Genomic DNA, 59,153 nt, shown 5'->3' with positions numbered 1-59,153 from the left:
ATATACATTGAAGCAGCAGTGGATTCCAATGTACATATATGTAAATACTGTACATAGGCCTATATATTTACACTATAAACAGAAATTCAAGGGGGTACTCAAAACTGAGTTTTGATTTCTATGGGATCAATTTATGTATAAGTGTTTTCACACATGATCATTGGGTGTAGGTCATCAGTAAATGAGTGTGGCATGTAGAGAACTGTGTTCAAAGTTGAGCAAAAAGTTTGTTTTCCAATTTCAAACTGAGTGTAAAGCGTATGATGTGCTTGCAGTTTTGCAGAGTTGATCTGAAGATTAGGTACATGAGTAAATGGTTTCACTGGCTGAGCCTCAAGTTCCACTTTAGTGTGCAAGCAATTTAAAAAAACTGTACGAAATAACAATTTTGAGTCGTTGTGTGTAAATGATGACAACTGTGTTGTAGTTGTGTTTAACTTTTGCCTGCCTGTGTTTAGTGTTTTGAAACAAGTGCATCACAGTGCGAAATGTGTTTAAGTGAGTGAGAATGTGTTTAGAGATTAGCAAAAAAGAGTGCATGAGATTTGCAATTGGTGTCTAACTGCCTGGTTTAAGGCTTTACAGAAAGAGTGATTTATTCGACAAAGTGGTTTAGGCTATTGAGAATTTGGTTTAAAAAATTGGTATTTAGTGTTTCAGCAATTCATAAAAACTGTAATAGCCTATGCATAACAATCAGTCATTCATATGCAGTTTATTAGCGGCTGACCCAGACACAGATCCGGGCCACATATATGTGGATTCCACGCGTGCCAGATGTGGGCCGGATCTGGGCCGACACTATGTTGCCACCTGGGGAATAACTTGTGACAAATTTTTAGATATAGCGTTCCCTATGAATTCCATGCAACTTGTCATGCTTCCTCAGAATGACCTGTTGTGTATAGTTAAGATACTGCATTAAGCTGATCAAATAGTCAAAATAGGCGGTGTCAGAGCATTTAATTGGCTTATTGGCTTAGCAACGCTTTGATAAACTAAAATTCTGTTCATATTAAGTTTAAAGTAGGCTAAATGCTAATTATATTTAGGCTAAGAATTATGATGTTTCTTGAAGCCTATATTCTGCCCCATGTAGGCCTAATTTTAACCATAATTAACCGCATTTTTGCACATTTAATTCCACTTATGGAATTAAAAGTGTTCGTGGACACAGAACGGGTTATGAATGAGAGTGTGATTGCTCTCTCTGTCTGTGCGTGTGTGTGTGTGTGTGTGTGTGTGTGTTGGTCCTGTAATGAGCGGAGGCTCTATTCACAGCTCAGTCCCGTTACCTCATTGACATTCAGTCCCAGTGAGAGAGACTGACAGAGAGTAAGAAGACCGACATTGTCCGGGACAGAGACAGAGACAGCGACGAACGAGCCGCTCGAGATCTACATACCGACAGCAAATGGACATTTTAGGCGGAATGAAGATTAAAGTTTGATGTGAGCATGAGTGCATGTGATCTGAAGAACAATGAGCACTGAATGTGTTCTGACCTGGATTCAGTGAGGAGTTTGGGAGAGACAGGGTGAGGGGTGAGGGGTGGAAGAGGGATTTACTGGGTCAAACTAACTAAACTACCCCCACCACTGAACGGAAAGTCATAGAAGGAAAAGTGACGAGAAGAAAAAAACACCAGACAAAGCGGTGAGGAAACGATGAACACTGAAAAGGTAGGAAAATTACTATATGATACAAAACCTCTGAATTGCCTCTAACACTTTAGTTCTTTCAATTAATTAAACGAACAATCTGCTAAATGACTCTCAGTGCAACAAGTGCCATTTGAACAAATATTAAAAATGCGAATGTTTAGTCAACGTGATTAGCATTGTAAATGGCAACGAGCTGATAAAGTTGCATTGCTTGTTTTCTTTTAGCTTTGAATCATTTTTTCAGCCCTGTGAATTATTGCATTAAGAAGCAGCAATGCTCTACTAAAATGTCACTTTCATATCATCTCATACATGTTTTCCTTACAGCCTTTCACTGTGTGTTAAATTAGCAGAATCTACTCGTCATTTTTATCTCATATATTAAATCTCAGTATAATATCGCAATTTCATCACTTTAATCACCAGCCCTATTAGGGAACAGGTGTCAACAATGAGAGAAGTACCCTTATAGAGTAAGTAACATTATAGAGACAATTTTTTTTATGTAGGCTACATAAAAATTTTCGTTATAAAAATGAATGCTATATATTTATGATATTATGGAATGTGGCACTATACAGAAATATGACGAAATGTGACACAATATCTTCAGTGAAGACTAAAGTTTGATTAAGTAGAAATACAATCTGTTTTTGTGTCGTGTTAGTCCTAAAGATTTGAAGTTATCTGCTAATGTTCTCCTAAACACTGAGAAAATTAACTTTGAGCGTATGAATTCACTTAAAATGTACAGTCTGTCTCTTAAAGGGAAATGGACAGAAATACGGATGACTCTTGTTGCACTCAGGGCTGCTTACACATTTTTGTCCATTCAAATGCAAGAATGTCCCTCCCCCAAAACCACTTGCTTTTCACTGAATTTCAAATAGCAAATCATGGTTCATGGCTGTAATGTAAACTAAAACTTACTGACTCTTTACAAAAAGGGATGAGCCCTTTACTCTTTAGCAGTTTGTCACTGGGGCAATACCCTCAAAGTGACATCTTTGTAACTTATTTACCCTAAAAGGTTCATAGTAATGCCTTATGGGTACATATTACTACTCTAATGTACTTTTTTTGAGTAAATAAGGCACAAAGTTGTCCCTTTAAGGGAACTGCCCTAGTGACGAACTGTTGTACCCCTAATGCCCAGTACACACTGTACAATTTTGGGCTGTCCCAGACGAAAGATGAAAGAATCGTGGTGATTTCTGTAGTCGTGGCTCGTAAACGGTGGTCCTGCGTCGTACAGTGAGAGAGGTTCAAAGATGACCCAAAGATAGCCTGCGATCATTTTCTGACAGTGTCAGAACTTTAGCATGATCATCCCACAGTGTGTTTGATACTACGACCCACATCTACTGACTAGGCAAAATTCAACATGAAATGGTGTATTGATCAATGTGACATGGCACTAAAGCTTAAAACTTCTTACCCTGAGCTCCATTTGCAAGACTTGCATGCCAAGTTGGCCTCTTTTCCCGAGCCATGTCCATATTCTCCTCTTTTTTTCAGCGCACACAAAAACCACAATTGTCAAAGGTTGATTCATCTTGCTGTATTTGTTCACCACTAGCGCATGCTGATGACGTTTTATTCTTCTATACTAACCTGCGTCGTAGACTATGATTCAAAAATTGTCATCATCATACAGTCTACATACGACATACCCAAGTTTATTAGATCCATGTCGTACAGTGTGATTTGTAATGCAATAGGATTGCTGAAATCACACAGTCTGTAGCAGGCATAAAAGTACAACATGGATGCTGTGAATTGTGGCTGAATCACTGAACTCTCATTAGCTTTGTTTCCATCCAGCTATTTTTATGGGAATTTTGGATGCAGTAAAAAAGAGACACATTGGCTTCCCCGACTGCAGCAAACTTCCATTTTTATTACATCAGATATTTTGCACCAATTTCCCAGGAAGTGACGATTTTGCTCCCTTGAACACGTGGAATGGAAAAGGTGCTTTATTGGCAAATGTTTTATGTGATATTCCAATTTTGCGCAAAATAATTAGCAACTTCAGATGGAAACAGAGCTAGTGTAAATCAAAGAAAAACGAGAATGATGGGAAATGGAAGTGCCATATGATGAGAATGTTATTTTTTTGTCTCACTTGATCATTTAGGTCAAATTCTTCCACCTAATCTTTCTCTAATAACACGCATGAGAGCGCTGACCTGGTGTAAACACCGGCCTTCAGAGCCGAAGCTTTATGTGATGGGTAATCCTGACTGGAATCTTTTATTCGGGATCTTTCCAGAAAGGGAAAGCGCAGTGTTTGTTCAGCGGCGTGACTCTTGCACTTGGACTGGGGAAGAATTGCTCTCCTCCAGGGCACTATGGCATATCAGACTCAATTTCATGAACTTAAGACATGCAATAACAGTGTCTTAGGGTGGCTCTGGCAAGGCTCAGACAATGAAATCTCTTGAGGTTCACTGACAGGGGTGGTCTTTATTTTGAAATTCACAAAACAAAAAATACTTACAAGGTGACAGTTCCATGAGATGTCAAATAACCTAAAACATGCGTCATGTGGTGCCATCTAACATAATTATTCAGGTAGAAATATTATGACTTAAGTCAACCGGACTACTGCAGGTTTCAGACTGCAAATCATTTTTGGGGGCATGTTCGGTATATCAGAGATTAGATCTTCTAGCAGAATTTCATTAATAAAATAATGTTTTAATGAAAATGTGTGCCATTAATGACTTTATTAAACCCATTAAACCCTTTACCGTAACCCCCTTTTTGAGCAAAAATGTGAAAATGCACTATCCAAACTTAAATGGATGTAATTCATGCTTTGGAATACAGACCTCAGGTTGGTCTCCCTTTCAAGAAGACACTCGGCAGATTATTGCAGACATACACTTCAAAAAATGAAAGTGTAAAAAGGTTATAGAAGTTTAAGTTTACTGTATAATTTTTTTTTACTGTACTAAACATTTTTTATTTGATAGATATAATTTTTACTATAAAATTGCTATAAAATCAAAGACATATTGTATGTCTAATCAAGTTGTGTTCCAAATGTGAAGTTGATATCACAAAAATTGAGGTTTGTTTAGGCGTAATACCATAAATAGCCACCGGGTGACACACACATTTTGTATGTGTTTTACTGTGACAAATTAATCATTTTCTTTCACAATATCACTTCTATCACAAAACAGTCACCAAAAAATGGAAACTTGAGTCTCAAAATATGTGATAGGAAAAAACAAAGACAATAAAAGAGAGCACCAAGCGCCCGGTAGTAGACAGTTAAAGGGTTAATATGGAGTGACGGTTTAAAAAAAGCGACATTTTAAAATATGTATATAAAGGACATCCTATTATTTTACCTGCAAACAAACAGTACACTCACATTAAGCCATATATAGCCTACAGAAAATCTCAACTGAACTGAACTATATTATCGCGCAGCTCTTTGTATAAAGTTGAATACATAAGTATGTCCAACTTTATCAGCATACACGCGTAGAGCGGTACATGCTATTTATAGCAAATCTCAATGGCTTGATTGCTTGTATCGTCTCAAAATGTAAACTATAATATTGCACAGCTCTAATCTGTTAAATGCAACCATAAGGCATGAAGATATTTCCGTAAAGCTGCTTTGAAACAATATGTTTTGTGAAAAGTGCTATAAATACAAATAGATTTGACTTGATAAAAGCAATTTTGCCCTTTTATGCTTCTGCACACCTAATGCATTTTTGCATATTCCTGCATAAAATTTCCTTCCTGTTGATGGTTTGATTTAAATATCTGGGGCTTTTATATGGGTTGGGTCTTTTGGTGACACAGTGATATTTTAGACAATTCTTTTCTTCCAAGATTGTGACACTGGTTTCCTGTTTTTGAACGTCAATATCTCCGTGCACATCCATGCCAAAATGGTTTGTCATCTTGACCGAGTCCAAACTGGGCCAGTGACTGCGAGCCTGGACTAAACACACAATCACACAATGCCTGACCTCTCTAATGCTCTTGTGATTGAATAGAAGCAAATCCCTTCAGCAATGTTCCTCAGACGCATTCCTCAGACGTCTGGGTTGTTATCTCAACTTCACAATAATTACAGTGTTTTAGAACATCTAAATATTCTAGTTACAATTGCTTAATTTTCCATTAGAATTTGTTACCGGTTATTATTGATGAATAGTTTATACTGTGGTTGAAATCATTATGATGTTCCCTTTTGATGAGCTCGTTCCATCCCAAAATCAAGGCAGATCTCTGCAAATAAAAAAGCAAATGAAATGATCCTGATTCATCTCACTTTCTTGCTCTCCTTCTCTCCATGTAGCCAGTTGTGCTGTGATTTACGTGTAAAAGAAAGGTGAACTGAAGCTGGAGAGAGAAGCACAATGTCACGCTCAGATGAGGTCAACAAGATGACAGAAAATGTCTACAAGGTAAGACTAAAGGAGACAATGAAAAGACTATTGAAGACTATAAAAGGAGATATCTATAAAAAATCTAGTGTTAAACACGTGCCAAGAACAAACGTTCTTCCAGTTACATTAATAAAACTCAGTTGTAGTCTTTAATAACGTTATCAAAACATTAGCACATAAATGTTATTTATACATCATTCATGGGACACTTTTTTTTGGAAACAATGTTTTTTAAACATTACTACTTACTATTTTTTTCAGATGGTTCAGAGAACATGCAAAAGTAGCATTCCCATAATATTTGCAAAATAATAAAATAGAAAACTTTATGTTTTCTCTAATGTTCACATAACCAAGAAAAAAAAACATTTTATTACATATAAATAACTGGATGTTTTGAATATTCTGAGAACTTTCAGAAATAACGTTTTCACAGGAACATTTCTTAAAATATTCTTAAAACTTATTTTTGTTAGCTGGGTAGACATTTTTACCTTTAAATGCTACAAAACATTAATTCTAAATGCATATTCCAGTCCTTGTCTGTATGAATTGTATTTTTATATGAAAATTTTAAATAAAATAGCTTTGAACAAAGAATTTGCTTCACAACATTGACACTTACACAGATGGTTTTCCAATATCCCTCTTCATGTATTAATTTATCTTGTTATGACACTGTACAACATTTTATTTATTTACTTAAATTAGGTTTTATTGGTGTAACCTATTATATTTAGTTTGATTCAGTAATGGTAAATAATTTTCTTTTGAATAAAATCAATTAATTTACATGTTAACACATGAAGCAAATCTTTTAGGCTACCATTTTTTCAGTGCGGCCAAAATGGGTATTTATCCGTTTCTTGCATCCTTCTGTTTCAGTACTATAATTAATTACAGATCAAAATGTGTACAGTTGTGTCCTAATGTCAGTTATTGCTGATTCTGTGTTCAGGGCATTCTGGACCAGTTCAACCCCAGTCTGAAGAATTTTGTCACGATGGGGAAACACTATGAAAAGGCTCTGACGGGTCAGAAACTTCAATAGTTCACTTTTTTGTGGGCTAAAGTCCACAGGAAATCAGTGTCACAGACTGAAATCCCTTACTCTCTGTCTCTGTCTCTCTGACTGCTCTACAGGCGTCACAGTCGCAGCTAAAGGATACTTTGACGCTCTGGTCAAACTAGGAGAGCTGGCCAGTGACAGCCAGGGCTCAAAAGAACTGGGTAAGTGAATGCAAGAGCAGTGTATTTACAGTACATTTACAATTAAACTATTTCCACTTAAAGGGATATTTCACCGCTGGAAAGATGAATGTGTATTTAAATGGGGTCATTTATGTAGTAGAAATGTGAAATTATTTTAGAAGTTGGAGCCTTCTAGACTGAGAAAAGCCAGAAAATGTATTTTTGGCTCATGTGGATGAAAGACAACAACTCCCAGAATGCACTTGCTTCGCTGCCCTACGAGGACACTCCCAAGCCACGCCTACCGGTTACAGAGGGCAGTATCGGGAGAAATGACACAACTAGGCTACTAGTCGACTCGAAACTGAACAGACGCTGTTTTATCGTGAGATATCGTGGGCGGGTTGAACACATGCGGGACGAGCTCCTCCTACTGGCTGTAGTCTCTCGCCTCTGGACCAAAAGCCTCCAATGACGTGAAATGAAGATTTTTGCATTTTTTTCCAGACACACACTACAGAAATCTCTCGTCTCAGGGGGACATGAGGGAGGGAAGCACGGTCATTCGAAAATACTACCGGGTTTCTACTGATACAAAACTTTATGGTAATCGGTGAAGTATCCCTTTAAAACACTTATTGGCTGATGAAAGCACAGTCTCAGTTCTTCACTAGTCACAATCCTGATCTGTAATGTCAAAGAGAAGAACCTCCAGAACACATCTGTCATAATACAATGAAATATTGGCAAATCACTCCGCCCAAGTAGCAGTGCTTCGCCTTCTGAGAATATAGTTACCAGTATGTATACAGTTAAAAGATGGCTGTGTCTCATGTGACCTTGTTATTCGTACACGCTGTGACTATACAAATCACAACATGTAAATAGGAGAATGTTGGCGTTATTTTGTCACTTATTGGGAGCAGTATGCTAGCTGGAGCCGTTTACCTCCAGTCTTTATGCTAAGCTAGGCTAGTGGTGGGTGCGTCAGACAGAGTTACGGCACGCATGGAGACGAAAAGGGTATGTATGGACTTATCTAACTCTGGGGGATACGGTGAATAAGCTAAAGTTCCAAAAAGTCGGCGTGTTCCTTTAATGCTAATCGAGGAAGTATCCCTTTAATAATGTCAAGAGATTAGGCAGTGGATTTCAGCTCACAGCATGTGTTGTGTGTGACTGGATGGCATGTTAGAATTTGAACTGTTATTTTATGTGTTTTTGAGAAGGATAAGTAACAGAGAGAGAGAGCTTTTAGTGACAGTTACGAGGGATTTTTTGAGGCGGTGATGATTGGAGTCTGTGGTCCAGGGGTGTCAAACTCAGTTCCTGGAGGGAGTTTTGCTCCATCACTAATATAACACTCCTGAATCAAGGGCTGTGTCCAAAATAGCTTTTCCCTACATTACTGCACTAATATAGTCTAATACACTAGTCTAATATACTAATATAGTCCACTTGAAGTGAATGAAAACGAGTGAGTGAATTGACACTGAGTGCACCAGAAGGGCGGCTGCTTTTGCATAGCTTGTGCTTGCGGTTCAATAATCATTTGAGACTTAGCAAACTGGCAGCTCTAGTAGTAATGAAAATATTTATCTTGAACTCTATGGCATGTATAAACCTTAATTAAACAATTTAATAATCAATTCAAATGGAATTTATACTTGTATGATATTACGCTGTATCCACATTGGACCAGCGGTTTGGAAAATGGATGGATGGATTATTCAGCTGCGGCCGGAATCTTTTGGTGAGACGCGGGATTTCATTCGGCACGACCATCACAGTGCATTATGGGTATTCTCTAGCCATTGAGTGTACATCAGTTGTACACTTGCTATTGCGGTGCATTGTGGGATTGAATGAGTGCACAAGATAATGTCCACTGTGGTTTCAGACACCACTACAAATGTCCCCTCAAATAAGGATATAAGGGGCGATTTCGGACACAGCCAAAGTCTTCAGGATCACTAGGAACGTCCAGGCAGGTGATTTGGAGCTAAAATCTGTAAGACGGTGGCCTTCAGGAGCAGAGTTTGTAATCAGAAACAAGCTGCTATTAAGACTGTTGTTTCAATAAAAGAGCAAATAGTGTTGAAATATATTACGTTATAGGATTATTATGTTATATATGACCTAAATCTAATTTTATAATAACAAAGTCTGTTCTTCTGTGAACTAGTTGCATCAGTAAATCATTAATAATTGCCTAATAAATACATGGAGCAATTGATTCTAAATGACACCAGTCCCCATGATTTAGACCCAGTGTTATTTTAGTGTTATTGAGATACTTTATACTTTTTATTAATATTTTGAATTAGATTTCATTTTAATATTTTCTGTTTTCATTTTAATTTCAGTTAGTTTTGATAATTTTGGTGTGTTTTTTGTCAGTTTTAGTAGTTTTTGTTTTTCTCTAAATATGTCTATATAGTTTTTATTATATATTTTTATATTTTATTTTCTTTCAAGTAACATTTTTTTTTTTTATAAGTATAGTTATAGTTTTTAGTTAACTTTAGTAACCCTTTTTAGATCAGGGCTATTCAGATCTGTTTCTGGAGGGTCATGTCCGGCAGAGTAAAGTCAGTGGTGAGAACTGATTGTAAATATGTAAGTAAATATAACTACATTGTTTTAAGTTCACGGTACATCAGAGTTTACAGGAAACGAAAGCGTGGAAACAAATGACTGCAGCAGAAGAAAATGAAGAGGCAAGCCTGTACAATAAAATGGAGATGAAGAAACTAAGAGAAAGCGAGAGAGGGGCAAAAGAGAGAGAGAGAGGGGCCTTTGTTGAAAGATTAACAACACCACATGATCTCATTGTACTGCTGAACACAGCGGGGGTGGATGAGAGGGAGGGAGGGAGGCAGCGAAGGAGAGATGCCAAGTTTCACACACACAGTGGCTCAGTAGGGGATAAAGAAGGCCAACATCCACAGCTCGGCCCACTGGAACCAACAACAAAACACGACACAAATTTTCACCTTCAATGAAACTTAAGAATGGACAGACATTGCCACGAGTATCACATCCTCTAAAGGAAGAAATTACTCTCTTCAATTCTGTTCTGAATGTTTTCTTAAAGATAAAGGTTTCAAAAGGGGCGATGCCAAAGAACCTTTAAGTCAACAGTTCTTAAAAGAACCATTTTTTAGCGTGAAGAACATTTTAATAAGCTAAATAACCACTTCATTTTTTTCCACTATGAAGAACCTTTTGTGGAATGGAAAAGTTCTGTAGATGTTAAAGTTTCTTCATGGAACCATTGATGCCAATAAAGAACTTTCATTTTTTTTTATGATCCTATAGTTTATGGAATTTCAAGATCATTCCAACATATGAAGATGTTTTGACAGGTCGAGTCCAAGCTGGTCCAGTATAGCTGGAGAAAGCAGTCTGTTAGCTTTCCAAGAAAAAGAAAAAACATGCTGTTTAAATCAGGCACCGGTGATGAACACATCTGCTATAATATGATAAAATCTCTGTAAAAAATGTGCATGCCTGCATTTGAATGGCTGTCAAAACAGGCTATTTACCTGCATAATGGTGCATTTACAGCATCTGTTTACTGAATAGGTCAGAGAGGCAAGTCACATTTATTAGTAAAGCGCTTTGTACAATACAGATCGTTTCAAAGCAGCTTCACAGTAATTAACTATTAATTTAGCAAAGTTCTTCAATTATGAAACAAATACAATTTCAGCTGTAAAGCAGCCCTATAAAGACAATAGTGTCATTATTCAGCTCAGTTTAGTTCAATGTTGATTAAATTTAGTTAATTGATTGTGTCAAAGTTGCAAAGTTCTGAAGTGAACTCAATTCAACTATACAGCCGCTCTACACAAGATCATTATTGAGCTCAAGGCCGTTCAGGGTTCATTCAGTTTAGTTTGATCGAGTTGATCAAATTATGAAACAAACTTAATTCAGCTATAAGCAATCTCTACACAAGGCAATAGTGTCGTCATTCAGTGCAATTTAGTTCAAGGTTTCTTCTCATCCAATAGCATGAAGTTGTTATATTACATTAGAGGGATCGTTCACCCAAACATGAACATTCTGTCATCATTTACTCACCCTCCAAACCTGTATGAGTTTCTTTCTTCTGCTGAACTTAGATGTGGGTAACCAAACAGTTGCTGGAACCCATTGACTTACTAAAAAAATACTTTGGAAGTAAATGGGGACCAGAAACTGTTTGGTTGCCCACATTCTTCAAAATTTCTTCTAAGTTCCACAGATCAATGAAACTCATACAGGTTTAGAGCAACTTGAGGGTGAGTAAATGACAGAATTTATTTTTGGGTGAACTATCCCTTTAAAATGAGCAAATGTGACCTTAATGGAGTCAGGTTCGATGTGAGTGAGATGAATATTAGATGTCACTATCATGTTGTGTATGATAGTATGTTTGATAATACATTTGATATAGATCTCATGCTTTGAGTTTTTCCGATTGTGCACAAGGTCTTTGACACGTCTTCTCTTTATTTCCCACTGATTCAGGTGACACATTATTCCAGATGGCAGAGGTTCATCGGCAGATCCAGGTCCAACTAGAGGATGTGGTAAGTAGAAGAAAAACGTGGTGGTCTGCTGCAAAAAAGTTCAATTTTTCTTGAGCATTCTTTCGTATACCAAAGTGACATTTAATATGCAGTATGACAAGTAATAATTCCTGTAGCAGGTAGTGCTAAAGGTTACGGGAACTACAGTTACGATGGTAAATACACAATACTAACATGAACTGTTAATAAAACATATGGACACTGATCCTGATGAATACAATGAACATCATACCTGCATGCGAATCCCCCAAAGCTACATACTAGTTACATCATTTATTGTTACTTAATTTCATGAGTGTTTTCAACAAAAACACTTTTTATGCGTTTTGACTATTCATTTAATTCATTCAATTTTCTCAATATGCATTAGGCCTATAACATCACAATATTTCATGGATCCAAGCCAAGACAATCAGTCTATAGCCTACATGACAACACACACACACACTTAATTTTTGATAATCTGATATGCTATAGTATTCGTAAAGCAACACTGGCATAGGAGGTTGCATTGGCTAAAGTTGTCTGGATGCACATTGTTTTACAACAAGGAGAGGCAAAGTTGTGCATTACAATGCAGACATGACAATAATTGGCACCAATCTGGCGCACTTACAAGAGCAATCAAATGAATAAATGCCAGGTATGGCCTATCGGAAACTGGCACGCAATCAGTGCACTTGCAAATGAGAGCCTGCAGTATGACCGATCGTGTGACATTATTTAACCATCCATCTACAGCAAATACGATCACACAGATACATCATTGAACACATACACAAAGCACATTCACCTAACCGTGCACACAGGCCATCTCTCAAATTGAAAAAAGCACCATGGCGGATGCTGACAGACAGCCTACAACAAGCCAAACATCACCACGGCGGGTGCTCTCATAAAATACAAGTGATTAAGTTGAGTGTGGCTATATGGAAGAGTATTATTATCTTATGGAAAGATAAACTGTTGTTTATCTTCTCTGAAACTAATAAGGTGAAGAACCTTATTATGCATCAAACAAATAAATGAAATATTATTTCAATTTTAATTATAATTACAATACATGTATAAATAATACATGAATACATGCTGAATAAATAAGCTTTCCATTGATGTATGGATTGTTAGGATAGGACAATATTTGGCCGAGATACAACTATTAGAAAATCTGGAATCTGAGGGTGCAAAAAAATTGACAAAATCGCCTTTAAAGTTGTCCAATTCTGTTAGCGATTTCGCTGCATTCACTCTCAAAATAAATGTTTCATATATTTACGGTAGGAAATTTACTAAATATCTTCATGGAACATGATCTTTACTTAATATCCTAATGCTTTTTGGCATAAAAGAAAAATAGAAAATTTCGACCCATGCCCTTGTTGGCTATTTCCACAAATTTACCCGTTCGACTGGTTTTGTGATCCAGGGTCACATATATTGATAATATACAACAATGCCAAGGTCTCTGGAAAGAGGTTTGGTAAAGTGATATTTACGTTCCTCATGATGGCGGTGACGCAGTGGGGAAAGGAGTCAGAATCCGTTTCAACAGCCTTGAACACGAAGCTCTGTGGGATGCTGATCTCCTGGAGCACCAAAGGGTCCTAAACTCTTGAACATGCAGATGAGGCCCTGAAGTGAAGGTTTGCTCTCCTGAGCTTAACCTTGGTGCAAATATCTGTTTGTCTTCTGCCTCTTTGGGCCAGAGACTTGGTCAATCCGCTTTTGTCTCTCTGGCATGGAGACTTGGAGCGTGCTGTAGTCGTTGCTGTCCTGCTGGACGAGGACTCTGAATGTGTTTGTTACTGTCTCTTTCCTCACAGACTGGAGGCTCAGAACGGGGTCATATCTGTTGCTGCCTCACAAGCTGTAGACTCAGAGCATGGAGCCTGTTTCTGTCTCACCTTTGCAGGCTGGAGACCCAAGACGGCATATCTGTTATGTCTCGCCTGATGGGAGACTCAGAACTAGGAGTGTCTGTTGAAAGGACACCTTTATCCCTTTCCAATGAGGAGATTGCTTCTCCACTTTAGTGCTGTGATTGGCTGCTGACACAGTGAAACACCTTTATTTTAAACACCCTATGGGACTCATTTGCATAAGGCACACAGTTAGAACCCTTAAAAGTTTATTTTACCGATGCATTTCTCACTTTCCATAACCACCACCAGAATACTTTTGGCAATATTCTAAACAAATAGAGTCCAAACAAGATGGGAAAAGACTGAACTGTCATGCATGCGTTCATTTGTATATTAACAGCTGAATTTGTGTAAGATGTTGCATTACAAATAGCTGTCGCCAAGAAAACTTATTTATTTATCTGAATAAGTATGAAATGGATGTGTGTAGTTTTCACCAGTTTTAAGGTTCCCAAACATAGTAATGAATGGATTTGGGTGGATCATTGTGGCCTCCTTTTGTTGCAGCCATTGCTCTTGCATCCAAAAAGTCCTAAAGACATTTTATGGTGGTTGTCTTAAACCTTAGGGATTAGGGCAGAAACTGCCTGTGGACCAATGAGAAGTCCTGTCCTTCTCGTGCTTAAGGTGTCTGTCAGTTGTGCTAGCATCCTTATCTAATGGTGTTGGACATTTGTTTGTGTTAGTCCACCAAGATCCAATCAAAATGTTGCAAACCTTTCTCCACTGTTGCAGTAAGAGAGGGGCCCGGCCATAAACTGGGCCCTGGAATGTGCAGTTCACCACAGAAACAAAGGAAAAGTAGAGCAGTGGAATGGGAAAGCGAGTTCTGTATGACAGAAGAGCAAAGTCTTTGCAGAAGGGTCAACAGCTTTCATGCATGTCTTTCAAAAGAAAAGTCTCGCGCATCAGAAAAACATTTTTAATTACATTTTTTTGTTGTCGTGACTTCATACTCCGCAACCCATTTAAAACGGTCTTCACGACCTACCAGTTGAGAAACACTGCCCTAAAGAAACTTTCAGTGAACAGTTCTTTAAAGAACCATGTTTTTCTTGGTTCTTTAAATTTCTTGTGTGATGAACATTTGAAGCACCCTCTTCCACCATAAAGAACCTTTGTGCAATGGAAATATTACATAGATGCTAAAGGTTCAACCTTTAATAAAGAACCTTTAGTTCTAAGATCGTGAGATAAAACATCGGAGTGTGAAAAGGAATGATAGTCATACAGAACAAATTTGAGAAATAAGAGAGCATTTTAAAGTGCCAATAGGAACACATTCCTAAAACCTACTGTAGATGTTAATGCAATTTTTAGAGGCTGCAGTGAATAACTTTGGCACTAAGTGCAAATAGCAATAGAATCTATCTATAGTATGTAAAAATAGCAGTATTTTCTTTGCAATAAGTGTAAATAGCAGTTAAATGCCATTTATACAGCATAGTGATATAGTAAATAGTGGGTAAATATAACGGTATGCAATAATAACATAGAGCGTAAAGGATTATATTTATTAAAATTATTAATTAATAATTATAAAATTATAAAATTAAAATAATTTATTAATTATTCCACCTTATTAGGACAATAAAGCCCGTCCTACACGTACCCCTAACCAATAAACACTTTAGTATTAAACACGTTAGACACTTTTTTTCCCCTTTTCTAATATTTTCTTCATTTTTATTGAAAATAAATGCCTTTCCGATTTGATTTGCGATGGGAAAAGGGAGTATTCCGCCATATTGCATGTTGCAGTTTCTCCCATTCATAAGTAATAGGAGTGAACCGTCTTTCTATATCCATAATCTTTATTGACACTGTTAATCTAAGACCAGTGCGCTTCCATAATCATATTTGACTGAATGCTACATTTTCTGTCTGTCTGCAGCTGAAGCTGTTTCATTCAGAGCTGCTGTCTCAACTGGAGCAGAAACTGGAGTTAGACATCAAATATCTCACTGTGAGTGTAAATCAGTTTTCGAATTGAGGGGGGGCTGGGGGGGTCCGGGACCCCCCATAAGCATCAAGGGACCCCCCATAAGGCCCAAAAAAATTACCTCAGGGGTCCCCTGGTTTTTCATTAAAACTAAAAAAATAGAAACATAATTTATTAGGTAATATAGGCTATATATATTTTTTTAATCAAAGTATTGCACTGCCGCTCCCATTGGAAAGTAATTCAAATTAGATTTGCGTCTGAAAAGACGCTCAAGTGCGCCACACGCTGTTTTCTGAAGGAATTTACAAACTGTTGAATTTATAAACAGACACATTTTATTTATCGTGCCATTTATACGCCAAAAATAGTTGTTGTTTTTTTGCGTGTAAATGATATGCAAACCCCTTGGGTAGGATTAGGGGTGTGGAGTACGTGCGTATTACACGCCATAAAGTGCGTATCATATGCACGCAAAAACTATTTTTGGCGAATAAATGGTACGAAAAATAAATTTCGTGCTATAGATAAGCACTTTCACCAGAGTCTGGCAGAGTGGATCCTCATTTTCACCTCACGATGACGGTAAGATAATATTTATTTATTTTATGATTGTTTGGTAATTTACTGATCTGAATAGAATTTCGACATTAACGCTCGTCCGGGACAAGTGCGTGTGTTTTTTAAGGGACAAGTGAAAGAAAATTGTACTTGCCCAACCGGACAAATGCCCTGATTAAAACAATTTTCAATATCAAAAAAATTAAATAAGAAATAATGTACTCGGTTACTAACGTAACCTCAGTTCCCTGAGAGTAGGGAAAGAGTATAGAGAGTAAAAATTTGGGAAAGAAATGCCCTTTATAAAGCTAAAAAAATTATTCTGATAAGAGTGTTTTCCAACAGTGATGTAATGAAACATTGACAATTTAAGTTTGAAGGGAGTAAAGCCTCTGCTTAGGCTGGAAATGTAATTTTGACAAAAGAAGAACTTTTATTTTAAATAAATCTTAATTTTAAATCAGCCTACTTCAGTGTGATATTTTATCATATTATCATGCTTAACACTGAGAATTTGAATAATTGAAATGTGATAATCAGATGCAGATATCTAAATCAAAGAATATCATATAGGTTCGGGAGGTTGGCGGGTGGATTATTTATTTTTGACAGCAGATTCGGGGGACTCAAAGTGCACGAGATTAATGAATTGATCTTTAAAATGTACAAAATTTTCTTCAGGGGGGGCATGCCCCCGGACCCCCCTAGAGGTACCGAGCTCAACCCACAAAAATACTGTGGGAAACACAGTAGGCTATATGATGGTCTACGAAAAATAAACATTTAATTATCTTATTAAAATACATGATCGGGATTTTAGCACCTACGCCTCATTTTAAACCAGGAAAAAAACGGATTATTACACAGATTTTGGGTGGAGAAAAGTCTTTGTTCATCAATTATGCACAGAGTTAATGCTCAGCTGCAAAAACATGTTCTGAAACACTAAAAGTTAAGTAAATTAAAGTATTATATGAAATAAATAAATGAATATATATATATATTATTACAGGGTTTTTTTTTTGGGGGGGGGGGGCAAGAGCTTTGACACAATTCGAACACTGGTGTAAATGACTATTTAACTAAAAATACTAAAATGACTAAATTAGGGAGCTCAAACAAATCAACACAGGGGTTGTCAGACACGCTTTATATTAGGTGTCTTTATCTAATACTGTATGTACTTACATAAAAAACATAACATGTTCATGTTGTATTGCAAATGCTTTTGCTGCTTTTGAGGTGGGATAGAAAAGATTTATATGGAAATGTACTCCTCCTCCTGAACTGTCACTATTAAGCCTTCTCTGAAACCAGAAACATAATATACTGTATGAAAACTTTTTCCAGTCAACGCTGAAGAAGTACCAGAGTGAGAGGAAGTCAAAGGTGGAGTCCATCGAGCGCTGCCAATCACAGCTCAAGAAACTGCGGAGGAAGAGTCAAGCTAGTCGCCATCCCAACAAGTATGGAGACAGAGAGATGCAGGTACCTTGCATATAATTCACTGCTTTTACATGTATGGCACGACATATGACAATCTTGAGACTTTAATCAGTATGCATTGAGCCCAAGCTAAACATAATTGAACTGAAACCAACTCATTGTATGTTTATTAGCTGGACTGTGTTTGTTGGAGTAATTGGTTGTAGCAAGAGTGTGTTAATGAGTCAGCGACCAATAAGGACAAATTAGGTCCAATAAATGAAGATGATGAAAGGTATTATATATGATTTGCAAATTTCTAAGGCCTCAATGTTATTAAAACTGCTGAAAAAGCTGTTGCACACAATCTACTACGTGCCTTCTGTCGTCTGATTGATAGTTTATATGTTAAAAGCCTTTTAGTATTGTAATTGTAAAAAGTCCACCTTCAGCTCATGGTTCACGTGTCTTTTTGCTGTGAAATCTTTACTGATTTTTAAAAAGTAAATATATGAATAACTTTTATCTTGTTAGTAATATTTCAAGATGAACACTTACTGGACTGAAGCAGCTTAGGTTTACTTGAATATATATATATATATATATATATATATATATTTAGAAAAATCATGTTAAACTGTGAGCATCAAATATGATCCATCAGGCTGTTTATTTGTTCATCTCTCAATCATTATTGTAATGCATTTGCTTTATATGTTTAAAACAGCAGAGCTTTGATAATAAAACTAAGCATTAGAATATCATCTTACTAAGACATATTATTGGGAGATATAGAGTGACAACTAATACTTTTTTGCATTTTATGTAAGTATTTGCTATACTGTTCAAAAAAAGACCTCATTGATTTACATTTATTTACATTAGAACTACAAAAATGCAGAGCCGGACAGTAACGGAGTACATTTACTTGAGTACAGTACTTAAGTACAATTTTGAGGGATCTGTACTTTACTCGAGTATCATTTTTGGGGAGTACTCATGACTTTACTCAAGTACATTTGAGAGGCAAATATTGTACTCTTTACTCCACTACATTTCTATCCCTAACCGTGAGTACCCGTTATTTCTTCTGAAAAAAGAAAAATCTCGGAAACCCTCAATTTGTTGGTTCTCTCTCAAACGTGATTGGATTGTGCAGGCGCCACTGATTGGGACAGCCTATCAGCAATCACCTTCAGCTTTCCGCCAAAGTCAACTCCATGGTCAGATTTAGATAAGAGACAAAACAATGGATGAAGACGCAGCAGGTCCATCCCGGGAATGTGCCAACCCGTGGCCCCACCTCACCAGACTATTTCAATTTTCTGAACAAGTTAATGATAGTTTTCGCTTCAAGTGTTTGCTGTGTTTACCAGTGTAAGCACTGTGGCAGTAGTAATGCAATATTTAAAAAATGTACTCTTGTACTCTTGATACTCAAGTACTTTTAAAAACAAGTACTTTAGTACTTTTACTTAAGTAGACATCTGACTGTAGTACTTTTACTTGTACTTGAGTAAATTTTAGCAAGGGGTATCTGTACTTTTACTCAAGTAATGAAGCTGTGTACTCTGTCCGCCTCTGCAAAAATGTCGGATGTGTGTGAGACCAACGAAAAAATAGAGAAGCCCTGAAAGTGGTTTGATTTATTCATAATCAGTATCTATCCTGATGAAAAAATATTCCTTTCATGTTATCAGTGTTATAATACATCTGCAACAACATTGTGAACTTTAATAAGATATAGCACAATAGCAAAACAGATACGTTTGGCTACTATTAAATGCATCAATTTAAAATGCCCCTGTGGTGAAAATCAAGTTTTTAATGTTGTTTATATGTCTGTGTGGTGTTTTCAAGACAAACCATGTGTAAATTCATAAGTCAACACCATTGCTGAGTATTTTCTCCTTAAAACTGCAGTGAACCAAAGACAGTCTCAAAAACACGCTTTGAAATCGCTGGTGTTTCTGACGTCACAAACTACCTTGTAACCAATCAAATCAACGTGTGATCGTCAGCGAGTGGATCTCTGAGCTGAGTGAGTGAGTGGAGGCGGGGCTCATTTGCATATTCATAGAACCTCGTATACTAAATGAGGCAAGGGTGTAGAGTTGACATTATCATAGTTCTTTTTTTTTTTTCAAAGAAAAACGTTTAAATATGTCATTTTGGGGATCAAAGATGAGTTTTATGGGATAAAATGATTGACTACAGGGGGACTTTAAATAACATTATCATAGTTCTCTGCATGAAAGACCCACAACTGTCCGATCAACAATACTTGTTTTCTCTGAGACAAGAATTGTTTTAGTAGTATAAACTGAATTAATTATAGAGCGTGTATGTGAGGATTCTAACTGTGACAGAATGATTGACAGGCCGGTTTATGGTGACAGACATAACTATGCAAAAGTGCGTAATTATGATGTGGTAGGTTGTCCCAATGTTTGCCTCTTGTGCTATACACCCAAAAGTATTTACTATTTCTTCACAAAAACAGTAGGCCTACATACTTTTAGGGTGTAGTATAAGCAAGTTCCTGTTTTATGGTTTTCTTGTCACATGACAACAAAATGCATATTCCTGCAAGTTGTTAGTAACACCCTGATATTTGATTTGGCATGCAAATTTTTTTTAATTTTTTTTTTTTTATAGTAATAATATTTTGTAATATGCCTCAACTTTAAAACAGTTAATTTGATCCCACTTGGTCACAATCACCTTCCAGCAAAGCTCTTAAGCCACATGCACTTCAGAGTGATTGGCACTGCAATAAATGAACAGTAAGTCACTTTTGATTAAAGCGCCTGCTAAAGAACTGAGTAATTGTGTTGTTTGCCAGTTCTTTGACTTGCTGTGTTCATTACTGAAGGCTTAGTGTAGAATGTCATGTACTGCCAGTCATTTGTAGTTTGTGTGACTCATAATGACCAATTGAGCTCAGTGAGGGCCGTTTGTGCGAGCCAGTGTCCTACATATTAAAGCTGATTTGTGAGTGGAAGACTTTTTATCCGTGTGTGGACAAGTGTTTGTTTATTTGAGCATGTGTATCCTCCAGCACGTGTTTTTTCAGGAGTGGGTCTATCTTTGTTTGTGTAGGCCTGAGCTATGCTATCAGAAGCATTACTCTAAGCGTGATTTTGGATCAGAAAGAAGAACAAGTCATTTAGTTTAAGATTAAGCAGATATCCGGAACAACTGATTTGGGGCCAGAAAAAAACAAAACAATGGGACAGAGAAAAAACAAAGGAACGAGAGAGGGGAAATGATGAAGTAAAACAGGACCACAGTTTCAAAGACGAGGAAAGGAAAGGAAAATTCAGAGATATTATTAAAATGAACGTCACTTAAAAAAACGTTTAGAACAACATGATGGTGACAGTGTTTTCATTTTTGGGTGAACTGGTCCTTTAAAACAGGGTTTACCAAACAGGGATTGATGAAAGCTAATATTTAATTAAATTGAATTTAACATTAAAATAAATAAATGTGTGCGATATAATGAATGGCTGTGCGATAATCAAAGGCTGCGTGTGTGTGTGTGTGTGTGGTGGGGGGGTTAAATACAATGCTATATATCAGTGCTATCATGTACAATAATTAATGTTCAATTTCAATTGAGTTTAATTTATCCACATATAAGTCATGTTTAACGTGATAGTTTCATTCTTAAAAATAAAATCTACTAAAATACAATTATGTTGTTAGTCCCAAGATTCTTCACGTCGATTAATAAATACATAAATCTGCTTTAACTTCTTGTGTGCCCTTATGGTCTGGTGGTAGACTTTGTTAAGCGTGTCAGAGGCTCTAGTTTCTAGTCCACCCTCGTATATTTTTTTTTCTTCTCATTAAAATCAAAGATGTTCATCAATGTAAATCCCCTGCTTTAAGGATTCTGAACTTTAGTTGTTTGCCTTAGATGCCAGTGTTGGTGTACATTTGTCATATTCTATGTAAAGATGAATGAATTAAAAGTCTCTCTCTGTAACAGTATGTGGAGCTGATGAGTCGCCGGCAGGGAGAGTTGGACTCTTTAGTTGCCGTTGGTTACCGCTCTGCTCTGACAGAAGAAAGGCGGCGCTATTGCTTTCTGGTGGACCGTCAATGTTCAGTCACCAAGATCCTCGTCAACTACCACTGCAAGGTAACACTACAGATATGAGCTCACAATGAAGCTTTAACCAACTAACTCAGGCTGTAGAGGCCTAGCAAACAAAAGTCTCTACCTAATTTTTGTTTTTTACTCCAAAAACATAATAAAAATAAACATAATCTAAAAATCTATACATGTAATTCACTTCCAGTTTAGTTTAGTTTCCTGCTAAAATGAACACTAGAGTCAGTAAAACACCAACAACTTTAATGTCTTTTCATACAAATAATGATAATGAGGCAGGTTATCTTATTTTTGTGCGGTTCCTTACATATTACTATTTTATGACCTCAAAACACTTAAAGTGCATTTATAAACTAATGCAATTTGATGTTTGCATATGTTTGGCTTTTCAGTCATAGCAAACTTACTCACCTGGTACAGCAGTGCACTTGTGATGCAAAGTCCCATTAAACATAATAAAAAAATAAAATAAAATAAAAAGTCATAATTGCTTTAGCAAATGTGTTTTTATCTTAACTTTAAAACAAGAAACAAGAGTGTAGTTATGAAAATTTGCTGTGTATATAGCATTTGACAGAAATGTTGTTTGATAGGTGAGAGAGCTGTTGTCTCAGAAGCTGGCATCATGGCAACAGTCATGTGCTCAGCCAACCAAACTACCAGAACGAGCCCTGAACCTGTTGCGTCACACTGCCCCCCAGAGCTCTGGAGGAGCTGGACTAGCGGAGGTCCTGCGGAACGCGAAACTGGGAATCTCTCAACCTGGAGAACAAGTGAGGGACAAATACTCCTACATTACAGGGGCTTAATTGTCATAAAAATGTCACAATGCTTAAAAAAAATGTAAACGTAATGGTCTTAAAAACAGGATTAATTTACTTTATGTAAAAAAATGTTTTCCTACCTTTTGATTTTAGGTGAAATAACATGGACATTTCTCATTTTTTCTGATATTCTCTCTGATGAAAAAAATGAAATATTAAGTGTTTCTACATTTTTGAATATAGTATCATAATGTCATATTTTGATGATTTATCCTGTGATTAGGTATAAAATCATTGGACAAGATTACATCCCAGCATAATTTTTTCTCCTAATGATAGATGATACAAAATCTCAGCCGATGTTGAGAACTCATGTGCAGTTTAGAAATCAAATACAAATAAACAAAACCAAAAATTTAAACTTGACTTGAGCAGACTTGACAACACTTTACCAACAGCATGTTACATGAACAAAGCTAGACAAGAGACATTGGGAGCATGAGGGCTAGATATACAGGTTGGTTTCTCACAAACAGGTTAGGACCTGCCAGCTGACACCATCTTCTCCAGAACTTGTTGACTTCTTCCTGGATGATTCTTTTTTTTTTTTTTTTTATGGATAGCCTTCAACCTCAAAACTTTCTTGATCCCCTCTTTTTCCAGTACATCCCATTAGAGAGTTTGGACTTGCGTATTCCTCCATCCTCATGAACTCTCACTTTAAGTTTCTTCTGAGGACTGAGTCCTTTTTCTGAGGCAAACCTCTAGTTAGTACTGCAGAGAATGCTTTCCTCTGGAGTTTGTTAATACTTTCTCTTGCAGAAGTTGCAAGCTCAGCAGCTGAATGTATTGGCCAATCCTCCATTGGCCACTTCAAGAACACTGGCCCTCTCTGCCATGCAGAATCTTCTTTTAGGCCTTCTGGACTACCTCCCCTTGTGATAATATCCGCAATGTTTTAAGTTACGTGGGATCCACCACCAGTCTTTAACATGCGTAATTCTCTGGATCTCTCTAATTCTATTTGCAAAGAAGGACTGGTAGCCATAGCTAGCCTGCTGAATAGCTCCCAACAAGTTTGTCTGTCCACCAGATGAAACCATTCGTCAATTGGTCAATGTATTTTCTAAGCCTGGCTGCATAAACTGCACCACACATTTCAGCCATGACCTCTTTAAGAAGGTTTTGTCCCACTCTCATTTTCTTTTTCCACTTGGAAAAATTATTGATGTCATGATGTAAAGTTTATCCTCTTCCACCAGATACCCAACTCTAAGATCCTTATTGTCTTTATCCCTCAAATGGTTTGGAAGTTTCAGGATTCTGTCTTCTACTGTTGACTCTACTGGCTCACCATCACCAGGCTTCCAACTTTGTTCTGACCGATCCCAGTGCTTCAAGAAAAACCCTTCAGCTCTTAGGATCTCCTTAACACCTTCGGCTATTTTTTCCAGATTTTTCTGATTATTGTGGGAAGTTAGAATATCATCTACGTATCTATCCTCTCCAATAACTTTGCACTCCTCAAGAACTTTGTCAGTTTTGCAGTTTCCCGCTAACTGTGCAATGCACCCGATGTTAACTCTGGTGATTGCATATTCTCCTATTCACTCTGAAAGTCTCTCCACAGAAACCTATGTAAATGCATTTCTCTCTCCTCTAGCCTTACAGAGTTATACATCTTCCTGATATCTCCTAGGACAGCATAAACTCCTCTCCTAAACCTTAGAAGGACAGCTCTGATCGGATTAAGAACATCTGGGCCCTTCAGAAGAAGATCATTCATACTAACTCCTTTAAATTTCTGACTGCTGTTCCATACCATGCACACTGGAGTAGGAAGTAGGAGTAGGAGTAGGAGTAGGAATTTCTTTCAGCATTATGTTCAGTAATAAACAAACTGTTTCTTGCAACAAGTCTATTATTTTGTACTTTTAACTGCTTTACTCTGCTCTCAAAGTCCTTCTTCTCTGTTGAAGGAATCCATTGCTCCCAGCTAAATAGAGTTTTGACTCTATTCCACCCCTCACAGATTGCAGAATGGAGGTATTGCAGAGGACCTTAGCACGGTTCCAGGTTCATTGCAAGCTGCCTGTTTTCAGCTTCCTACGACTGGCAGGTCTTCTCACAGCGGCCTCATCAGTTATCCAGCCAGGATAACTTTGTCTGTTCCAACACTGGTTGATAGCCAGACGTCTTTCACCGATTCACAATCATCGCACACTGGTTCGGGTCATGACCAGCTGTGTTGCCTCTCTGAGACTCTGGAGGGGGGATACATTTCTTCAAAGAGGTGTACCAATTGAGCCGCCTCCAGAACGCAGGGAGGTAGTAACCACAGACACTGGTATACGGGGCAGTTGGGACCCACAGTTGGGGGCATCTCATATCAGCATCCTGGTGCTGTGGGCAGTACTCTTCACCCTGAGACATTTCAGGCAGGAACTCTCAGGGGGACAGATTCTGGTAAGGATAGACAATACCACAGTGGTATTTTTAAACAACCACCAGTTAGGCACGAGGTCCCTACCCTGTATCCATTTGACAAAAGTGCTTCTATTGTGGGCAAACAAGCACTTCCTGTTAGTCAGAGCACACATTCCAAGTTGATGCAACAGTGTGGACTAACTAGCCCATACGGGGCCGAAGTATGGAGGATTTATGGAACAGCAGCCTCTTTGCCCGTTGTGGTTCTCGGTGCAAGAGGAAAAAGGTTCGCTAGGCCAGGATGGTCTGGCCACGAATGACCATCAGCCAGAAGGGTCAGCGAGTTACACGCTGTCTCAGTCTGCAGTGTCTTAGGTGAGGGCAAGAGAGCAATTAGGTTACACTTTGGCCGAACCCAGCTTTCCAGCCCAAGGTATTGTGAGCTCAGTTCACACATCAGCCTATTCAGCTGGCGGTATTTAGGAAGAAGGACAAGGCTTTCCAAGCAGCCCTATGCATTGAGGCAGTATGTGGTAAGGACTGCCTCATGTCGTACCACAGAACAGCTATTCGTCTGTTTTGGGCCCGGTAGAAGAGGTGCACCCTTGTCAATACAAAGACTCACTCACTGGGTGATGGACACTATTGTTGAGGCATATCGTTCGACAGGCCCTACAATGGTTGCTCATTTGATTCGGGTGGTGGCCCCTTCTTGGGCTGTATTGCGTGCTGTGCCCCTTTCGGAGATATGATACAAGGTTTTATAGGCTTAATGTGGCTCCTATTCCTTTGATTAGCTCCAATGTGCTGCCAGATAGCGTTTAAGATATCATATCCTGTGACACCAATGTGACTTGGCTTGATCTTCCACCATGTACTGACCATCTCTGGTGGTCTGGAACAGTGAAGTAGAACGGTGGTTACTGGCGGAACCGTGGTTATATGAATAGTGAAAGACCGCCAGAATCTCTGGTCACTTAGATCGAAAATGACTAGGAGATCGACCATGATGTAGTTAGAACTGATATCGCTTCCGACACGTCATTGGTTAAAGTCACGTGTGACTGAATTAATACGAGATTCTTGATGTGATGAGCGAGACACAACTCCTTCCACCATGACAGTCTCTGGTGGTCTTCCACTATTCAAAGAACCACGATTATGCCAGTAGCCAGCGTATTACAAAGTCACATTTTAAATAACATTAGCTGGCTTTTTTTTTTTTTAGTTCCAAATGGTTTATGTATAATTTAATCTCATTTATCAAATGTAAAAAATTGGTTTGCAGAGTGCCCACTTATTTTTATGTATATGGTATTTTCCTAATACAATAAATAATTGTATAATATATTGTTCTTTACTTTTCAAAATGTAATTCTGAAAATAATCAAATCTAATACACTGATTTCTATCATACATCATACCATAATACCCTAATATAAGTTTATAAATCCTTCCAAAATAATCTTGAGTAAATATAATAATTAAACAAATGCAACATTGTATCTTTTTCCAGTCCGCAAAATTCACTAGTATATTATATTTTCTGCTTAAATCTTTAATTGGAAAAATTCTATGTAGTATTTTTATGACACTCCTATTCATTTTGTTATTTAAACTATGTTTTCTTACAATAGATATTACTAAATAAATAAATAAATCTTGCAAGAAAAAGGACAGAACAAAGAGCATTTATTATAACCTTTATTGCTACATTGGTGATTTAAAACATCGACATTTTCAATATAAATATTCCCACACAAATCATCAATCCACTGAATTCCCCTGTAATTAATCAAGATATAGTACTAATGATGCTTCATGTCCCTCTCCTCTCTCAGAGGCTGTCTATTCAGGAAGTCCCACCTCTGTTGAACGGGGACAGCAGCAGCCGTTCTCAGCAACAGCAGCGGCCGTCCCAGTCTGACGTTCTCTCCCAGTCTCTCATTGGCCTTTCACCCAGCAACACGTCTCAGCAGAATGGAAATGCCCACTCCAGTTCTTCCACTAGCCTTACCCACTCCCAGCCAGCAGTGAGCGTGGCCGGGTTACAGTCTTCTCTCTCGGTTAGCCACACCTCCACATCCTCCCATGGTTCCCTGCAGGGCCTGACTCCACCCCTAACGGCCCCCCACAGCCCTCCGCTCCCCCACAGCGCCCCTATGTCCCGCGCACTCACACCTGTCCTGTCCACAGCCCATCACGCAGTGTCCAGCTCTCCCACTGCTCTTAATGTGCTGAAGGGGCCAGAGCTCTACGCCACATCCACACTGCCACTGCCGAGGAGACAGACGAGCGACGCTCGGACGGGATTTTTGGGTGCGTCTGATTTTGTTTTTGCCATTTTTGAGTCATTAATGTCCGGGTCATATTTCAGCCGAAAAATCAAAAGATAAAAATAAGAAGCTATATTTTTACTTTAGGGAATGAAATCTGTTTGAGGAGCTTTGAAATATTTTCTTGACACCTAACCCTCCCTGTTTACTGTAACATGAACAGTAATATAAATAATCAGGATATTTTTAATAATTTAAAAATGATAAATAACTACAGCAAAAAGTGCCATTATGATTTTTTACAGATGTACTTTTCAATTTAAGTAATATAAACATATTTTTATTGCATTACAGGAAAAAGAATTTAATTGTCATTAAAATGTCAAAATCCAAAAAGAAGGTTTAAAAAAAATTAGGCTTGATTTTCTTGATTTTGTCAAATATAATTTTATTTTTTAGGTAAAATATTATGGAAGTTTTTTTTACTGTTTTCCTGATATTATTATAGTCAGAAATGTTTAAAATGTCCACATTTTTGTTTACAGCATCATAATAATGTCTGTCTGTTCTTAATTCTGATGTTTCATTTAAGCAGTTTATTTTTAAAAAGCACCCTAGCATCCATTCAGAGCACTCTAGTAACTGCCCAGCAACACCCTAGCAACCATACAGAACACCCTGGAAATTGTCCAGCAGCCACCTAACAACCATCCAGAACACTCAGAACATCCTAACAGCTGCCCAGTAATATCCAAGCACCCTCATAGCAACCATTCAAAACACCATAGTAACCATCCAGAACACCTTAGCAACACCCTAACAACCATCCAGAACATCCTAACAGCTGCCCAGTAACACCCAAGCACCCACTTAGCAACCATTCAAAACACCATAGTAACCACCCAGAACACCCTAGCATCCGCCTAGCAACACAACCAGCCAGAACATCCTCCTAACTGCATAGCAACACCCTGGCTACCACCCAGAATTTCCAGGAATCTTAGACTTAAAAACTTCAAAGCTTTTAAAACTACTTGATAAACTGCTTTCTCAAGCCAACAAGTTTGTCTTGATGATCCTTTTAATCTAGTTTAATTTAGAACAATCCTTTCTATCACAATCTCACAATTGTATTAAACGCATCCTCTTCCAATGGTTGTGGTTCTCCAGGCTGCACTCTTCCCCGTGTGCTGCCTCTCTGTGGGCCGTCCCGTGTGGAGGCTCTGTTCCCTCACTCCACAGACTCCTCAGAAGGAGAGAGGGGAGGAGCTTCATGCCTGCTGTCCTTCCTGCCCGGAGACACTCTTTCCCTGCTGATCAGTGAACCCAGAGACGGCTGGCACTACGGCCAGAACGAGCGAACTGGACGGTATCTGACCATAAATCATCAGTTAACAAAACAAGACAAGGGCAATAAAACATTATGTGTGCTTATTTATGGTGCAGGACTAAATAACTATTTATGTTTGTCATTCTATCAGCAATATGGCCTGTTCTTAAAACATGGCCACTTTATAATGAGGACTTGGTATAAACAGAGCCCGTCTACGGAGAGCCTGCCCACTCCCTATTTAGTCCTATTGTACCGAATTTTGGTTGTAGTTCCACCAGAGTTCCACTGGGGGCGATCGCCCATGAGTGCAAAATGAATGGGAGTCTATGGGGCTAGACGGCTAAATTTGTCTCTTTCACCCGATTGCCGTTGAGAAATCTCAGATTTGATTGTAGGTTTTGCAAGTTCAACATGGGTTATAGGTCGAAAGTTGAATGACCGAGTACTTATGTCCTTTCGATTTCTTACAGGTTGAGTTGTTGTTGCCCATAACACGCTAGCATTCTGCTAATGAACACTGATTGGTCAGTGAAGGACTGATTACGACCAGAGATACCGCTTGATGGCATCGTGGCATCCGAAGCGGGAACAGAAACAAACAAAACAAAAACTCATCTAGCACATGTATTTACCTGTGTCAGCTGTGTTGTCGATGCCTCGAGAGAAACGAAACTGCAGAGCGCGAAAGCACCAGAGTGAGTGAAGGATTGCCGTTAAGCAGTATCTCTGGTCGTACGATGTGTACGACGTCATTGACACTTTAAAAGACTTTTTAAAGCAAATAAGTGACTCTAAAAAATCTAACACCCAGCAATGTGTAATTTCTTTGCATCTCCTTTCGAATACAACATTCAAATTACTAGACAAAAAATTATATCCTGAGAAAAATGGATTTTGAGGGGTATAGTGCCATAGACCTCCATTCATTCTGCACTCGTCCTGTGAGCGCCTCATGTAGAGCGAGAGTGGAACTGCAACCAGTTCAGAAGCCGGAAGTTTACTGAGAGTGAAACTTCTCGCCTTATTAGACATTCTCTGGTATAAACCAAGAATAACTTGAGTGCATTTCATTTCAATTGGTGTGAAGTGAACATCATTTTCCTTAATCAGCAATAATGTTCAGTCTTTCCTTTTCTTTTAGTACAAACAGGCCTTTAACTCTTTCCACGCAAGCGTTTTTTTATTTATTTAAAAGTTGCCAGCCACCGCCAGCATTTTTGATCATTTTCTCAAAATTTTCATGGCCCCCATAATATTTTGTTATCTGAACATGCAATATATCAAATATCAAAATAAAGAACAGAGCCTCTGCTTTTAAACAAAAAACCTGTTTTATTCCAGCTTCATACATCCTTTTTTTATCAACACTTGAATGTGGGTAAGCTTCATAAAAAAGCAGCATTTTGAGCAAAAAGCTGAGAAAATCGTGTTTTTGTCAAAGACTACATCCAGATTAGATTCAGAACGATGATCGAAACACAGATGGAGTAGATCGAGTCCATCAACACCCCTAAAGCTTCACAGTCCTCTAGCTCGTCCTGGTCATTTCATTCAGTAACGTCAGGCAGTTTTGATTTATATGCTGTTTAATGTTGATGATCGTGTTATTTTACATATGCATCTGCTTACATATGCTATCACTTGATTCTGCTTCTTCTTCACATGCTTTTTGATCTGGAGATTCAGTACTCTTTCAGAAGATGTGTAATAGTGCCCCCTACCGTATAACAGTGAAAACGGGGAAAGCCAGAAATTTTCGTCAACGGCAGGGAAGCGTTATCTCTTAAATGGCGGAAATTTCCTTCAGTGGCGGGAAAGAGTTAAAAACAAGCTTATGAGAGCTACTGTATAGTTATGCCTGAACGAATCCATCTCAGAAGTCTCAAGGTATTCAGATGCTCATTGTTATGTATGCTAATGATCTAAACTCTCCTTCATAGAAAAGGCTGGTTTCCTGTCTCCTACACACAGACTTATCCAAACACCCCCGGACAAGATGTCAGGTCAGTATGGAAAACAAAACCCCAAACATGTTAAAATAATCAGCCGATTTAAATAAAATGTTGTTGATGCATTCTCTGTTTTTCTCTTTCCTTCCTCCAGCCCTCCTCCCCTGTCGAAGGTGAACAGCACCAGCATGGGGCAGCTGGACAGGCTTCCTCCCGCTGGTCAGCTACAGCAGGTCTCTCCGGATTCAGAGGACGAGAGGAGTGTCTTATCTCAGCGGGTCAGCACCTTCAGGCCACGACCCTACAGCATGATGAACCCCGAAACCAGCAGGATGAGCCCACGACTGCGCCTGAAGGACAGGGTCAGAAAACACACCATCATCATGACTGTCTCTTCTGACTGTAGTACTACATAAGGCAAGACACTGCATGCGAATAGGGTAAAACATTATTAGTAATAGTTATCACTATACACTAATCACAGTGCATTAAGACATTTTTTTCATATTACCAGCTTTCTGAAATGTTATGCTTATATGTGACTCTGGACCACAAAACCAGTCATAAGTCGCACGGGTATATTTGTGGCTATAGCCAACAAAACATTGTATGGGTCAAAATTATCGATTTTTCTTTTATGCCAAAAATCATTAGGATGTTAATGACCAAGATAATGATCATTATTATCTTATCCTATCAATAACAAAATTGATAGGAATAATTTTAAAGTCCCCCTGTGTTGAAAATCAAGTTTTTAATGTTGTTTATATGTCTGTGTGGTGTTTTTAATATGCTTTAAGACAAAATTCATAAGTTGACACCATTGATGAGTATTTTCTGCTTAAAACTGCAGTGAATCAAAGACAGTCTCAAAAACACGGTTTGAAATCGCTGGTGTTTCTGACGTCACAAACCAATCAGATCAACGTGTGATCGTCAGTGAGTGGATCTCTGAGCTGGTGCGAGTGAGTGGAGGCGGGGATAATTTGCATATTCATAGCATTGCATACTAAATGAGGCAAGGGTGTAGAGTTACAATCAACCTATTTTAAGGCATGAACAAAAAAAAAAAAAACGTTGAAATATATAATTTTGGTGATCAAAGATGAGTTTTAAGGAATACAGTTATTGACCACAGGGGGACTTTAAGGCAAGACACTACAAGCAAAACCCTTGTTTTTCATGCACTGGTCAATTTTGAGATTTTGGGGCTATTTTGCTTCCATAACTTGTCTTCTTTGAGACTACTGGAAAGAAAACATCCATATTAACATTTAAAGTTACACTAAGTAACTTTTTTGTTCAGAATTAATTTACACATTTAAATAATGAGTCAAGACATCATTAATCCTTTTTCCAAAACGTGTTGTAGAGCTGACGGGATGGTTTTCACAGGGAAAATGCGTACATGCGCCACTCGCCCGTGTGTCTCGTCATATCCGGAAATAAAGAAAAGTTGCTCCGGCTACTTTGACGTGTGTCTGGTGTGGGAGTGGCAGAGGTTAGTCTCACAACGAGTGAGAAAGGTTGACATGGAGTAGCTAAATCTCAAACCTACGGGGAACAGAGGAGTGTCTGCGAGAAGGACCTTGCTGCAGCCAGCGCGCGACAGAGCTCGTAATCAAACAAGAATCAACATGGGCTTGGCTTTTCAGAGATGGTGCATATTTAAATAGGTAATGCCTCATTTGCATATATGTGACCCTGGACCACAAAACCAGTGTTATGGGTATTTTTATTTTTGAGATGTATACACCATCTGAAAGCTGAATAAATAAGCTTTCCATTGATGTATGGTTTGTTAGAATAGGATAATATTTGGCAGAGATACAACTATTTGAACATCTGGAATCTGAGGGTGCAAAAAAATCTAAATATTGAGAAGTTTTGAGAATATTTCGCTGCATCCACTCACAAAAATACATTTTTGATATATTTAAGGTAGGAAATTTACAAAATATCTTCATGGATCATTATCTTTACTTCATCATCGTTATCCTATCTTATACCTAAAATAGGTTGAGTTGTAACTCTACACCCTTGCCTCATTTAGTATGCAGTGCTATGAATATGCAAATTATCCCCGCCTCCACTCACTCGCACCAGCTCAGAGATCCACTCATTGACGATCACACGTTGATCTGATTGGTTTGTGATGTCAGAAACACCAGCGATCAGATGTTTCAAACCGTGTTTTTGAGACTGTCTTTGGTTCACTGCAGTTTTAAGGAGAAAATACTCAGCAATGCTGTCGACTTATGAATTTACACATGGTTTGTCTTAAAGCACATTAAAAACACCACATAGACATGTAAACAGCATTAAAACTTTTTTTTTCAACACAGTATACACTATACACTATATTAAGATTATTATCAATTTTGTTATTGTAGATGTAGATGTTCTCATTTTTTCTCTGTCTTACTAAATCATGCTAGGATTTAGAGTATATTGGAATATATTCCACTGACACAGTTTTCATGTTCCTCAGATGTCCAGTGATTTCACCTCTCCACCTCCATCACCCACCAGGTACAGCTAGTCACCTCTGTTTCGAAGAGCATGTTAAGACGCTTCATGTCTGATGGCTTAGTTGATTTAAACTTTGCCTCTTCACAGGATCAATCCCTTCGCCCATATTCGACTCAGGAAGACGGTGACCAATGATCGCTCCGCCCCAGTAATAGAGTAGAGCCTTTGATTGACAACCACAGATGCTGACTGGAATAAGGTCACTAATGCTTAATGCGGAATGCACTAAGGCTTTGAACCTTTGATATGCAAATTTTGATTTACACTTTTGCCAACAGAAACACATTTAGACAGTAACCAATAGGATTAAAGCGCAGATACATGATCAATTAGCATTCAGTACATCAAATGTATGTTATATATGTATTACATTATCAGATAATGAAATATTTCAAGGGTTTTTTATGTATTTCGCATGAGTGCACATGGAATAGAGAGGGGAAAATCTGACCTATAACATTTGAATTCATATTATGGACGACAGTGTTTTAAAAGCAAGGCTATTGCTCCTACATGTCTATATGTGTGCGTTACAATGCGGCAGCACATTAGTTTAGGACAGCGATTAACTTGCGTGTACAATAAGCTGTTTAAAACCTGCATTCACTCGATCAATATTGAGCATCTAGATGCTCTGTTATCAAACATATCTTGTGGAGCGCTCTCAGAGTATGCATTTATTTTAGTCATTTTAACTGCTAGAAACTGAGCGTAAAAGTAGACTTCAAAGATTTCTTATCCTGTTGCCCCCTCTATAGGCCATGATCAAGCTTAAAGCAATAGTTGACTTAAAAATGAAAATTCTGTCATCATTTACTCACCCTCAAGTTATTTCAAACCTGTATGAACACAAAGGAAGATATTTTGAAGAATGAGGGTAATCAAACAGTTGATGGACTGCATTGACTTACATAGTAGGAAAAAAATACTATGGAAGTAAATGGGGTCCATCAACTCTCTGGTTACCCTCATTCTTCAAAATATCTTCTTTTGTGTTCAGCAGAAGAAAGAAACTCATACAGGTTTGAAATAACTTGAGGGTGAGTAAATGATGACAGAATTTTCATTTTTAAGTCAACTATTGCTTTAAAGCGTCATGGCAGAGCATCAAAGTCGACTAGTCTGTGCAACCCTTAATATATATAAAGTAATAGTTCATCTAAATGTAAATTCTGTCATTGTTTACTCACTGCCATGTCATTCCACATATGCTGTATTTGTTTTTTCTTCTGTTGAGCACTGAAGAATTTTTTTTTACAAAGAGAATTTTCTGTACAATACTGATACACACATGATATAAGATACTTTCTCAGAAAAAAAAAATTATTACAACTTTTGAAGTTTTCATTAAATAAAGACAAGGCATCCTGGAACTTTCTAGGAGAAGTAGGTATGCAGGCTGTTGGTGTCAAAAGGAAGGAATAAATCGAATGGACAATGGAGTATAATTACAGAAGGGCTTTGAAAGAGTTGGAAAGGATTTTGGAAGAGCGTTGTGTTTGTGAAAGTCTGCTGTGAAGATGTTCTCAGCTCTCGTCTCTTGTCTCAAGTATTTTTTTAAACCCCAAATCTCCCAAACTAAAGCTTGTAGTCATGAGTTTCAGCAGATTCTAGGTGAGGGATGTGAAGGCTGTGTGCAGAGAGGAGATCTGAAGATGTGAAAGAAAGGTCTGGAAAGTGTAGACGTGTTGGAGGATGTGACTGTGGTGAAGTGCTGTTGAATTTAAAAATAAAAGACATGAAACACTCTCTGTTACACTTTTTAAGGTGACGTAGTGACATTGTAATTACTCGTATTATTAATTAACTACATGTACTTCCTATAGAGTTATGGTTAGGGTTTGGTTTAGGGTTAGTGACTTATGATTATGCAGAATTTACTGGTACATGTGTAATTACGTCACTTTAAAATAAAGTGTTACTCTTTCTTCCCCATGTTTTTGCCATAATTTTGGGACAGAGGAGATGTCTATGTCCATTGGTTTAAAACGAACCTAAAAATATATGATTCAGTTACTTGTGAATTTGTGTTTTAAGTAAATTGTTTCTGAACAGATGTTGGTCAGGGTAGCGCAATATTATATTTTTGACAGGAATGAAAGCGAGGCTGTAAAATTACAGTGTGTTGAATGGATTGTACTGTTGTTTAACAGCATACATCGTTCAGCTGATGAAACGTCTTTCTGAAGACAAAAACTCCACAACTTTTAATGTGAGTTGTGGAAATCACGTGATCCAGGACGTTTAAAGCATTGTGCCATTGTAAAGACTGTACGTCTATCCCTCACAGCCTCGTTTTCATCCGCGTTAAATTCAATACGGCATCTAACCTGACTAAGGTCTGTTGTCTTAAAAGATTGTACACTGAAACCAATATAACTGATGCTAACTTTGTTCATAAACATTATAATTTTTTTTCTCCACTCCAGGGTGTTTGTTCTGATGCCTTCTTTTATTAACTTTTTCTATTATAAGGATATCTTAAATTGAATAATGCAAAAAAAAGGTTAATCTCCAACCTTATATATGTAAATATAACTGTCTACTGTAACACAGTGAGGTCCAAAAGTCTGAGAATATTGAAATATGTAAAACATATGTTCTCTTAATGCATCAGCATAACAATTTCAGTAAGATTAATTGAAAAATGATTAGTTTTAATATTTGATGCATCTCTGCATGATTTGAGACAAAGAAGAAGATCTGACCGTCTGAGTCACATGATCAGTGACACTCGTTTACGCTTGATTAGAGATCTACAAATAGTGCACAATCTGGAATGCCATGTTCATTTCTCATTCATTGAAATCCTAGGATGTATTTCTGAGTTAAAATGAAAAGCATCTCAGACTCAGTGTTGGGGAAAGTTACTTTTAATAGTAATGTGTTACAGTAAAGTAAAAGTAAAGGTACTTTTGCATTACTTTTCACACCTGGACTGGGCTTGCTTGTTTTTTAATAACAAAAAAAGTTATATTTTTGGCAAATGTAAAGGCCCTTTCACGCCTCAGGCTCAAGGAAATGTGGATTACTTGAGTTACTTATTTGAAAAAGTAACTCATATTTTATTGTAAAAGTAACGCATTACTTTACTAGTAATCTGATAATGTAACTCAACGCGTTATCCCACACTGCTCAGACTTTTGGACTCCACTGCATGTTAGCCTGTATTAGTTTGTCATTTTAATTTCCGAACTGATGTAATCGCGGCTGAGCAGGTTTGATCCCTGCTGACATTGTACTTTTATTAAATATCCCAGAGACTCCTGCGACTGAACACTGGCATTTAAAGCAGGACATTGCTGTACAAGTCAGTCTGGATGCTTTGCTGTACTATTTTGATTATTATTTTATGCGTATGTGTTATGAAGCCACCTGACAGACACATGACTACTTGCCCTAGATGTTTCTGGCTCAGGATTCAGTCTCTATGGATCAGTCATATATTTTGGACTCTTGAATGTTTTAACATCATGATAACTCTATAGACTTTTGTTTTTTAAATGTACTTCAATAAACAAAGTTAATCTCTGTTGTTTTAGGTGTCAATCTCTATATACTAACAATGATGCTATAAAAAGCCAATAAGCATTTCAAAACTGTAGCATTATACCAGATATGGCAAGTCTATTTTGTAAAGGCTAAAATATCAATAAAAAAACAACAAGATAATTAAATAAAGAGCTTTTATTCATCTAGTGAGACAGAAGTAAAGGAGGGTTTGGATTCAGGATTGTACAGGATTCTGAAGGGCTTTTCACAGGTTTTTTAGCCAATCCAGGCTTCTCCCCTGCGGGTCACAAGGGTGCGCTGGGACGTCTGGCATGTTCCCATCGTCTCGAACCGGGACTGAAGAGAGTCAAACATGATTAAAAAGATCAAACTAACAGGTAACCTAGCTGACTGCATATGCATGAGCTTAAGCTTTTCAACACAGATGACTGACAATCATCTACAATATATATTTAACATGCAACAAATGTTATTGCTAAATAAATGTGGATTCCTAAAGAAGTGGAAGAGATGTCCTCTTCTTCTCATTTCTTTCATAATAACCAAATAACAACATTACTTTGTTGTTTACAGTATCTGAAATATATTAAAACGCCCCTCTAATTGAAGAAACACCCACATAGAACTGACCTGAACTATTTAGACATTGTGTAGAAGAATAACATACCTGGATAATTAAACGGAACAGCTTTGTTCATCATTCCTGTGTACTTTGTTAAAGGGCTCACAGCCGGCAGAATACAAGCTGAGTGAAAAAAATATAAAAAAAATAAATAATAATATATATATATATATATATATATGCTAGATTCATAAAGCAGGAAGATGAACACTGATAATGCGCTCATGTGCATTAATGGCACACTCACCCAGCAGTCCGAGTCCACAGGAAACTGTAATCACAGGCTCTTTATTCCAAGCATTCTTCAAAAACCTGCCAACTAAAGAAAGAAAGAGTAAATGCACAGATCTGCCATAGCAGACACAACCGGGTGAAACGGCGTGCTTATTTGGTTGTGCTGTTTAATGTCATTTGATTACAGTGCTTGACTTGACATGGCACAGTAATGACATTATATGATAATACTGTGGTATTACTGTGGTATTCATTACAGGTTAAACACTTGGAATAATAATGCTTTTTTAGGTTTTTTGAAAGAAGTCTCTTCTGGTCAAGGCTGCAGTATTTGATCAAAAACAGTAATATTGTGCATTACAATGTTTTAAGGACTGTTAGAAACTGTGATACACCGCCTTTTTTTTAAAAGGCAATTGATACTTTTATTCAGCAAATAGATCAAAAGTGACAGTAAAGACATTAATGTCACAAAATATTTATTTTTTAAATAACTGCTGTACTTTGAGCTTTCTATTCCTTAAAGAATCCTGAAAAATAAAATGTATCACGGTTTCCACAAAAATATGAAGCAGCACAGCTGTTAAATTGTAATATTTCACAGTATTATTGTTATACAGTATTATTATTATTATTGTATTATTATATTGTATTATTATCAAATAAATCCAGCCTTGGAGAGACTTCTTTCAAAAACATTTAAAAATTATTGTTAGACCTATAAAAAACATGAATTATTCCAAACTTTTGACCAGTAGTGTAAATACAACAGACAGTAGTGCTGAATTATGGCAATATATTTTGAGAATACAGTGATATCGAAAACAAACAAATAAACAAAAAAATGTTTTGTCATGTTTCTAAAGGAGTCATAGGTGCACAACAAATATAAGTTCTCATACGATATAAATCATAAATTCATGTTTAAAACACAGCAAAGAAAACCACAGCTAGTATGAGACCAAGGTCATTCTCGTGTTCGCACATTACACATTAATTGTTTTTTACTACACGAATATTTTATATACCTCTCCTCAACTCCCTATTGATTCTGTTATTGTACAACACGATCGAACTGAACTATAATAAAACATGTCATGTTTCAAGCGGCTAACACGCAAAATGTACTTACTGCCCGCCATGTTTGCTTCTGTAGTCCTCCTGTGCTTCAGGCATCATGGGAAATGTAGTTTAATAAAAAAAATGTTGGTGACGCATTCGCTCTGGATTGGCTCAACGGTCAATTACGTGTTTAAAACGCGTCTTATGTTAGATCGCATTGTTTTGAGAGCTGTAATGTAGCTAAAAATGAAGGTTTTTAGTTTTATTTTATTATATAACATAGACTAATAGATGATTTGGTTGGATGCATCGATTAAATTATATGTAGACGGAACGGATGAGGAGTACAAAATATACCTTCAGTATTTACAATAATCGGACATCATGTGCGGCTCTTTATAACATCACTAACTAAAGGTGAGTACAGAGCTGAATCTAACCCAATCAGTAAAACTGCTAAAACTAACAGTTTTTAATAATGCAAATTACATTAGCTTATTCACAAGCATATCATAGGCTACTGCTGAACAGAAACGACCCATGTGAGGTCATAGAAAAGCATGCTTAGATTATGCTTGGTCAGTAATATTGTTTCCAACATTATCTGTAATGTAACTGTCCAAACTGAATATTGGGTGAGAAGGTGCACTCATGATGAATGCACTATGCATCTGTTGATGTAAGACAAATGATCGTTGTGTTTGTTCCTGTGCTTTAGATGATGGAGGATTTCTCAGGTCTGGCTTTACCTCCACTGTTTGGGGGTCACATCCTGGAAGCGGAGCTGGAGACGGGTGGAGTGGAGCTGGGCCCCAGCGGCAGTGAGCTCCTGGAGGATGATGGGGCCCCTGCCGGCCCCGCACAGGACGGGGAAGACGAGAGGAGAGAGCTGGACAAAAGCAAGTATCAAGCTCTCAGCAAGAGGTGCAAAGAGATTGAACAGGTGAACCGCTTTTGCATTTGCCCTAAACGGTGGTGTAGAGCAGGGGTTTCAAACTGGGGGCCGGGGAAAAGACTAGAGAACAACTGTAAATAAATAAATTAGATTCAAATAAATAAATGAATGAACATTCATATATATATATATATATATATATATATATATATATATATATATATACACAGTGTGAATATTCATATATATTTTATTGATTTTATTTTATTATTATTTATTTAATATTTTGGGTATTTGTCTTACAGAAATAAAATCTCTCCAATAATAATAATAAGATTAAAAATAAATAAGTAAATAAATTAGATTAAAATACATTTAAAATATGTGATTAAAATAAAAATTGTAGTATAGATTAAATTAATCAAAATGTTTATTTATTTATCTTAATATAAATAAACAAAAATTGATTCAAATAAATAATACATTTAACTGGACATTACTATGTGGAGTAGGTGTGTATATATACCGTAGTTATGTAACTTAATAGAAAATAATTTTCGATTTTTAATATTCTTTAATAATAGATAGATGCCTTTACATTTTTTGTATTATGTATTTAATATTTCTATATATTTAATATTTATATTAATATTTTGCTTAAGGAAATACAATCTCTCCAAATATTCAAATAAAGAATAAGTTTAAAATAAGTAAATAAATAAATAAATTGGATTAAAATAAGTTTTAAAAAATGTGATTAAAATAAAAATAGTAGTTTTCTATTAATCAAAAAGTAAACAAAAATAGATAAATACATAATACATGTAACAGTAAAATCAATGTCTAAATAGGGTGTTTATAATAGATAGATGCCTGTGATGTTTCAGGATGGGGTCCCTCACACGGGGATGATCATATTTGGGGGTCCGTGGCATCTAAAAGATTAAAAACCCAACTATACGACTTTCTTTTTCTATGGGGAACACAAAAGGTAAGTTTAGAAATTGTGCTCAGGATATTATAGAAATTCACCTTTTGTGTTCCAATTGTGTTCTAATTTTGTGTACAAAATTAAATAATGTGTCACAGATTTGCAACGATGTGAATGTGTGTAAATGGTAATGGATTTCTAAGTTTGGGCTCATCTATACATTTAAGTGAAAGGCTTCTTGACTAAAAGTCCTATGAACACGTTCTCAGGTAAATGAGAAGATTTTGGGACGCCTTCACCAGGTCCAAAGACTGACACGCCGACTGAGGAAGGAAAGAAGGTACATGCACTTTGTTTTAGAAAGAAACACTAGTGATGGTTATTTTAAACGTTATCACTCCTGAGTTTGCCATGAGTATGGTGTTGAAGGATAAATAAAAGCAGTGGCTAAGAGTGAGTCCGGAGGGGATATTTGTTTTTAATTACCCCACACATTCGATTAAAACATCAAAATATGAGTTTAAATAATCATAATCAGTTTTAAATATTTGGTTTGTTCTCTCTTGTTTTTGCAAGTTCATAATTTCTTTGTATGACAGCCTGGCTGGCCAAAAATGATGTTGCACAATTTGGCATGTTTCATTGCGTTATCACAAATAAAACAATCGACTACAATAAGCTTACAAAATCTTAATATTTGAATAAAGGATGAAGATGTCAATTTTTTTCTAGACCGGACATCAATTTTGCTCACTTCTGTAAATAAAAAAAAATACCAGTGCATATTATTAAAAGCATAAATGGAATAATAATAATGGCTAAGGTTGCTACTAACGCTATTTCTTTTTGCAATTGGTCAATTAATCGAATGATTTTCTGCCATGATTTGTTTTTTTTGTTTGTTTTTTTACGTTTTATTAAAACATTTCTTCATGAAAATTCTTCACAAATAAAAAATTCCCAACATAAAAAATAAAGTGGCAAGAATTAAAAGGCATTCATCACTAACATCCATGAGTCCAATATAAATTCAGCCCAACAATGGCTATAGTGCTGATTATATCCACAAATGTATTTGTATTATTTATTTAAAGGGGTCCTAATATGCTTTTCCACTTTTTCAACGTTAGTGTGTAATGTTGCTGTTTGAGCAACGCGTTTTTTCCAGATCTTATGTCACAGTGTTCCTCATTTAAATAATCGGGAATCCGCAGGAAGTGGACGAGGCCTGGTTGAGCTGCTGCTATGTCAAAGAGAGACCGTTTTTCCACTCCTTTTCCAAAACTCATTTGTTTGACCTTCCCAAGGCTGATGAACTTTAGTTTTTTCGACAAATATCACAATTAAATAGTGGATAACATCATATCTATAATTTAGGCCTATAAGAAAATTGCCTAAAACAATCATACCACTCTGAAACGTCCTGCGAAATCCGTTCTGCGCTGTCGTCTTGTTCGTTATCATTGTCTGAATCGAGCTCTAATTGATTTGAAATGATGCCATCGTTAAAATTTACACTAGAGAAGAGCTCTCAGTTATGGAGGGGCGGGACATTTCCCGAACACGCGCTGTCAATCACAACACAATGGGCCAGCTGACCAATCACAGCACATTTCAAATTTCAGAAGGAGGGGCTTCATCGAAATCAATGTTCGAGCCAGACTGGGGAGAGAGGTGCTGTAATAGTGTGAAATATAATGTGTTTTTTGAACAATCAAGCATGAAAATATAGTCTAGTACACCCCAAAAACAAAATCAAGACTTTGTAAAAGGGCATGATAGGATCCCCTTTATATTTTAAGGAAAAAAATCTCTCCTAACGAATGCTGTAAAGAGAACCCTCTCACTTGGTAGTGTCTTAATATTACAATATAACATAGTCATAACACAGCGTAACATCTGCTCATGTGTGCCCAGGTTTCTGATGAAGACTCTGGACTCGTATGGAGATGATTACAGGACGGCACAGCTCACCATCCCACTCGAGGTGAGGAACAAAAACTGCTTTAACATGAAGCTGTGTTCAAACCCAATGCGGATTCGGCTTTTAAATCAGATTTATTTGAAAGTAATTCAACTCTATTTGTTGTAACTACACTAAACACACTTGATGTGTTGAAACAGGATGAAGGAAAGGCTTTAGATCCCGCTCTCGCCGGTGATGAAGACGGCTCTTCTCCAGCGTTTGCTCTTCAGTCCGCAGGTGGACCCAAGAGAAAGAGGCATCGTGTTCCCAAGGACAGAGAGAGAGACGCACAGGTATAAAGACCAGGCCATGATCTTTTTAAAGAATATAATCCTGGGACAGATTACAGTTTGAGTCGGTAAGAAAGAAGTCTCTTCTGCTCACCAAGGCTGCATTTATTTGATTCAAAAATACAGTAAAAACAGTAATATTGTGAAATATTATTACTACCGTATATACCCGACTATAAGACGACCCTGAATATAAGACGACCCCCCCATTTTCCAGACTTATTTTTGGGACAAAAAGAGATTTTTGTGGAAAAAATCTGGTTTTCAATAGAAAATAATTTAATTTGAAAATTGCAGTGATAATTCATTCTCTCTCTTCCAGCACGCGCGCGCACCTTTCTCTCTCTCTCCCTCTCGCTCTGCGTCTCTCTCTCTCTCTCTCTGCGTCTCATGCGCGCACCTCTCTCTCTCTCTCTCTCGCTCGCTCTGCATCTCGCGCGCACACCTCTCTCTCGCGCGCGCTCGCTCGCTTGCTCTGCATCTCGCGCGGATTAACTTTTGTGCATTATCTTTTATGCAGATTAACATATTGGAAGGAAAAGCTGGTTTTGTCTTAATGGGTCGCGTTTCAGTCACTATTTCATATTAATTCCGTTGTTCTTTCTCCCTTTCACCCCGTGATTTTGTTTATATCGCGAATATAAGACGACCCCACATTTTTCAGCCTATTTTTAGGAAAAAAACCTCGTCTTATATTCGGGTATATACGGTATTTAAAATAGCTGTTTTCTATGTGAATATATTTTAAAATGTAATTAATTTCTGTGATCAAAGCTAAATTTTCAGCATCATTACTCCAGTCTTCAGTGTCACATGATCCTTCAGAAATTATTCTAATTCTTATAATTAATGTTGGAAACAGTTTGTTGTGCTTCATATTTTTTTCACAAAAAAAGTAGAAATCATGATTCATTTAATGTTTCACCAATTCTTTAATGAATATGAAGTTCAAAAGAACATTTATATTATATGAAATGGAATTTTTTTGTAACATTATAAATGTCTTTACTGTCACTTTTGATCAATTTATTAAATGTCACTTTAGAAAGGGGACGTACATCTCCAATAACTCATCACACCTTCCTGAAGACACGTGATTTGAGGAGTCACTCGAACACAAACTCTGCAGAACCACGACCTCAACTATGATCAGCTTGCCTTAGCAAACACCATTATAGTGACATTATTAAGATGCGTGGTGTGTTTTTCCCCACAGATGGAGTCGGAGACGCCGGTCATTACTGAGGGTCCGTTCACCGGATTCCCCAGTCCCAGTTCCCTCTCTCACTGATCCCAGAGCAGAACCTCCACACTTACAGGAAATCACTCAACTGGTTTTTTTTTTGGTGCTGAATGGGAAATGTTTTATTTTTTTATAAGTAAATTAGTGTAGAGCATTTTTATGTAAGCTTATTTCTGCCACAGGATTAAAAGAAATATTATTGCAACTTTTTTCCTAGCAATTCTGAGTGGAATTCAGAGTTTATTTCCTACAATTCTGACTTTTTTTCCCCTCTGAATTGTGATATACAAACATGGAATTGCAAGTCATAAATTGTGAGATTATGCAAGAAAAAAAAGTCAGAACGGTGAGCTATAAATTTACAAATATAAAAGGTAATTGTAACCTTTTAATCTCCTAATTCTGATTTTTTTTGCTCACAGTTCCACATTTATAACTCACAAAAAATCTTAATTTCTGAGTTTATATCTCACAAACCAAACTTTTTTTCCCTCAGAATTGTGAGATACAAAATTGGAATTGTGAGTCAAAGTCCAAACTGTGAGATATAAAACTAAACGTCAGAACTGTGAATTATTACCCAGAAACAAGCTTCCATACATTTGATCTCAATCCTTGACGTTGATCTTTTGTAATGATGAAGACATTGTGACAAAGATGGTTTTTTTAACGGTTTAATAAACAGAGCTGCAGCTTTTGACACAAAATGAACTTCACATGGATACAAATGAAGGAGACACACACACACACACACCAGCTGTCGCTCAGTCTATCTGTGTTTGCCGTATCTGTTGAACCGGCGGTACAGAAAGCTGATCCTCTTGTCCAGGATGTGCTTGTCCTCCGTCATCATCCGGTCTCCGACCATCCGCTTCTTCCTGATGAGACGCTGAAGCTCTATTCCCCTGAAGCCTCGGAGCCACACGGGCCCTCTGATCAGGTCTTTAGGGTGGGCTTTAAAATCACCTGCAGTCAAACACAGTCAGCGTTACACCACTGTCTGTGGAAACAATACAGCAGTTCCCTGTACAAATGCTGGTCCAAAAGTAGAAAGACAAATAGTGTAAAATAAGATTAAAGGGGTCCTGACATGGATCTTTTAAAATTATTTGGCAACACTTTACTATAAGGTTTATTAGTTAGCTACCTTAGTTAACAAGAACTTTATTTACCCCCGAGTCGTATGGATTACTTTTACGATGGATTGATGCGCTTTTTGGAGCTTCCAAAACTCAGGCTCTATTCACTCCCATTATAAAGCTCGGAAAAGCAGGACATTTTTTAATATAACTCCGATTGTGTTTGGCTGAAAGAAGAGGGTCATATACACCTAGGATGGCTTGAACGTGAGTCAATTATGGGATAATTTTCATTTTTGGGTGAACTATCCCTTTAAGTGACTGAACGCCAGTGGGCGGGGCCTATGGTGTGACAATGTATAACTATTCCTCAATGTCTTGCTCTGGAGGATTTCATATGCAAATACATTTCACAGTATTCGTCACAGATCCCCCAATATCAAAACGAGTTGTTTTTGAAGCCTGATTAAATAAATGCAGTGTTTATAATAAGGAGGATGTTTTAAGTTCTGAAACTTGCAGGATGCTTTATTGGTATAAAAACCTTCAGGCCTGTATGTCAAATAATCAAGGCAAATTTAATTTCTCATGTCGTGACCCATTTAAACTAAAATAAATACATTGAATAAAATGAAACATTAAGATAAATAAATCAATACATCCAAATACATATATCAACATTACAGCACAGTAATATAGTGAGTAGAAAAGATTTAATGTTACAATAGAAACACTTTTTTACACATTTATAATATTCATTTTCACAGTATAAATTTGGTCTCCATACATGAGAATTAGCTGCCTTTTAAATTTAAGGATGGAGTCCCTCATACGAGGATGATCATATTTGGGGATCTGTGGCATCTGAAGGATTGAAAACCCCTGGCCTATACAATCCAGCCTAGGACGGGGCGGTTTACATAGAAGAATTAGAAAATGGTTATTTGAACATTGTGATGATTTTAATGCAATATTTGTCCATGTGTTATGTTTTCCATCCTGGTTGACCAGTTTTGGGTTCAATCCTTCACAACTGAGTTAAAAAAGATAAGACAAATATTTTAATCACGTCTCAGATTTAAACCTTGATATCTAAATGAGACCCATTAGAATACAATGATTTATTTGCATCATTCCTAGTTTACAGAACTTCTTGTGTGGCATTTTACACTCTTATTAAGAAGGTAAATATTAAATAATTGTGAATAAATAATCTGTAAATATATATATATATATATATATATATATATTATTTTTTTTTTATTATTATTTTTGCTGTGCATTGTTATTTTGGTGCATGCATTTAATAATAAAAAAAAAGTGTTATTTTAAAAAATATATATATTGTATTACAAATTTTATCTAATCAATTTGAGAGCAACTACTAAGACATTAAGATACACACTGAATATTGGCGAAATGGTGAAAGTGAGTTCTAGTGTTCCTACACCACATTTTTACAGTAGTTCATGAATACTGGATGAGGATTTATAAAACCAATTTTAAAATGACTGAAATTTACTAAGGACCACAACACATTTCTTATAGAAATACAAAGATGAACACCATTTAATAAATAGCAATGAATTAAGGGTTAACTGTATATGTGTAAATAAGTCACTCACCCAATATCCCAATGTTGTCATAGACTCCAAACATGCTTCTCTTCTCCGTCCATCGATCCACCTCTTTCAGTTTGGGAATGGCGTGCATTCGTATTCTAGCACAAGTGCCTGTGTGACACAGGACATGCATCATGTTACTCATATTAAACAAGAGGACAATATGCACAATCAATCAGATTTAATAATGAAAGCAGAATCCACACACACACCTGTGCTGAAGTGTCTCGCGCAGAAAGTCCCCACGCGACTCAACAGTCCTCCAAACACAGACATGCTGTAAAAACATTTACAACGCAGATTTACTCTAAAGCATTACATCTATATCAATGATAGTGTGATAAATGTGTTCCTGAAGCTCTTCTAATCATGACCTTCAGTCGAGAGCACAGTGACATTAGATCCTGTCGCGTGCTCAACTCAATCTGTCTTTAAACGCGCCTTACCTTCAGAGAATCCGCGTTGGAAGATAGAAAGTGTTTCAAACCACAGTTGGATGCTGCTAAATACTTTAAAACTTAGGAAATCCTCCAGGTAAATCTAGCGCTACCGGTGTGTTATCCATGTGTACACACTACCACAGCAGCCATTTAACGTCTTTCATAATAAAAGTCCAATTTTTTATGAAGAATATTTTTGTTTGTTGTTTATGATAATCACCACAGACGTAAGTAATGAGTTTGATTGTATGTAAATTCGACTTTCTATAATATTTTTCAACCTCCACAAGCAAGTGTTTGAAAATATATAACCTCTGTCATTCTTCAACGGTGACAAATGAGTTTGTTTTCTTTTAATAAAATGTATTGCTATGCATTTAAAATGAGTTTAATATTCTATATCCATTAAAATTGAAGCTTAATAACATTTAGATTTTTAAATAATTTGAATCAAACACTGGTGAAACAACCCTAAATGTCGATGGTGTTATTTGAAGTACAATTTTGGTTTGTTCTAAAATGAGCAGGGATATGCAACTTTAGGTAATAATTAATAAATACATAAATTACTTTAAGGTTTCATTGATCATTTAAATTTCATTTTTCAAAAAAAGAAAAGAAAAAGGCCCCTATTTTTGCCAAAGAAATATATATATATATTAATGTATATAAAAAAGGCAGGAAAAATGGTCTGTGCTACCTTTATGGTCTTTATTCTAAAATATTAAAACCAATTTACAGTCTAAAAAACATTAAATGTAAGATTAAATGGCTCTGAAGGAAAGAAATTTCAGATACGTTTTGAAGTACCACCACAGACATAATGTTGCATAAAAGGTTATAAATTAAATAAATAGGTTTAAATTACAGTGACGCATTGCTGCCACATACATATTTTTTCCACTCAATTATGTCGTAATAATGAGATCTTATGTCGTTAAAACGACATATTTTCTCGTAATAACAAGATCTTATGTCATTAAAATGACATCTTTTTCTTGTAATAAAGAGATGCTATGTCCTTACAACGACATATTTTCTTGGCCTTATAAGGACATGTGTAGTAGTCATGTACAAAATATGCCTTTATCCACATAAATTTCTGCTATTCCAGTCACATATTAATTTACAGACTGAAATTTCTGCATATTATCTACTCCCAACATAATATCCACTGGAAGGACCATCTCCTGCCCGAATAACACCTTAGACGTTGTAAACCCAGTGCTTGCCTGCACACTACTACGATAGGCCATCATCACATATGGCAGCAATCTATCCCTGTTCATCTGGTTTTCATCCACAAACAATGAAAGCATTGATAATAAAGTGCGATTAAACCGTTCTATTAGCCAGTCAGTCTGAGGACGATACGGAGAAGTACGAGACTTGTTTATTTGCAGCAATCTACACAACTCCTTAAACAGGCCTGACTCAAAGTTTCTCCCTTGATCCGAATGCAAACTCTGAGGTACTTCATACCGGCACAGCCACTCCTCTACCAATACTCTAGCAATGGACTGAGCCTCTTGATTAGGAAGGGGGAATGCTTCGGTCAATTTAGAAAAATAGTCAACAATAATTAAGATATACTTATTTTTATTTAGAGTCTCTGGTAATGGGCCCAGTATATCTACAGCCACATGTTCATATGGGCGGGATACAACAGACATCTGAAGAGGGGCACAAGGGGCCTTTCCATGAGCCTTTCGAGATGCGCAATCATGACACTCCCTACACCATTTTTTAACATCCCCAAAACACCCAGGCCAATAAAAACGATCCTTCACCTTAGCTTGTAATTTATGGATCCCTAAATGTCCCCCAGTGGATGTATTATGCAGCATGGACAACACCCCGGAACCAGACTTCTAGGTAAAACCACCTGTATTGCAGAAACAGCGTCAAAATTTGCTGGAGGTATCCTCACCAGCCGCTGATTTTGGATCTGCAATTGGTCCCACACTGGCAAATACTTAACAAGGGCAGGGTTTAGCTCAGCTTCCCTACAATCATCCCCTGACCCATTTTTCAACTGAATAAGCAGCTGAATATTTGGATCCTCTTGGTGTGCCTTAACCAAATCATTTTCGATCTCTTGCATCTCTCTTATGGGACCCCCCCATTCCGTCAGCCTCACTCACTGCTCGAACTACTGTAACTTGTACCTTAGACTGAGGGAAATTACCACTCTCCTCCCTGTTGCCTCCACTCCCAGATCCGGGGAGCCTTGAGAGAGCATCAGCATTGGCATGCTGCTTCCCCGGTCTATGAATGATCTTATATTGGAAGTTGGCCAGTTGCTCTAACCAGCGAGCCAACTGCCCCTCCAACCCACTGAAGTCATGCAGCCAGCGCAATGAACTATGATCAGTTCTCAACAAAAACTCCCTCCCAAGCAAATAATGTTTAAAATGCTTTGTAAAAGTTACCACACTAAGCAGCTCCTTCTTTGTGGTGGCATACTTCCATTCTTGTTTAGTCAAGGCTCTACTAGCATATGCCACCACCCGCTCCAAACCTCCATCCTCTTGAGACAATACAACCCCGATTCCCACATCACTGGCATCAGTGTCTAAAATAAATGGCTTTTTAGGGTCTGGATAAGCCAAAACGGGAGCACTAATAAGACTTGCTTTTAATTGTTGAAAGGCCTCTTGACACTCCTCCCCCCAACCAAATCTTTTTCCCTTTTCGGTGAGCTGATGTAAAGGGCGAGCAATCTCAGCAAACCCTTAATAAATCTTCTATAATAGGAGGCTAATCCTAAAAAACTTCTTACCTGCGTCTGGGTTTTAGGTGTAGGCCAAGCCCGTACTGCTTCTACCTTAGATGGATCTGCCATTACTCCCTCAGAAGATATAACGTGACCCAGGTATTGCACTTTGGAGGAAAAAAGGGTACACTTTGAAGGTTTAACCTTAAGATTAGCATGACGAAGTTTCAAAAGAACCTCATCCAATCTCTGAAGATGCTCTTGAAAGGTTCGCCCAAAAACAATAATGTTATCTAGGTACACTAAACAACTGGTCCACTGCAGGTCAGCCAAAACAACATCCATCAGACGTTGAAAAGTGCTTGGAGAGTTACATAACCCAAAACTTAAAACATTAAATTCAAATAAACCCTGACGAGAAATGAATGCAGTCTTAGGTCTATCCTGAGGGTCCACCTCCACCTGCCAGTAGCCACTCGCTAAGTCTAAAGTAGAAAACCAACAGGCATTTGTTGCTATCGAGAGCATCGTCAATCCTAGGGAGGGGATATGCATCCTTCCTTGTAACGTCATTTAGTTTACGATAATCTACGCAAAAACGAAGACTACCATCTTTTTTTCTGACCAAAACCACAGGTGCTGCCCACGGACTACATGATGGACGAATAATGTCATTATCTTGCATCTGTTTTATCTGCTCAACAACCTCCTGCTGGAGGTGCAAAGGTACACGCCGAGGGGGCAATTTAACAGGCTGTGCACTACCATCTTCACTAAACAAGGGGAGCTTCTTACCCATTAACCGGCAACATTTTTCACCCAGATCAATAACTGCCCCAAATTTAGAGAGAAAGTCTGTACCCAACAGTAATTCTTGGGGGGTAACATCAGCCACCAAAAACTCAGCGACAACAGACAAGGAATCAAATTGACATACAGTCTGCCAACGACCCAAAATTGACATTTCTCCACCATTCGCCACAGCTACTCTACCCTGATATCCATCTAAACAGGACCCCCCATTAGTTACATTTAGCCAAAACTGCTTGGGTACAATAGAAACCTGTGCACCAGTGTCAATCAATAAACGTGTTTCACACCCACATACTTTAACAGTCAGAAAAACTCCAGCACCTGTTGTGCCCGCCCCCTCTAGTTTACCTGCAAATAAGGGCAATTTCTACATAAATGTCTAGTACAACCACATTCCCAACATGCTTCGGTCCGAAACGGTCCTGTGTCTCAGATGAATTTTTCAGAGGAGTGGTGCGTGCAGACTTCACCTGTATATCCTTTACAGTAACTTGTATAGCCTTAACCTCCTGATGCAACTCCTCCACTATGCCCAGTAAAACTTCAACCTTATCAGATGAATTCTGCACACTCAGACCACGAACTTTAGAATCTGAACAATGTGTATGTTCTAAATTCTGAATAAGTTCCAATTCAGATGCTAAATTAATCGCGCCTTCCAAAGTGGCAGGTTTTGCACTGCACAAATGTATACGCATGTCGCCGCTACCTACTTGAGCGACAAAGTGATCACGAGCCAGTAAATCTTGCGTAGCACCATCAGCAGAAAGGTAAGCTTTATAAATCAGGCGTCTTAATGCATTACCAAACTCACAAGCAGTCTCGTTATGGAGCCGACGTCGGGAGGAAAAGCTCACCTGATTCTAGTCTGCACTCTCACAAGGCTCTAAACACTTACCCATTGCATCTTTTAAAAGAACATAATTATTATTTGCTTCATAAGGAATTCCACCATAAATATCTCTGGCTCAACCCGAAAATAATAGAGACAAATTTTAACTTAAGCTCATTATCCCACCCATTTACTTGCGCCATCTCAAATTGTTCAGACCAGTCCGACCATTCCTGTCCCACCCCAGTAAATGTTTCTGGCATGAAAAGGGGGCGAGGAACTGGAATTACATAGCAGCTGTCATATCACCATTTGAAACCAATGAACTTGCTCCTGATTGGGACACAGACATACCCTCTCCCTCCATATTTATTTATTTATTTTTCGTCCCACCGCTGCCACCAGTGTAGTAAACCTTTCTGTTTCTTTAAAGAGGTTTAACCAAATTTTATGAGGACAGAGAGTTCATCACACACCGGACTTTATGGAAAAATCACTTTATTGACAAGTTAATTTAGAAAAATATACCCATTATGTAAAGCAGCATTTAAAGAAGTTTAACAAACATTTACTCCGTACGCTCCCACTATAGTCAGGGAGCCAAAGTCTCAAAAATGGGTTGAACCTGACATGGTCTGCCATACTTTTTATTTGTGTTTTTTCTGTTAACTTTGACCCTAAGAACCAATAATTGGAGGGTCTGCTCTGCCGGAAATATCACGAAAAAATTGTGGCCATTTTAGTGTATGCACCCTTTATTTTTTATCAGAAAATTTTGAAAAATGATTTTTTTCCTCAAATCCTCAGTGGGTTTGGTAGGCTGTCAATAAATGCATTCCACATAAACAGAACACATGTGCTGACAACATCCACTGAAAAAATAACTCTTTTGCATCAATTTAATGTTTTCTCACTTTTTTTCCACTATTTTCATCTTTACTTCATTGGCAATCAACTATACCCCCAAGTTATGACATCAGTCAATATGTCATTCTTTTCACCAAACAGTAGGCTATACTTATTCCACAGAAAAAAACATAAAAATCCAACCAAAATCAATGGATCTGTGATGATTTCACTAATAGTTGATCAGCAGGCTCAGAACCTCAATAGAATTTTAGGCTACTCTCAAAATTCTGAAAAACATGCTGGATATGTAACATCATCATGGCACACTTACGCACACACACATGATCTTAGTAATTTGAATGAGTTTGTTTGGAACAACCAACCAACGGGAACCAACGGTTACCAACGGACTTTGAAGCTGCTCATCATTGTCTGTGGTAAGTGAGATGAGATTCTCAGCGTTTTGAGAAAAGAATGGTAATATGGATATTATAATGGTAATTAACTGAAAGGACCACGCCAGTTTTCAAACAAGTATATTTCTGATGATTCCTTATCCCAAATGTATCCCTGTAGCAGCACCATTCATTCTCTACTAGTTTACTTAGCTAGCCGTTTTAGCTAATTTCTGTGGTTCCTTTAAACAGCCAAAACTCCTCACAGGAATGGGGGGTAGAGACTTACTTTTTTTTTAAATGCTCAGAACAGTGTTAATTTCGTTGACACTATAATTTTCGTCATTATTTTCGTCAACGAAAGTGTCAATAAATTTTCCTCATAGTTGTCGTCATTTAAAGCTGTTTTTTATTTAGTTATCGTCTCGTTTTTGTCTGTGAATTTTTTTTTGTCAGTGCAGTTAAATCTGTGTCTGTATTGCATGTTCAAACTTTAAAAATGATTCATATTAACAGGTTAATTAATAGATGTTTTCTCCGGGAGTATCCACGACTTTCCCGAACTCTGACCTTTCCCGTGATTGCTATGGCAACGTAGAACAAGCCGGTAACGAACTTCCGGTTTACGTTAGCCTGAAGATACCGCCAGAGAATGTCTAATATGGCGAGAAGTTTCACTCTCAGTACACTTCCGGCTTCTGAACTGGTTGCAGTTCCACTCTGATTCCATATGAGGGCGCTCACAGGACGAGTGCAGAATGAATCTATGGCGCTATACCAATATATATATAGAATATTGTATTCGAAAGGAGATGCAAAGAAATTACACATTGCTGGGTGTTAGATTTTTTAGAGTCACTTATTTGCTTTAAAAAGTCTTTTAAAGTGTCAATGACGTCGTACACATTGTACGACCAGAGATACTGCTTTATGGCAATCCTTCAGTCACTTTGGTGCTTTCGCGCTCTGCAGTTTCGTTTCTCTCGAGGCATCGACAACACAGCTGACACAGGTAAATACACGTGCTAGATGAGTTTTTCTTTTGTTTGTTTCTGGTCCCAGTTCGGATGCCACGATGCCATCAAGCGGTATCTCTGGTCGTAATCAGTCCTTCACTGACCAATCAGTGTTCATTAGCAGAATGCTAGCGTGTTATGGGCAACAACAACTTAACCTGTAAGAAATCGAAAGGACATAAGTACTCGTTCATTCAACTTTTGACCTATAACCCATGTTGAACTTGCAAAACCTACAATCAAATCTGAGATTTCTCAACGGCAATCGGGTGAAAGAGACAAATTTAGCCGTCTAGCCCCATAGACTCCCATTCATTTTGCACTCATGGGCGATCGCCCCCAGTGGAACTCTGGTGGAACTACAACCAAAATTCGGTACAATAGGACTTAATAGGGAGTGGGCAGGCTCTCCGTAGACGGGCTCTGATACCGCTATCAGAGAGCCTCAACAAGCCCAAACAATTTGCTTGGATAATGAGGAGTAGAGCTTATATCGGGCCCAAAAAATCAAGCCCGACCCTACCTAAGCCCGTTGTGTCCGAGCCCGGCCCGACACATTAACTGTAATTATGAGCCCGAGCCCAATCATTTTTAATACGTGGGCCGTTATAACCAGGGGCGGCGCCAGATAATTTTTTAACGTGTGCTGAGGGGGTGCTATATATATTATATATATAAATAATTTTAATAAATGAGCAAAAATTTGCCACTTTAATATTCAATTATTTTAATGATCACAATTAAAGTATTCATTTTATTAAATTGAACAAGCACAATATTCGGCATTCAATCAAATATTAATAAAGATTTATTATTATTAATAATGTTATTTCAACACAATATCTCGTTATTTCGCCATCATATGTGTGCCAAGTGTGCGTGCAATAAGCAAGATGTGCATTTGTAAATCCAGTGACACATGTGCATTGATTTTTATTAATAAACTAGTGTTTTCTGTCAGTGTCTGCTGCAAAGATGAAGATGATCATGGTGTTCACTTTTCATAATCAACATAGATGGAAAAAAAATACATTATAATATTTGAACAAATATGAAACTAAATGCTCTTATTTAATGGCTACAACAAATATAGTAGGCCAACATACTCTCTATTTGTACAAATTGCTGCACATTCAAGTTAATTCTCAAATTAATTTTCAAATTATTGAAAACAATAAACATACCACTTAAAAATATATATACAGTTGTACTGCAGTTTTTTCTAAGTAGCGTTACAAGAAACACTCTTTCTGCGTAGAGGGTCCGTTTATGTTGGAAACAACTCCCATTCATAAAATCCTTCAGTTTTCGCGTGTTGTTTGTGCACCTCACAACGGTACACGTTGAGCCACAAGGAGCCATTGCTTATCTGTCAGCATTACTACTTGTCAGTAATCAGTTTTTAATCCGCTAAACCGGAACTGAGATAACGGCAACAGGAAGTATCGAGTGTCATGGCGACACCCATTAAGACTCGCAGGAAAGTTGTGGATATAATGGGTTTGGAAATTTTTGAGAAATTCTAAATTACTGCATTACAATTTAATCAAACCCATTCGATTTTACATTTAGTCGACTAAAATCTTATTGTATTTCATCGACTAAAACTAGACTAAAACTAAAACAATTCAGATGACTAAAATATGACTATAACTAAAATGGCATTTTAGTCAAAAGACTATGACTAAAACTAAATCAAAAATTGCTGTCAAAATTAACACTGGCTCAGAATCTTATGCTTTACGAGAGGTATGTGTCCAATATGTCCATTTTGCTTCGACCGGAAGATGAGAATTTGCGAAAATTTCAACTGGACTTGCTAGGTAAAGAAATAGATATGAGAATAAATGCTGCTTCAGGGATACGTTTGGAGTGAGGAATCATTAGAAATACACTTATATATGAAGGCTGGTGTGGTCCTTGAAGTGTTTTTCATGTCAGACAGATAGTAGGTCATTAAGGATAACTAAAGGCTGCACTAAACGTTGTTAATACTGAACAATACAAATGTTCTGTAAGATGTAAACACACTATATTATGCATAGTTTTTTTTTTTTTTTTTTTGTATATAGTACTGTACAGTATATAGAGTGAGTGTTTGTCAAAAGCTAGCTAGTAGTGTCAAACATCTAGATTTCTTTCACCTCAATGCACAATATTTGCCATTTGCAGATCTGGTTCTGATCTTATTGGGTTTGCTGTGGAGGAAAACGAGAAGAGAAGGCAGCAGAGGATTGGAAAGGACAGTAAAGAGGAGTGGAGTGGAGAGGAGAGTGGAGGATTGAAGAGAAGAGAGGAATGAGGAGAAAAAAGTGAAGAGGACAGGGGTGGACTGAACAAGATAGAATAATAGTGGAGGAAAAAAGAGGAGTGAATTGACCAGGAAAGAAGAGTGGAGTGGAGAGGTATGAAGAGGAGTTGATTGAAATGGAGAGAAGAAGAGGGAAGAGAAGAATAGTGGAGAGGAGTACAAGAGGAGAAGAGTGGAGAGGATAGGAGAGGAGAGAAGAGTGGAGAGAAGCAGAGTGGATTGGAGAGGGGAATAGAGAGTGAAGAGTGGATGGAATAGGAGAGAATAGGAGTGGAGAGGGGAGAAGAGTGAAGAGGAGAGGATTAAACAAGAGAGGAGAAGCGTGGAGGAGAAAGGAGAGGAGGAGAGGGGACAGGAGTGAACTGAACAGGAGAGGATAAGATCTTATCCAAAATCGTTTTCCTCCCATAGAAAACCCTTATAATAAAGAAAAAGCTTAATGTGGCTTAATAGGCTATACCTTATCAATAAACCATACTATCCTACAGAAAAGCAGATGAGCCCAGAATATGAACGCAATGCATTTAATTACACGTTAAGCGTTTTCCTCCCATAGAAACCCTTTATTCCACTTGACTCCACTTCCTGCTCAGCTACTGTTCGGACGCTCTTGCTTACTGCTCTGCGCTTTGCTCTATCGCTTTTATATTTTATCTTCTATATTTTTATATTTTATCTCCTTTTATCACCTAATTTTAACTTCAGCAAATCAGCACAGTGCTCAAACGACAAAGTTTGGATAACTACAAAAACGCAGAATTCTTTTACCCGACCAGCTTACATTCCGGGGAAAGGAAAACACAACTGCCTACATTCGGATAAGAGAGAAAATGCCTCTTCTGGTTCAAGAATCTACTTGCTGCACTAACTGCCACAGACTTTTACAAAGGATTGCAGTTCTTGAAACAAAGTTACTTACGGGACCACCAAACCAGACGGAGCACACAACAGAGCTTCATCATGGACACCCTCAGCATATAGCCGGTGAGTCCCATGAAACTAGTGCTCCTCGACAGGTAGAGAAACAAGCCGATCGACTTACAAATTGATGGCACAAACGGGGAGCGAGACCCAAAGGCACTCGAGACATCAGATTGTCATGAGCATCACATATTGCCGCAGTAGCATCCTCTACCCCAGATACAGCTCTGACAAGGATTGCAAACACTGGTCTCCTACCACCGCCTATACATCTTGAGAACAGATTTGAAGTACTAATGAATTTAAAAGAGGAATACCCAAACGTGATGAATGTGATCGAACACAGACTGAATCAGCCAGTAGCTAACACTGATGCTAACTGGCGCTCAAGGTCGAGCAGACAGCGGCACTCATCTCAGAGCGCAGCCGAGCCCAGGACTCTGATAGTGGGGGACTCCATAATCAGAAACATTAGCAGCAGGGATACAACTACGTGCTGCCTTCCACAAGCAACAACTTCTGATGTAAACAGGGAACTTCAGAACATTCTGATGAAACATAAGACTGCAAATCGACTCATCATTCATGTGGGGAAGAATGATATTCATAAAGAGCAGTCTGAACTCCTTAAGAAGGATTTCAATGAACTTTTTGAAACACTTAAAAGACTGAAAGTTCAAACTTTCATCAGTGGACCACTCCCAGCATGAGGAACAAACAGGTTTTCATGGTTGCTTGGGCTTAATACATGGCTGCAAAAAAACTGCAATATAAAAGGAGTGAACTTCATTGACAACTTCAATCTTTTCTGGAGTCAGAGACAACTGTTTCATCAGGATGGCCACCAGCCAAACAAACTTGGTTCAAGAGTGCTAAAGGACAATATCTACTTCTCTCTCCATCATCCTTCTGCAGTGTGTGCCAATCCACTCAATCTGAACGGCACACACACACACCTGGACACAGGACTTCACTTCAGCAGCAAAATGGACATGCGGTTGACATATCACACAAGGACAATGATATCACCACTCCGCCACAACAACCTCTGCTCACGGACACAATCTCAGCTGAGCCCTGCCCACAGAGCTCACCACAGACAGACATATTAGAACTGCTCCAAGATTCAGCACCCAAGGACGACTTCCTGGAAAACAGCCAGGGAAGCCAGGACAGCACCTCCGATAACACCGGAGCACCAGCCCCTCTCACCAGACACTTTATCCCTCTCTCCAGCATCTCCACTTCTGTGCTTCTTACAGAAAATGGAAGAACTGGTGTATGCTGGAACCAAACTATCCCACTCTATTGCTGCAAGCCCCCAGATATCAACCAAAAAACGGCAGGCACCACAACCACCAAAGCCTGCGGGCCCAGCTCGCCCTTCCCCCTCCTTCTGTGAGATCTCTTCGGCCTCTGCCACAACGCCAGGGCCCACACCCTCCTCCATCTGCTCGAGGTGAACCAAAATGAACTGATACCAGCTCTCAGTGATATGTGTTGGGTCCCCGCTATGATAACAGTAACTTTCTCAAATGTTTACAGAACAAGCGGGAACCCAGTGTGCCTGTATCTTTCTCTATTGCTGTTCTATTACAAGATAGAAAGTCTAAGGCCTTCAATAGCCGTACAGCAAACCAAACTAATCTGGTGCCTATTACACGTCAAACTAAGATTGCTGCTGGGACAAAAAGTAAGACTGTTAAGTTAGCACTTTTAAACATCCGCTCACTTAAAAATAAATCACTTCTAGTCAACGACTTAATAACCGCAAACAACCTGGATTTTATGCTTCTAAATGAAACTTGGCTAGAAGACAACTGCAGTGCAACAGTCCTCAATAGCTGCGTTTACATGGACACTTATAATCGGATTGACGGCTCAATCGGACTAAAAAACCTTCATGTAAACACCTTAATCGATCCGATTGAGCTCGATCCGAATTAAATTTCGATCGGATTGAAAGGGGTGGTTTATCCCTTTTGTAATCCGATCGAGAGAACATGTAAACACTTTATCGGATTGAAAACCGAAACTGAAAGGACTGCGCATGTGCGATGACGTTAAATAGCGTAATGACGCGTGGAACGAGCTGTTCTTCCTGTTGAATAAAGTGTCATATTAATAAGTTTCCCGTCATTCTAAAATTCTCATTTCACTCGCGCGTCTGTGAAGTGAAGCAGGACAACGTCCCACCAGTCCTTGTTTTGGATTCTCATCCACAGATGACTGGTTTTGGCCGCGGGGAGGGGCATTTTTACTGCGTGATCAATAAGCAGCACGGCAAAAC

General features: G+C 37.8%; 4 protein-coding genes across 6 annotated transcripts; 2 read left to right on the top strand and 2 right to left on the bottom strand.

Annotated features, from left to right (window-relative positions):
- Positions 1-1,244: 1,244 nt before the first annotated feature.
- Positions 1,245-36,644, top strand: LOC311067764 (BAR/IMD domain-containing adapter protein 2). Of its 3 annotated transcripts, none has more exons than XM_084089838.1 (15): positions 1,245-1,682; positions 5,998-6,106; positions 7,047-7,122; positions 7,232-7,318; positions 11,798-11,859; positions 15,676-15,747; positions 17,635-17,772; positions 21,707-21,859; positions 22,426-22,605; positions 26,865-27,342; positions 28,470-28,668; positions 30,573-30,635; positions 30,736-30,998; positions 33,073-33,113; positions 33,201-36,644. In XM_084089838.1, exons 2-13 carry the CDS (start codon positions 6,059-6,061, stop codon positions 30,995-30,997), a joined length of 1,818 nt encoding a protein of 605 aa, XP_083945964.1. In that variant the 5' UTR covers positions 1,245-1,682; positions 5,998-6,058; the 3' UTR covers position 30,998; positions 33,073-33,113; positions 33,201-36,644. The 3 variants fall into 3 exon arrangements, 2 of the variants coding, with proteins under 2 accessions (XP_083945964.1, XP_083945963.1); XM_084089837.1 differs by having other exon boundaries at positions 1,274-1,682; positions 30,736-30,943; XR_014603283.1 differs by having other exon boundaries at positions 1,299-1,682; positions 30,736-31,021.
- Positions 36,645-36,782: 138 nt separating this feature from the next.
- Positions 36,783-38,654, bottom strand: ndufa3 (NADH:ubiquinone oxidoreductase subunit A3). Its single transcript, XM_084089836.1, has 4 exons — positions 38,615-38,654; positions 37,496-37,567; positions 37,294-37,371; positions 36,783-36,962 (listed from the first exon to the last, which is right to left on the bottom strand). The coding sequence occupies exons 1-4, from the start codon at positions 38,622-38,624 to the stop codon at positions 36,871-36,873; spliced, it is 252 nt and encodes an 83-aa protein (XP_083945962.1). The 5' UTR covers positions 38,625-38,654; the 3' UTR covers positions 36,783-36,870.
- A 39-nt stretch (positions 38,655-38,693) lies between these two features.
- tfpt (TCF3 (E2A) fusion partner) lies at positions 38,694-44,089 on the top strand. The gene is made up of 6 exons (XM_084088735.1): positions 38,694-38,961; positions 39,263-39,487; positions 40,640-40,710; positions 42,288-42,357; positions 42,495-42,629; positions 43,843-44,089. The coding sequence occupies exons 2-6, from the start codon at positions 39,263-39,265 to the stop codon at positions 43,915-43,917; spliced, it is 576 nt and encodes a 191-aa protein (XP_083944861.1). The 5' UTR covers positions 38,694-38,961; the 3' UTR covers positions 43,918-44,089.
- Positions 44,090-44,513: 424 nt separating this feature from the next.
- Positions 44,514-47,162, bottom strand: mrpl51 (mitochondrial ribosomal protein L51). Its single transcript, XM_084088736.1, has 4 exons — positions 47,017-47,162; positions 46,783-46,847; positions 46,574-46,681; positions 44,514-44,835 (listed from the first exon to the last, which is right to left on the bottom strand). Exons 2-4 carry the CDS (start codon positions 46,844-46,846, stop codon positions 44,639-44,641), a joined length of 369 nt encoding a protein of 122 aa, XP_083944862.1. The 5' UTR covers position 46,847; positions 47,017-47,162; the 3' UTR covers positions 44,514-44,638.
- Between the last annotated feature and the right edge of the window lie 11,991 nt (positions 47,163-59,153).

This window comes from Abramis brama, assembly GCF_963993115.1.
Source record: "Abramis brama genome assembly, chromosome: 17".
In the NCBI taxonomy this organism is placed as follows: Eukaryota; Metazoa; Chordata; class Actinopteri; order Cypriniformes; family Leuciscidae; genus Abramis; species Abramis brama.
The sequence above is the reverse complement of the archived record's forward strand: the minus strand, read 5'-3'. Positions and strand labels throughout refer to the sequence as shown.

Coding starts and splice junctions, on each gene's coding strand:
- ndufa3 (XM_084089836.1), bottom strand. Junction 37,372..37,495: donor CTGTGGACTCGGACTGCTGG/GTGAGTGTGCCA, acceptor TTTTTCACTCAG/CTTGTATTCTGCCGGCTGTG. Junction 36,963..37,293: donor TGTTCCGTTTAATTATCCAG/GTATGTTATTCT, acceptor GACTCTCTTCAG/TCCCGGTTCGAGACGATGGG.
- LOC311067764 (XM_084089837.1), top strand. CDS start 6,059: ATGTCACGCTCAGATGAGGTCAACAAGATGACAGAAAATGTCTACAAG. Junction 7,319..11,797: donor CCAGGGCTCAAAAGAACTGG/GTAAGTGAATGC, acceptor CCACTGATTCAG/GTGACACATTATTCCAGATG. Junction 30,636..30,735: donor ACCCCCGGACAAGATGTCAG/GTCAGTATGGAA, acceptor TCCTTCCTCCAG/CCCTCCTCCCCTGTCGAAGG.
- mrpl51 (XM_084088736.1), bottom strand. CDS start 46,846: ATGTCTGTGTTTGGAGGACTGTTGAGTCGCGTGGGGACTTTCTGCGCG. Junction 46,682..46,782: donor CGCGAGACACTTCAGCACAG/GTGTGTGTGTGG, acceptor TGTGTCACACAG/GCACTTGTGCTAGAATACGA. Junction 44,836..46,573: donor TGACAACATTGGGATATTGG/GTGAGTGACTTA, acceptor GTTTGACTGCAG/GTGATTTTAAAGCCCACCCT.
- tfpt (XM_084088735.1), top strand. CDS start 39,263: ATGATGGAGGATTTCTCAGGTCTGGCTTTACCTCCACTGTTTGGGGGT. Junction 40,711..42,287: donor CGACTGAGGAAGGAAAGAAG/GTACATGCACTT, acceptor ATGTGTGCCCAG/GTTTCTGATGAAGACTCTGG. Junction 42,630..43,842: donor ACAGAGAGAGAGACGCACAG/GTATAAAGACCA, acceptor TTTTCCCCACAG/ATGGAGTCGGAGACGCCGGT.